The following is a 72,089-nucleotide window of genomic DNA, read 5'->3' as shown; positions in this document are numbered from 1 at the left end:
ACAGTTAGAAAATTGTTTTAAAATTCCATTTATAATATCTTTAACAATATAAAGCATTTAGGAATTTTATTAGTCTGCTTGGGCTACCATAACAAAATACCGTAGACAGGGTAGCTTAAACAATAGACATTCATTTTCTCAGAGTTCTGGAGGCTGGAAGTCCCAGATCAGGATGTCAGCAAGGTTGGGCTTGGGGGAAAGCTCTCTTTCTGGCTTGCAGATGGCCACTTTGCTTGCAGATATCCTCACATGGCTTTTCCTTGGTGCATGCACGAGGCGGGGGATGGGAGGGTGGGGGGAGGAGAGAACTTATTCCTCTTCTTCTAAGGCCACCAATTCTATCAGAGCATGACTCCACCCTTTGGCTTCATTTAACCTTAATTACCTCCTAAAAGCTCTATTTCCAACAATAATCACATTGGAGGTTAGGGTTTCAACATATGAAGTTTGCAGTGGTGTTGTTGGCAGTGGGGGAGACACAATTTAGGACATAACAGGATGCTGATAGCTGTTGAAGCTGCACTATGGGTACCTGGGGGTTCATTACACTATTCTGTCTCGGCGTATATATTTGTCATTTCTTATCATAAGAAGTGAAAGAAAAAAATGCGTGCTGGCCTCACAAAACTTGGCTCAGGGTCTTGCTGGAAATGGTCAGAGAAGTGTCTTCCCCGAATGAAGACACTGCCACCAGCGCTGGTTTCCTCCTTGCCCTCTTGGCTGTCTGTGTACTCCTGCAAGGACTAATATCCAGAGGCATCTCGCCAAGAATTGTCTGAAAATGGCACACCCCTGAGCTTTGCTGTCATGTGAGGAGTCAAGACTCGCTGGTACTAGGGATGTGAGAGCCTCTGACAGTTTCCAGGCTCTTCTCAACAGTCTTGAACTGATACTTCCTCAAGGTGACCCAGCTTCAGCCAAGCTGGATCTCTCCATCCTCAACCCTGAAGCAGCCAGGGTGGGAGCTGGTGGCTGGGGCCGGGGTGTGATGCCGAGACACTGGGCACTTCCTCTGCTCTATGGGGTCTGCTCTCAAGAGCTCAGACGTGAGCTGATTAGGTTAGAAGCAGCTTCTTCCTTTTCTACGACATGGGGTTATACATTTTTCTCAATTGGGACCTTTTCTTGCACCATGCGTTATAGATGTCAATTTTGGTTCACCCAAGAGTCACTGTTGGAAGGTTTTCTCACTTCCTCCCCGTAACAGAGGGACTCCCAAACAAGCCATCTCAGGAATTCCACAGTTCCTGCAAAGGGAAGGAGACAGCACAGCTCAGTAAAGGGAGCAAAGCCTTCCCCGGCTACAGAGTTCATTTGCGAAATTCAAATCTATGCAGTGACTGAGGGTGAGTATGCCGCAAACCCTTTCAGGAGCAAAATGAAGACGGTAAGTCAACTAAACAAAGACAGACTTGGGGTGCAGGTGAGAAATGTTCTTCATATAAGCCCACAGAGTTGGTCAAATACCAAGTCTTCAGGGATGCTGGGAGTCAGACGTGAGTGGTCATCTTATTCTTCCTTTCCACCCTCCCCCCTCCTCCTGCCCAATCCTCCAACTGCCTGGAACGCAGCACACTGTGCTTTCCTGCCTTTGCCTTGGTTTGCATCAAGAGGAAATTAAGGCGTTTCAACATACGCCTTTCCCCCAGGGAAGGTGCTCAGTTTTTTGTTAGCTTGAAACATAGAAAAAAACCAAAAAACAACCACTTTAAAATATTTGTACAAATTAAGAATGGAAAAATCACATCTCCAGTCCTATCCAGGTCCCCCGTCCCCAGCAAATAGCCACTGAAAACAATTTAGTACTTTGACTTTCTGAGGTTTTTTTTTCCTACTCGCCCACTCTTTGAATCATCGCGGGGCAAATAAAGAGAACACGCCCCCTACTAGGAAATAAGTTGGTGGACGGTAAACCCTTCAGTAAGGCTTCCCCCAAGCCCCACAGCAGCTATTTTAATCACACGGTACATGGCGTGGAGGTGGGTAGGTGGGGTAGCTGTGTTCAGTGGTTTACTTGTAGCTCCAAAGGCATCCTGTCTGCTGTTGGAAGAGGATTCTTACCCACATCATCAGAGCAGATAGCAGGGGGAAGCTGGCAAGGGTAAGCAGCCTGCCAAGCAGAGAATCCTTTATTGTGGCAAACTGCTCCTTTAATTTCTGTGACAGAGTAATACAGACTCCCAGGCTACGACCTTTTCTCAGGCCATGAGAGAAGGCAAATTTGCTTCAGTCAGGAGGTATCGCCAGAAGGCTTCATCACAAACCCCACATGTAAGGTGACCCTGCAAAATACCAGATAGAAACTAACAGACAAGCCAGAGGAACCCGGACAGGTGGTGTGGACCTGCAGCTGCCCAAGCACATGGCTCTGAGGGACAGAGCAGCCGCCTGGGCTGGGCTGGGGGAATTGAGCCACGGGGTGATGCACTAGACACTCACCTTTCTGGATGAGACTTTGGGGCCCCCAGATCACCTTGCATTTTACCAAGGTGCATCTTGGACTCCTGGCTAGAGGCCTGGCAGACCTCAGGGAATTCCTGAGCTTGGCAATAGGCTTGGACTTTGGAAGTTCTCTAGGAAAGAGGCCTGGGAATGTTCCTAGACGAAACCCTGAGTTCTGCAGGACTCCAAGGAACCTTTTATTTTTTTGCAGTGGAACATTCCCTGTGCATTTTAATCCTCTGCTCCCAGAGGCATCCAGACAGGTGTCAGACAGTCCCTGGAGGCCAAGGCCTGTAGGAGGCACTGTTGATTCTGTGGATGCTTTGGTGGATAGAGGCGTGGAGCTGCAAGGGCACTGGACAATGGTAGCCAGGCAATCAGAGTGGCCTGTCGGAGGGACTTGTCTTCTTTATTTTTTTTTTTCTCAACTGTTAATCAGAATGTGGTGCTAGTTCCAGGTTTCTGAAACCAGGCCTGAGGTTCTAAGGCTGTGTGTTTGTATGTACGTGTACGTGTGTACTTCATATGGCTTGAGCAGGGCCCTGGGAAGGCACCTCCTGGGTTGAATTTCTTGTAAGTGAGCAATGCTAGATGCTGCCCAGGTGGGCTGTTTCTTGCTTGTATGTTTGTTTGTCGAGTCTAGCCTCAGGGTGGCCTTTGGTATCCTTCCTGCCAGTAAAAGGATCTTTCTCTGGGGATAATAGGAACTCATTTGCCCCTTAAGCACTCTTAGTTGTGGCAAATGGGGAAAAAGAGAATGCACATTTTTTTTTGTTTTGAGAATGCACATTTTGAAGAAGAATACCAACTAATATTTAATGAGCACTTAATATATTCCTGGTACCATCCTAAGTGGCGTCAACCAACTGGGACTTGTCTTCTGACCGCAAAGCACAGTTTCTTCTTGGCCTTCATCATCGCCATCATCATCACCAACCATTATTAAGCATCTACTACGTGGGGGCACAGTGCCAAGCATTTTACATCGTTCCCGTCATTTAGTCGTCACGGCGACCTGAGATGTAAGTGCTAATATCACTCGGTTTTACAGATCAGAAAACAGAAAATGAGGATGCTGCGCCCTCCAGGATCTCTCCCAGGGTGCTAGAGGATTCTGTACTGCTTTGTTGGTTTGGTTTAATTTAGCTGGTTTGGTTTAATTTAGTATGGGGAACAGGGCTGGGTCTGTGTCCCCTTCAAGGGCACATCCAGGTAACTAGAGCATCATAGTACACCGCACCACTGTATTTATAGACAAGCCTGGAAAATTCTGGCAATTTCTGGGAGCTTCTAGATCTTTCTGGAAAATGTCTGCATTTTCCTTCTTTCCTTGGCTTCTGGAAACAAGAGCATGAGAAGCCAGAGCATGGCAGCCAAAGCTGTAGTGTAGAAATTGATCCAACTGAGGGCCATCCCTGGGCCTCCTGTTCTTCCTCTTCTGCAAACATGGTGTGAGATTCCTTTAGCAGTTATCTGCCCCGTAAGTGGGGCTCCCAGGAAGGCAATCAGACATTTCCCTAGGGCCTGAAAAGGAACAGCACTCGGCCACTTTCCCATAAAGAAGAAGAAATTGTAGCTAAGGGAGAATTCCCGTTCCCTGTCCCCACCCCAAAGCACATCAGCCAGAACATGTGCTCCAAGACACATTTGTAGTGGAGCGGCCCTCGTCAGAGCTCCCACACACCCTCCAACCGGTGGTGACCCAGCCCTGCAGTAACTTCAAGGAAGGCACGCTGGAAACAGCCCAGCCCTTGCTCGGGGGGAACCATGGACTAACTGGGGGGTGATGCCGATGGGTTCACACATACTCATGTAGCCGTGGGAGTGAAATGGCTAAAACCATACAGGAATATTGCTCAAGCTGAATTCAATACCTACCATAAAAATGCTCTGTAAAGAAGGAGATCAGAGTGGAGTGGAAATATTCCAGAAAGTGTCTTAGAAATGAGTTTTAAGCCAGATTTTAAAGGTCACTTCCAACCATCCATCCACCCACTCACCCATCTTGACTGATGCCTTCACCGTACCCAGACTTGTGCTAAACAACTCCCAGGGCAAAGTGATGCTAATTGATTCATTCATTTATTTATTCATCTACAACTCAAAGTCGAGGGTTTGCTTGTGCCAGGCACTAGAGAGCTTGCAGTGATGCAGAGAGATTTTCCAGGATAGGGGTTTTTGTCAACAAAGGTTCCGAGTCCGGAGGTACATGGAATATGGGCAGACAATTAAGGATGCAGGCATTCTTTCTCCACTCTCCTTTTTTTTGTTTCTTGTTTTGAGAATGATCCAGTGGTTTTAACGAGGCTACTTTGAAGTTCTGGGTTGCAAAATGATGGTCTCTGTGCATTCTCGTGCAGGTTTTAGTTTGGGTGGCTGATGGCCACTCATTTAAGAAATATTTCTGAAGAACCTACTGTGCTCCTTGCACCGTGTTAGATGAGCTGGCAAGTGAGGGAGGGGGAGAGAGACAGAGAGACAGCCTGTGTCCTCACACCCCTGGGTCCCACCAGCTTGTCGATGCCCCAACTCAGGGGCCACCTGCTGACCTGAGCAAAGTCTTATCACCTCCGTGGCCGCAGCACCTGTGTGGCTGGTAGCACTGCCTGAGCCCCAGGACCGGAGTGTGTGTGCGTGGGTGTGAGTGTGAACATGTGTAGGAGAGGGTGGTGGGAGTGTGTCTGCGAGTGTGTGTGCATGTGCCTGTGTGAGCGTGTCTGTGAGTGTGAATGAGTATGTGTATTTCCGTGTGTGAGTGTGTGTGTGTGTGTGAATGAGTGTGAGTGTGTCTGTGGGTGTGAATGAGTGTGTGTGTGTATTTCCATGTGAGTGTGTATTTCCATGTGAGTGTGAGTGTGTCTCTGGGTGTAAGTGTGTTAGTGTGTCTCTGTGGTATGTGTGAGTGCATAAGTGTGTGAATGAGTGTGAGTCTGTGAGTGTGAATGAGTATGTGTGAGTGCATATTTCTGTGTGTGAGTGTGTAAGTGTGTGAGTGTCTATCTGTGTTAGTGTGTCCCTATGGCAGTGTGAGTGTATAAGTGTGAGTGTGCCTGTGAGTGTGTGTGAACGAGTGTGTGAATATTTCTGTAAGTGTGTGCCTGTGTGTGTCTGTGGTATGTGTGAGTGTGTACGTGCGAGTGTCGGTGTGAATGTCTGTGTTCGTGTGTATATAGTATGTGTGAGTGTGTACATGTGAGTGTGTGCGTCTGTGAGTGCACTGAGGTAGGAGGGGACTGCCTTGGGTGGGAAAGCACGAAGATGGCTAGAAAGCTGGTCTGGGAGCAGCGGGTGGGATGGCTTGACTTCCCCATCATGAGTGGCCCGGGGCTGGGCTGGGGAGGTGTCTATGGAAACCGACAGGAGGAGGACGCACAAGGCTGTGAGGGAGGACAGCGTTCAGAACGTGACACCTGATGGACTTCGGGGCTGGAGGAGAGGAGCCCGAGACCGGTCGCCTCCTGCCAGGTGAGGAGGGGACGGGAGGCCGGCAGGGGGCGCCGTCCGCAGCGGAAGCGGGTGAGGTCGGCGGCTGGGTGGGAGGCTCCCCTGGCGGTCCTGGAGACGCTGGGAGATGGGACGCAGCCCTGGGGTCGGCCACGCGAACGTGCTCACCTTGGAAGTGGAGGTCACCGCGCTCACGTCCACCCAGGGCAGAGCAAGACAGAGAGAGGGCAGAAACCCCCTCAGGCCACCATCAGGAGACCTGAAACTGTTCCTGGAGCCTGGGCCCCTGTGGCGTCTCCCAGCAGGCAGGCCAATGTTGACCCCTAGATCAGGGCGCGTCTGGAAGGAACCAGGAGGGTGGCTTTGTCTGTGTCCCTCCCCCCCCCCCCGCGCCCCTCCCCCCTCGGGCTAGATCGCAGCCCCCAGGCGCTGCAGGATTCCGCCAGCCTTTTTGCTTTCCTACCTACAGATTATTCATCAGGTTAAGGGGGATTTTTCACAGAGCCTTGTTTTGTTAAAGAAGAGCTAATACAAAGCCCAGTGTGTTTGTCAGTTGCCTTCCCTCTGCTGTTTGTTTTCTCGGCAGACCCCTCCCGGCCCCCACCTCGGAGCTCTTTCCAGTGCCCTAATCCTGGGTTCTGGCATCAGAGCCGTTGCCATGGGGACCTCACCGAGGCAGCGTTTTGATGATGGGTTCAGTGGGAATGAACCAGAAGAGGGGGAAGCAGAGGGAGGGGCAGAAGTCTCCGGTTCTCCAATGGGGGAGGGGGGAGGTGGCGAGGAGGAAGTGGGAAGAGGGTGTATTAGTTTCCCAAGGCTGCTGTAACAAATGACCACAAACTGGGTGGCCTGAAACAACAGAAAAGGATTCTTTCACGGTTTTGGAGGCCTGACATCCAAAATCAAGGTTGCAGCTGAGCTGGTTCCTTCTGGAGGCTGAAGGAGCCTCTGTCCTAGGTCTCCCTCCCGGCTTCTGGAGTTGCCGGCGATCCCTGGCGTCACTTGACTGGAAGACGCATCACCCCCATCTCTGACTCCATCTTCACATGGCCTTTTCCCTGCATCTCTGTGTGTCTGCTCCTTTTCTGTCTCTCTAAGGACACTCTTCGTTGGATCTAGGGCCCACCCTGAATCCAGGATGATCTCATCTCCAGGTCTTTAATTACGTCTGCAAAGGCCCTTTTCCCAAATAAGGCCACCTTCACAGGTTCCAGGGGATTGGAACTTGGATGCATCCTTTTGAAGGTCATTATTCAACCCACTGCAACGGGGGAAACATACAGGAATGCAGCTTTGCTGCCTCGGGTCTGACATGCCAGCGTCTGAACATTTGGACGGGGTGGGCAGTTATGCTGGAAATTTGCCTCTTTGCACCAGCAGATCAACCTGTTTCTCTCTCTCTCTCTTTCTCTCTCACTCTCTCAGCCATGCATGGGGGGAGTTAAGAGCACAAACTCTGCAACCAGACCGGCTGAGTTAGTTCCCTGGCTCTGCCATTACTAGCTGTGAGAATTCAGGGTGTTACTGAATTTCTCTGTGCCTCAGTTTCCCCATCTGTAAACTGGGCATGATAATAGTTCCTTCCTCATAGGGCTGATGGGAGCAACACAGAACTTAACATCCAGGAAGCCCTTAGGACAGTCCTCAGCACACTCCTACTGTGGAGTAGGCACTTGGGATGTATCAATGAACAAAAGTGATAAATATCCCTGCTCTCATGGAGCTGATGGTCTAGGAAAGAAGGAAGGTGAACCATAAATCATAGACAAATAAATAAGGAAGTGATATAGTACACTGGAAGGTGATAAATGCCACTTTTAGAAAGGAGGAAAGTAGCCAGAAAAGAGGGATAAGGAATGTCTAGAGAGTGTCGAGCGGGTCATGACTTAGAATGGCCAGAGAGTCTGTGAGTTTCCTATTTCTCACCAGAGCATCCAGTGGATTCTTAAAAAGGTAGCACTCCGCCCAACCCTACGCGGTCAGCAAGCCTCTCTTCTGATGGAGGAAGCTACTGACCGTACCCCCATGCCTCAGCTGATCCTAGGAGCCTCAAAGTGCAGATGCCCTTTTGAGGTATCCAGAATGTCAGCAAGGAGGCTGGGCCTTTGTGCCCCTGGGGAGGGAGTGCAACCTTGGGCATTAGCCGCCAACACTCCCAGCAACTAGAGGGTCGGTGTGTTGGCCCCGGAAAGGTCTGGGCAGCACCCACCACAGGTGAGAAGACCAGCTGAGTGGGACGACGTACATGAAATCGTTGGCAGATTGCAAGGCCCAGGAAGGATGCTGAATAAATGGTGACTGGCAGCATTCTGGAAGGCGGTAGCCCCTCCCCTTGGGAACAATTTCTTCCTTTGACATCCAGCAACTCCCAGGCTCTGGTTTCCCTCCTGCTGCCTAGGCACCATCCATCGTTGGCTCCTCCACATCCCCCGACTCTTAAGTGCAGGTGTGCCTCTGGTCTCAGTCCTTGGACCGCTTTTCTCCGCCAATTATGCACCCTCTCATCCATTCTCCAGCCTTTAAATACCATTTATAAGCTGAAGACTCTTAAAATTTTATCCCCAGCTTGGACCTCGTGTTGAACTCCAGACTCATATATCCAACTGCCTATTCGATATCTCTACTTATACGTCTAATAGGCTGTGGCAGCCATGGAAACGCTCCACTCACACCTCCAGGTGTGGGGACATGATAACTGGCATCCCTGGACCCGGTTTCACAGAACCCTGAGTCCCTGCCTCCTGGGGGCTTCTCCCAGCCAGTGACTGAGCATGGGGGGTGGGGTAAGCCAGAGAGAAGGGGGTACAGTGCAGGCCCATTCCTGTGGGATGTGGACACCCCTGATGGGAGATTTTGGCTCGAGGACCCCCCACTGGCCTGACTGAACCGTTCTTAGAACTGTGCTGTGTCTGCAAGATCCCCCTCCCGGGTCCTCCCTCCCGCCCCGTCTCTTTTCACAGGTCCTGCATCTGGGATCTCCCCACCTACCCCTGCCCCCTCCCCTCCATCCTTCATAGCCATTTCCCCTAGAAGCCTCTTGCCCGTGTCCAATCCCGTCTCAGAGTCCGCTCCTTGGAGGATCCAAACGGACACACTCACATCTCAAACTTCAAATGTTCTAGACCAAATTATCCAGCTCCCTCTCCCCGCCAAAAACCTACTTCTCCCTCAGCCTTCAAACCACAGCTTAATAAGTGGCAACTATCTTTTCAGTTGCTCAGGTCAAAAGACAATGGCACATCCTTCAGTCGCCTCTTTCTTCCCTTCTACGACCCAGCATCAAATCCGGGCGGCTACCACTTCAGAGCCTGTTGAGAATCCGATGTGCCTGGCTCTCCACTGCTCCAGCACCAGCCCAAGCCATTGTCACCTCCCACCTGGCTTGTCACTAAACCCTCCTCTCCGGGCAGCCCGCTTCGCTCTTGCCCCGCCCCTTCCTCGGGCTGTTCTCATCATGCAGCTGAGAGATGCTTTCAAGATGTCAGATCATATCCTGGGGGCCATTGGCTCCCAGGTAAAAGGCATGAGCCAGACAGCCGTCCTCACGGACCCTCCCTGCCGCCTCTAGCCTGTCCTCATCCCGCTTCAGCCACGCACTCTCCTTGCTGTTCATCCTCAGGCCAACATCCACCTTCGGGCTCCCATCATCTTTCTGCTCCTTGCCGACACGCTAATTCCTTCTTTTCCCTCTTGGTTCTTCATCCAGCTACCACCTTCTCAGGCTTCCCCTCACCAGCCCTGTTCCCCTTCCCGTGCAAACACTGATATCTATTATTGCTTTCTAAATTTGCGCATTGGTCTGACTCCTGCCGTTAGAATGGAAGCACCATGGAGGCAGGATTTTGGTCTCTTTTCCTCCCCATCCCCAGGCCCGCCCAGTGCCTGGGGCACGGCAGGTGCTCCATAAATATTTGTTGAGAGAATAAAGATCTAACTCACCAAAGTACCTGATGCAAAACAGTATTTGATAAATATTGGCTTTATAAAATTGCGTTTGCCTTTATTTCATAAAATTTCTGTTCTGTAGAACAGAAACAAAAATAACCTATAATCCCACTGTTTCGATACCCCCCATGGACATTTTTAAAAAGATAAAAATAATACATGCAGACAGTTAGAAAATCCTATTAGGTATCAAAAGGCATAGGATGAAAGGAAAGAGCCTTCTTCCACGACTCCCGCCTGCACCCTCCCCCGGCAGCCCCGCCCCCTAAAGCCCCACCACCCATGGCAGCCCCTTCTTGGCGTCTGAGAAGGGCTCCTTCATGCAAGGGGTCAGGTGTGACCCGGGAAGAGGCTAGAGGCCCTGGGAAACCCTGGGTGCAGCTGAGAGCCAGGCTACAGGTGGTTTTTGCTTAAACCTTGGCCCACCAGCTCAGATATAAACAAGATTCTATGACATTGACCTTGTATGGTATCATTCCTCTGCTGAGAGCCCGTTGGGGCTTCTGGTGGATGTAAGAGCAAAACCACACTCTTTATGGGTCTCTAAGATTCTGCGAGGTCTAACTCTCCAACCCCTGCCTCTCTGTCCCTCGCTACATCCCAGCCACGTCTTCCCATGGGCTTTCCTGCCGCAGGGCCTTGGTCTGTGCTGTTCTGTTCTCTCTGCCTGGAAAGTTTTCTTTCTCCCCATCGCTTGGCCAGCTCCCACTCATCCTTCCGGTCTCGGCTTCCATCAGTGGTTCTCACACTTCAAGAAGTACCAGACTCTCCTGGATTGCTGACGGAAACATAGGTAACAGGGCCTCACCTCATCCCCAGAGTTTCTGATTCAGCAGTTCTGGGGCGGCCTGAGAATCTTCATTTCTAACAAGTTCCCTGGTGCTGCTGTTGTTGATGAGGGGACCCTACTTTGAGAACCACTGGGTTAAGTGATGCTACTTTAAGATGCTGGCTCCGCAGATCCTCCTCCCCCCACCACCTTTCTAAATTAAGTCCCCCAGTAGCACCCTGTGCGTTTTCTTCACACCAAGTATCACAAATTTTTGATTATAACCTTATTTGTGTTGAATGAATATCTTCTAATCTAAATGGTACTGGAGTGAGCATTTCGTTTTCACACCTCCATCCTTTCTTGCATTAAAACAACAGCCAAGGCCAATAAACAGATAATCATACAGAGTTAGTCTCTCTTGCCTTTAGAAGGGAGGGAACGAACATTTATTTTATGCTACTAAGTGTCTTGCACCATAATAAAGACTTCTAGAATAATAATAACCAACAGTGACCTCTATTTACTGAACATCTACTCTGTGCCAGGAACTGTACTTTGCAAGGATCTATGACTGCTTTGTTCATTTCTGTATGCCCAGCACCTGGCCAGAGTGATGCTTAATAAATATATATATTTTTAGTAAATGATTTAATGAGTAAAAATAGACAATTCTACTGCATAGGACATTCTCTCCTTTCCTGGATGATGGGGAGGCTTTCATTCTGGGACTGGTTTTATAGACTTAGCTCCTAGCTGGGGGTGTCTGTGAGGGCTTAGGTGGCTGGGATCCTTAGACATCTTGAACCTGGTCCCACTTCTCTAGAAAGATTGAGGAGGACCCCTGGGAGCTCTGGGCATGTTCTGGCATCCTGCAGAGGCGGCAGTGGGGAAGGGCAGACACCTTCTCCACTGCCTCTCATATAACAAAATAATGGTAAAGAAACATTACTCAGGGTCGGCTGAGTAATATTCCATTGTATATATGTGCCACATCTTCTTTATCCATTCATCTGTCGATGGACACTTAGGTTGCTTCCATGTCCTGGCTATTGTAAATAGAGCTGCAGTGAACACTGTGGTACATGACTCTTTTTGAATTATGGTTTTCTCAGGGTATATGCCCAGTAGTGGGATTCCTGGGTCATGTGGTAGTTCTGTTTTTAGTTTTTTAAAGACCCTCCATACTGTTCTCCATAGTGGCTGTATCAATTTACATTCCCACCAACAGTGCAAGAGGGTTCCCTTTTCTCCACACCCTCTCCAGCATTTACTGTTTGTAGATTTTTTGATGATGGCCATTCTGACCGGTGTGAGGTGATACCTCATTGTGGTTTTGATCTGCATTTCTCTAATGATTAATGATGTTGAGCATCCTTTCATGTGTTTGTTTGCAGTATACAATGGAATAGTACTCAGCTGTAAAAAGAAACGTAATTGAGTTATTGTAGTGAGGTGGATGGACCAAGAGTCTGTCATACAGAGTGAAGTAAGTCAGAAAGAGAAAAACAAATACTGTATGCTAACACATATATATGGAATCTAAAAAAAAAAGTAGTTCTGATGAACCTAAGGGCAGGACAGGAAGAAAGACGCAGATGTAGAGAATGGACTTGAGGACATGGGGGTTGGGGGAAGGGTAAGCTGGGATGAAGTGAGAGAGTAGCACTGACATATATACTCTACCAAATGTGAAATAGGTAGCTAGCGGGAAGCAGCTGCATCACACAGGGAGATCAGCTGGGTGCTTTGTGACCACCTAGAGGGGTGGGATAGGGAGGGTTGGAGGGAGGTGCAAGAGGGAGGGGATATGGGGACATATGTATACTATAACTAATTCACTTTGTTATACAGCAGAAAGTAACACAACATTGTAAAACAATTATACACCAATAAAGATGTAAAAAAAAAAAAAAAAAGAGAAAGAAAGAAACAGGGTGGGGGGGTTGGCGGGGACCCATAGGCTGGTTTACCTCTGCTAAATCAAAGCAGAAAATAGCAAGAAGATCAAAGCAAGGCTGAAAAGTAGGAGACAGAAATATATAAGGAGGGGGATGGAGAGGCAGAAAGGTAGGAGGTAGAGAAAGAAAATCCAGGGCGGGGATGTCCACGCTGGAGGCTGGCTTTCCCTTCCTAGGTGTCTGTGGACTACCTGCCAGATCAATTGATTACGTCTGTAGGCAGAGTTGCCTTTTTATTTCACACCAATTTTCACAGGCAGCGTAAGATAAAAACGGAAGAGACGAAGTGAATGGGAAAAGATGATTGAATGTTGATGTAAAAACGGGAGGAAGCATGCGGTTTCTTCCTCCCTTTTACTCCTTTCTTTTCTCTCTTTCTTTATATATTTTTTGAAAACCTCGTCTCCTCTTCCCAGGGACTTGCCGGTCACAATCCCCCTTGGCAATAGGAACCAGTGTGCCCCGGGCCCCGAGGAAACACGACTCTACCTCCCCCCAGCCTCCCACCTCGATTCAATCCCGGACTCGGAAACTGAGAGCTTGGTGAGGAATGAGTATCAGAGTCACGGAGTAGGCTGATGACTCGCTGTCTGACCTGGGCTCAGTCTCTTCCGCTCCCGCAGCCTCAGTTTCCCCACCTGGGGTGCAGTGATAATCATTCACTTGGCCGTGATGCAGGGGAGTGCTAACAGGTGAGAAGTTTGAGATGTGCTTTGCAAAACAAAGGACTATAAGTAAGCTTCCTAATCTGAACAAATAGAAATCAAATACTACAAAAGGAAAGGAATGGCCCCTTCCTGGAGGGGTAGGTCCTTCGTGTGCTGGCCTGGGTGGGCTCTCAGGGGCTCCCCTGGAAGGGTCCTCCGCCCAGCTGGACGTCTGAACCGTGTCTTCAAAGGCCAGGTAGTGGGCTCTGGGGTCTCGGTCCTAGAAACCCTTTGTTTTAAGCCTACCATTTGGAAAGTTTGAGGAGTAGGGCCTTGTCAAAAGCTGGCTTCCAAGTCCCAAGACACTGTTCCCCACAGAGGCAAAGGGGAAGCCAGGGAACCACCCCTCCCAGCTTTCCCTCCTCCATCCCGAAGCCACCCGGAAACACGTGGTTATCGGAATTTGACCCTCTGTGCTGTCATAAGCAGAGCCAAAAGGTGGGAGTGGGGTCCCGGGGGCTGCAGCATCTCACTGAGGGGGGTTGGTGGTCTTCCTATGCCAGGCCATTTAGGTGGCTCTCTTCAAAGACATTGATCCAGTGTTCCAGAAAGGGCAAAGCAGGGTGCCACCCACCACTTACACACCCCACTGCTTACTTCCACCAGCAGGCCTGGTGTGTCAGCACGGCCGACAGTGACCTGAGATGGAGACAGTGACACAGGGGAGGGGACACAGAGATGCATGCTCTCCATCCATGGGCCTGTAGCTCCTCTGGACCGGGGGCTGGGCATCCCTGGGGGGCTCTTTACAATCATCCAGACACACAAAGCCAGTGCTGAAAAGGGCCGCAGTGCCCATTTTACAGATGAGAAAAATAAGGCCTAGAAAGGGACGTGTCACTGGGCTCAGAGCTCATCAGAGGCAGAGAGGAATCTCAGTCTGGGTTTGCTGACTCTTGTTCCGGGCTTCCTGTGTGTGTGGGCGTGTGTGCGTGTGTGTGTGTGCGTGTGTGTGTGTTTGCAGGGGTGGGGGGCTCGGCACAGGATACCTTTAGGGGAAGCAGTCGAATGGAGAGGCCCGTATTTCCAGGCCGAGGTGAGAGCATGTCTCCTAGGACAAGAGGCAAAGATGACAAGGATGTTTGCTTTGTAAACTCAGGACATAACCTGCCTGGGGAGAAGCTTGTGCGGAGTTTTGTGAAACACCCGCTGAAGTCGTTGCTTGTCTTTCCTCTTTACGACTGTCTGTGCTGGGCGCTCAGGGGCCTCTTGTGAGAACCTGTGCCCAGAGCCTGTCACTCAGCCCGACGGGTTGACAGCTCCCGTGGCCCCAGTCTGCCCTTCCCCGGGGATGCAGGAGGCTGGGCTGGGGTCTGCATCCCTCCCGACCCCTGCACGGGCCTGCTGTGAGCCCCCTTCCCAGCTGTGAGTACCCAGAGAAAGGGGTCCTATAGGAAGAAACCAGGTGGATGTGTCAGAGGCCCTTTCCTCACACACGTGTGGGAGTGGGCCGCTGTGACCCCAGGCAGCTGCCAAATAACAGTGCACTTTTTCCTTGTGCTTTTTAAAAGTTCCCCATGACAACATATATCCGCGGGGTGGGGTGCAGGTGGGGGGCTCTAGCTTTACATCTGAGATCTTGAAGCAGAGGCTTGTTCCCAGCAGAGAACAGGACACTCATATGAGAGGCAGTCAGGGTACCGATTCTACTTTCACTGATTGGCAAGTGTCATTGACCGTGGCAGACCCTGAGGGTGGCCTCCCCCGCCTCTTTTTTTTTCTTTTTTATAAATTTATTTATTTATTTATTTTTGGCTGTGTTGGGTCTTCTTCGCTGCACGCGGGCTTGCTCTAGTGGCGGCGAGCGGGGGCTACTCTTCGTTGCGGTGCGCGGGCTTCTCATTGCGGTGGCTTCTCTTGTTGCGGAGCACGGGCTCTAGGCACGTGGGCTCAGTAGTTGTGGCATGCGTGCTCAGAAGTTGTGGCTCAGGGGCTCTAGAGCACAGGCTCAGTAGTTGCGGCGCACCGGCTTAGTTGCTCCGTGGCACGTGGGATCTTCCTGGACCAGGGCTCGAACCCGAGTCCCCTGCATTGGCAGGCGGATTCTTAACCACTGCACCACCAAGGAAGTACCCCCCCCCCCGCCTCTTTGACCCACCTGGAGGATACCACAGCCATGGTGGACAGTCCACATGTCTGCAGAAGTCTTCCCAGCCCAATACCTGCCTTTCTCTACCTCGGGCTGTTCTTTGGCTGTGGAAGGCAACTTAGTCCCACAAGGCAGGCAGAGGTGATGAGAGTTAAATCCTTCAGCAGTGGGGTTCTCAACCCTAAGGGACAGGAGCTCATAGAGGAACCCCCCAGCTCTGTCATGTGTTCTGCAGCCTCTTACAGACCCCATTGCCCACAGTGGAAATCTGCTCATGAATGCTCCTTAATTAGCTTTCCTCTCTTCCCTTTCTCTCTTCTCCACTCCCTCCCCGTGCTTCTTGGAACCCCCTCCCAAATAAACAACTTGCACTCAAATCCTTGCCCAGAGGTCTGCTTTTAGGAGAACTCAAACTCAGACACAAGCTCCCTGCATTTTAGTAGAGGCAGTGTGGGACCCCGAACTCTGGACATCCTGGCCATGTGATACCAGGCACATCCCATAGCTTCTTGGATTCTCTGTTTTCAAATTTGTATGGTAAGGGTTAATGCTCTGTGGTTCTATATGAATCTGTTTCTTAGTCCTTGAAACATTAAATTCATTCAGGGTTGCCACAGGGCAAAAACATAGGCTATATTCTGTCCACCTGGATTGTAAGATTACAGATCAATAAGCATTGCATAGAAGCAAGTGTTCAATTGGGTGACAAATTCTACATAGAGATGGGAACCAGAGAAAGGAAAGATGTGCTTGGAGAAGGCTTCCTGGGAGTGGGGAAGTTTGAGCTGGGTCTTAAAGGCTGAGTGAATCCAGGTAGGTTGGGTCCCATGCAGGGGAGCAGGGCATGGGAAGAGGCCTCTAGACCACAGTCTGAAGGTGCAGGTACTGGCACGCTCATTGCTATGGAGGGAATGTTTGTAACCTCCCCCCCACCAAATCCGTATGTTAAAGCCACAACCCCCCAATGTGATGGTATTAGGAGGTGGGGTCTTTGGATAATTAGGTTTAGATGAGGTCATAAGGGTGGGGCCCTCATGATGGGATCTGTGTCCTTATAAGAAGAAGAAGAGAGATCCGAGCTCTTTCTCTCTCTACCACCGGGGACATAGCAAGCCAGGAAAAGAGCCCTCACCAGGAACTGAACCTGCTGGCACCTTGATCTTGGACTTCCCAGCCTGCAGAACCATGAGAAATAAATGGCTGCTGTATGGTATTTTGTTACAGCAGCCTAAGTTAAGACACCTATCATGGAGCTTCTTCAATCCTGGGTGAAGAGTAATGTATCACCAGCTCTTACATGTATGGGTACCTGGCAGGTGTTAGGATTATATGGATGTTTCTTTTAATGACTATCCATAATTTTCTAGAAAGAAGGGGAGATTGGAGCATATGGATAGTTCAACTAAAAAGACACCATTCATCCGCTTCCCTTCCCATCTCATTACATCTCATCACATTCTCATCTCTTCCCATCCCTTCCCAGCCCATCCCATCCCATCCCACCCCATTCTATCCCAGTCCATATCTCCTGTGTCTGAAGAGATTTTGGAGCATGAGGGGACTTTGGAGACCAGTCCCTTTGGCACAGACATTTGGCACAGCCTGAAGGATGTTGAGGCTCTGGCCACTGAGAACCTCAAAGGTGGAAGATCTTGGACCTAAAAATGCAAATGGTCTAAGGGGCTCTGATTAAGGAAGCAGCTTAGACACTGTTGTTTCTAGAAGGAATAGATGTCATTTTTGGTCTCTGTGGCTTGAATAAGGACTCTCTGGGCAAACTACTCTCCTTCCTTGGCCTGCTGGGCTGGGGGCCAATCCTACCAGAGCAGTAGCAGCCAGTTGGGGACCCAGGACTGTTAGGCCAACGTTGAGCTGAACTATCTCCTGTCTATTTGGACTCTGACCTCCTGGCTACTTTGAGAGGCAATGAATGTAGTGGCTAAGAACACAGATACTGGGGGCCAGGCAGCCTGGTTTAAATCTGGGTGCTGCCACTTAGGGAATTTCTTAATAGCTCTGTGCCTCAGCTTCCCCACCTGTATAGTGAGTATAAGAACAGTGTCTATCTCATGGGGTTGTTGGGATGATAGAGGAGTTATATGTGAAGAACCGTAAACAATTGTTAGCCACTACCACCACCACCATCATCATCACCACCATCAGCATCATCACGATCATCTATTCTTATAGGAAACGGAGGATCTGGTACTCAGGACTGGATTCCTGAGGACAAATGCTCCGAGAGGTAATTCAGACTCAGTGGCAGTGGCCAGAGGTCAACTGCCTGAGGACGTGCTCAGCCTACCCTGGTAGTGCACCTCCTAGAAGGTGTATCAGTCAGAATAGAACTGATATTTGCGGACCTTTGAGCCCTAAACTGCTGCCCTGGCTCCTGATCAGCCAGCGTTGGCCCTCCCCCACCAGGCTGGCTTCCCAGTCTACCCTCGGGTCTAGGATAGGGGCGACTGGGCAGGTGCTGCATGGATGCGGGGCCCTGATAGGCCAAGGGAAGGTCTAGCAGTTCTTTCCTGGCCGGCCAGCGCCCTCCCCCCCACCCCCAGCCGCTGTACATCCTCTCTCTCCCTCCTTCCCCCTTCTCTGCACGCGTTCCCACAGAGGAGGCCAAGGCAGGAGGTCCAATACTGCCTGGTTAATGGCTTATAGATCGTTGGCACATCAGGCCCAATGGAAGTGTCTGTTAAGCTTGGCACTGCGAGCCTGAGTCAAATGGCCCGAGACAGATTTACGGCCATCTTCCAGGCCACGCCAGGAAAATGCTTCCTGAAAGCACTCCACGACTCGCATGCACTCGGAAAACCTGGAGGGGTGGAGGGAGCTTTCTCGGTGGGGTGGGGCCGTGGTGGCCCGTGGCCTCACCTGCGGGTAGGATGCCTCCAAAGTCAGAACAGAGTTGCCTGAGTGTGACATGGGGTCAGAGCAAAGGACGGATGTCTGGATTCACCCAGAAACAAGTCCAGGAAGACTAACTAATTAGCACTAATTTGGAAAGAGGCCAGACTGACCTAGTAACTAATTCCAAATTACGGAATTTTTAAACACAGTTTTACCACTTTCAAGTACATAGGCTGCAATAGACCCTTCTAGAAAGCATCCAATGTGCCTGCATGTGTGTGTGTGTGTGTGTATGTGTGTGTGTGAGAGAGAGAGAGAGAGAGAAAGAGAGAGAGAGCACTTATCCTTGTCCTGAAGGAATTCCCAGTGTGCCAGGGAAATGGGTGATATACAGTTGTATTACTTGGCATTTAGTAAAATTAAATTATCAAAATGGCGATACAAAGGTTCTTGGGGACCTAATAGAATGACAGATGAATGATGTGCAATTGCCCGTCAACATGTTTGCGTGCCACCTGGCACTTCTGCTGGGTGTGCGTGCCCTTTGCTCTTTCCCGTGGGTTAAATGCCTCCCTTGCACTCTGGTTCCCTCCTTCCCCTGCTGCTTTGACGTCCCAGCTCCTACCTTGCGTGGGTGAATGTCCAGCCCACCAAGGCTGCTCCTCTGGGTTGGAAACCTGTTCATTCATCGGTGGACAGACCACAAATGAACTCTTGGCCGAATGTGTTTGGAGCTCTGATGTTTAAACCGTCTCCTTGCCCTTGGAGGCTGTGTTTTCCCAACTTGGGGGAAATTGCTAAGAACTCAGCGACAGTCTCACTGTCTTGTAAGAGTTTTCAGAGCTGGAGTCCTCTCCTCTCTCCAGCCCTTTAAGAACCTCCCAGCACTCACCTCCAAGGAGGAGGTTTGGCATTTCCATCTCCTTGGCTGGCAAATTGTAAATTTGGGTCTGAGCAGAAAATATAGTGACATCAAGGTTATGCGGTCCCCAGCTGACAGGATAGATAACTCTCAGCAATCCAGCATTTCCCATCTCCTCCTGGTCTCCTCTCTCTGCTCCTCTCTTTTTTTCAACCTTTTTTTTTTTTTTCAAAGAAAACATTTTTAGAGACTTTAATAACTGTGGAAGGATGCTGTAAGGTGGGCAGGGAAATCGATCATTTTTATTCGGTTGTGCGTGATAAAATGTAAGTTTGGACAATAAATCTTCTTACCTTGAGGGGAAAGAACAGCGTGCCTGGCCATTAACATGACTCCCATTTTGGAGATTTGAATGAATGAATGAAGGTCTCGTCTAAGTAATTGATGGCTCCCATCTCCCTGGCGGGACTAGGGATTTCAGACTCAGGTTTCTGCTGGGGATGGGGCTTCACTCTTCCCTCCAATCCGGGCAATGGCTGGTTCCCCGTCTCTCCCTCTGCTGGTACTGACCATGTATTATTTCTAATCGATGACTCACCAAATACAACTTAAGCACCCACTATGTTTAAGACACCATGCTTAGGACTAAGGAGGATGCAAATGAATATGTCAGAGCCCTGGGCAAGTTGTCCCTAAGAAAGGCTCCTCATCAGGGTCTGGGGTGATGCTGAGGGTGAAGGAGGGGTGGTGAGTAATGGAAGATGCTGGGAGAGGGGTGTTTGGAGGGTTGACCCAGAGAAGGTTGCCCAGAAGAAGAAAATTAGAATTCCTGTAATTTCTCGGGGGCTTTGGGTAGGTTTCTTGGGGGCTGGTTTTGAAGCCAAAATCTGACTCTTAGTAATGGAAATTTTGGTGTGTGTGTGTGACTCTCGTTTTCCAGCCCAAAGTCATCACCTAGTCCCAAATTTTCCATTGACACTAATTGCCCATCAACACCCTAGATGCTTCTCCACTGCCCTGGCCACAGTCCCAGGGGATCATGACAGTGGATGAGGCAAGTGACTTGGTGTTGGCCACAGGACACAATTCCTGGAGCCAGATATGTTGAAGACACTTGCATGACCTCTGCTCCTAGTATCCTAAAAAGGAAAGGCAAGGTTGCTGTTTCAGTCAACTCGAGCTGCCATAACAAAATACCGAGTGGTTTAAACAACAGGCATTTATTTCTCACAGTTCTGGAGGCTTGGGATGTCCAAGATCAAGGTACTGGCAGATTCAGTTCCTGGTGAGGGCTCTTTTCCTGGCTTGCTGGCGGCCTCCTTCTTGCTGTGTCCTCACAAGGCAGAGAGAAAGCGCTGATCTCTTTTCCTCTTATAAGGACACTAATCCCACCATGAGGGTCCCATCCTCATGACCTTATCTAACCCTAATCACCCCCCCAAGCCCAATTATCAGCTCTGAATACCATCACTTTGGGAGTTAGGGCTTCAACATATGGATTCTGGGGGGACACACACATTGAGTCCACAGAGATGCTGTAGAGTCAGGCCCCAGTTTCTGCTTTGTTTTTTTAGGCAGATCAGCAGATGGGCATCTAGAAATATGGGGTGCTGTGGGACATGAGGACAGGGAGTGGCCTCTACTGCCTGGTGGGTAATACCCACCCCCTGGCTCCTGCCACCCCAAGCCTAAGGCCAGAGTACAGAAGGATTTAGGCCATCCCTACCCTCCGCACCCCTACCCCAGGATGCCTTCCTCAAGTCCTCTAGTCTCCATCATCTCCCTTCTTTCCAACCCTTCCCCCAAGTGCACGCATGGGCTCAGGGCACCTCCAGCCTTGTGTCTCCTTCTGTGGCTCACCAGCGCTCTGTAAACAAGACAGGGCATCCAATTATTCGGAAAACAGCCTGTATCTGTTTGCTTATCAGTCTTCGACTTTTTGCCCTGGGCTTCACTATTGATTGATTTGAACTTTTCCCCTTCAGGCTCCAGCATGATTCATGATCTGTGAGGGGGGAGGGTCACGTGGGCCACGGGCTTCTTGTCTGTGCACAGATGATCCCATTTAACTCCCTATGTGGTTGGTGTCACGGCTCCTATTCTAAAAGCGAGAAAACCAGGGCTGGGAGGAGGTGAGTGTTTATCCAAATCTCCCCACTCATAAGTGGCGGAGCCAGAATGTGACACCAGGTCCATTTGTTCCGAAAGCTGGAGCTCTTTCTAATATAGAGGTGGATCCTGTGTGGAGACCCAGCTTTGACTGGTCACCCCACTCCAGAATTGCACTCAAGCAGCAAACATAAGAGAACAGAAAAGGTTGACTGTGACCACATTTATATGGAAATGAGGGCTTCAAGCTCTGCCTAAAGTCTGCTTCATGGGTCAGTCCGACATTTTGAAAAACAGTGGTGGCTAATTATATTCTTCAAATTGACACATGCTTTTAAAGATTTTGAATCTTTTATGAGTCAGGGACATTAGGGCCAAAGTGTAATACATTCATCTGTTGGTGACCGTGGGAAAGTCTCCTGAGGAAACAAAGTGAATATCCATCACTGGAGGAAGGTCCGGGTGAATAAATGAAAGTACATTTACACACTATCGAAAACAATCAACTAGAGCTGTACCAGAGGATTGAGAGAGAGTTCCCCAAGGTATTGTTGAGTAAGAGAAGCAAGACGGAAGAAACTGAATATCATATAATTCAATAAAACAAACAACTACCAAGGCTACCTATACTTGTAAATAGATGTATGTGCATAAGTGCACGTATGTGGGCATGTATAAAGTTACACACCTGTATGCATGTAGGTATAGTTAGTATATATGATTATAAAGAAAAGTATGGAAGGATCCCCTTACTGGGATATTAGCATAGATCGTCAGTGGTTATGTGGGTAAAGGAGAGAGAGGGAGAAAGGAAAATCAGACTAACAAGGAAAAGAAAAGGGTACACACACACACATACACACGCCCCATGCACAGGACCGTATTTATGCATTTTCATAAAGGTATCAGCATTTACATAAGTAAGTTCAAGGAAAAGTTGTAAAAGTTCTTTCCCCAGAGCAACTGAGCTGTCACCCCACAGATCTGGGTGAAGGAGCGAGAGAGAACAGAGTCCTGGGTGACTCAGAAGGCACTGTGCACGGGCCGAGGACAAAGTTGAGCGAGGGTCCATGTCATAATTCCCCATCCCCCATAACATAACGTAATATAACCGGAAGGTCTTGTTTATCCCTTGGCTTTAAAACTGGCACAAGGAAGAAGGAAACTGCGATGCGAGAGTCTTTCCAAGCTGCTGCCTTGGAAACCCCACCTGGCTCAGGGCTAAACTGAACAGTAAGAGGGAAAAAGAAACCCTTTTGTACTCGTGCTGCCACTAGGGTAACCATAACATTTATCATTTAAATAGGCACCCTGTCCAGAGTGAAGGGGAGAGCTATTAATAATTATATCAGGACAACAGGTACTAACCAGGACTGTCCCTGGCAAACCTGGATGTAGGATCTCCCAAGCCATAGCCCTTAAATGGGGGTCTGCATTCTAAATTCCATTCTCTTCTCCAGGCCGGTTTGAGTGTTAACATATCTAGAACTTGTCATTGTGATTGGAACCCAGCAAGACCAAAATGACTCGATTATGAGACCACTCCAGGAGGGGGGCTCATTGTCTCAAGGTCATGGAGACACATGGTGAGACCAAGAGCAATTATGGCTCCCACGGGCCCTGCTTAACTGCAAATGTCAATGCCCTGGGCTGAGCAGGTTTGGGATATCTGCCTATGGCCTCTGCGTGGTCAGCCTGGCCTTTAAAAGACTGGAATAATGACCAAGTTATGCTGCTAGAGCATTTTGTAGCTGATGTGTCTGGCATCACCTCCTTGAATTACAGAATGGATATATACCTAATATACATGTTAAGTGACTAACTCCCTACCTGACTATCTCCAGGATGTTTTATTCCTCCCCCAGGGTCCTTCTTTTCAAGCATCCCAGGGAGTCTTGTTTAATTCAAGGGGTCTACATAGAAACTTATGACTGGGCTAGGGAAGGGAGAAAGAGAGCGGAAGGAAAAAATTATATTTTCCCTAACCATCTGCTAATCTAAAATGCCATGATTTAAGGCAGCGTTTTCCTTAGGTATGGGAGGAAGCTATTTGAAATGGCATAGAGAATAAGACTAACACAAAGGAAAGCAGAATGCAGAGGTAGAGATGAGAGAAAGATCCTGATGATACTGTTGGAGCCTCTAGATCTATCCATGCCTGAAGTCCATTCCTCGGTGTGACAGACAGAATAATCCCCCCACAAAATGTCTACGTACGTCTTCATCCTTAGAACCTGCAAATATGTTCTCTTACATGGCAAAAGGGACAGTACAGATAGGATTAAGTTGAGGATATTGAGGTGGGAGATTATCTGGCATTATCCATAGGCTCAGTGTAATTACAAGGGGTCCTCATTATAAGAGGGATTCAGGAGGGTCAGAGTCAGAGAAGGAGATGTGGAGACAGAAGCAGAAGTTGAAGCTATGCCATTGCAGGAAGGGGGCCACGAACCAAGAAATACTGGCATTCTCTAGAGGCTAGAAAAGACAAGGAATGAATTCTTTTTGTTTTAGAACTTCCAGAAGGAATGCAGACTTGCTGATCTCTTGATTTTAGCCATGTAAACTCAGTTTTGGACTTCCAACCTCTAGATCTATAAGACAACACATTTCTGTTGTTTCAGGCCAGTACCTCTGTGGTAATTTGTTAACAGCAGTGATAGAAAACGAATCCTGGTTGCTTCCTGGTTGCTTGGGCCAAATTAGCTTGTGTTAGACTTGATTTTCTATCATTTGTCACCAAAAGAATCCTGACTAGTACAACAGCCCCAGGAGGACCAGCATTTCTCTTTAGTATAGCCCTACAGTAAAATGCTCATAACTTGCTGTCATGTCTGTTACCTCTGAAGATATTTGGAGCGCATGTTGTGGCACATTTATCCAATTTTCTCCTGCAAATGAAGACTCCCAGGGAGGCCCAGAGAGATCAGTGACATGCCTTGGGCAGATCCAGCATCTACACACAGGCTGCGATTGGTGGGCCAGGGGGCTGTGAAAACCCGGAAAAGAGCATAGAATTGCATAAGGACGTCTAAGGGCCTTTTCCCCTCCAGCTCCTTGGGTGATCTGGATCCCTGTCTCCCCAGGGCTGCCTTTAGGGAGGAACCAGGAGGGCTGGCCCATCCTGGTCCCGCCTCTGCCCCGTGCTCCACGGACTCTGTCCCATGTCCTTGAACAAGGTCCCTTCACACACTTCTGAGTGGAGACGCCTGGGCTGTCCCGGAGATCCGTCTCTCAGGATGGCAGGATGCAGACACCATCCGGCCTCCCAGATCTGATTGTCTTGACAGCTTTGCCAAATTACAAAGCAAAGGCCCCATTTGGTGATGAGAAAAGCAATATTGTGGCAGGGACGTCTCACTGCTTTGAAAATCAGCGGTAAGTGAATTTGCATCCACTTAGCGGTAAATATGCCTGGCTGGCCCCCTCTCTGGCTATTGCAAGGGATTTAGATGCACTCGGGTTTGCCTTATTATTTTATGATGGAGAGGAGGGGGAGAGGGAAAAGGGAGGGCACAGCACGGGAGAGGAAGAGACTGAGAGCAATTTTGGGGGGAGGAAAAATGGAGGATGAGAAGTTTCCCTTTGGCGGCGGGGTTTCTTAGCTTGTGGCTGGAGCACCAAGAGTCAGGGTGGGCAAATCATCGCTGGGAAGAGAAATAGGCCTCTTTCGGTTCTGTGTGTTATGATTTAGAAGACTCTGAGGCACCCTCGTCATGACACGCTCCTTAAAATCGTCTTTAAAATTCAGCTGGAAAGGCCCAGGGAAAAGATACACAGGTCTTTGTAGAGAGCAGGGGAAGGGAGGCATTTACCAGGGTGCTGCCGAAGGGGGTTCCATGCAAATTTGTCATCCCAGATCGATAGCTGCTGGAGTGAAGAACGCTCAAATGCTCTATCTTTTTAAAGAATAAAGTGGACACTGTCTCTTTCTAATGGGAAAGAAGCCAGTCACTGAATGTTTTATGTTCTCTGCATAGAAACGCACTGGGTGACTCTTCTCTTTTCACTTCTGCTGCCAGGATGAAGCCTGGGTAGGAAGTCCTGGAGAGCAGGGTGTGAAAGAGGATGTGATCTCCTAAGCGGGAACCGCTGACTATCAGAAATGGAACAGCCAGCGAGAATCAAGACCCAACTTCTTCACACGGCCTTCAAGGGCTTTCTTTTTTTCATTGAAGTATGGTAATTTACAATGTTGTGTTAGTTTCAAGTGTACAGCAAAGTGAATCATATATATATATATATATATATATATATATATATATATATATATATTCTTTATCAGATTCTTTCCCATTATAGGTTATTTATTTATTTTAAAAAATTTTTTATTTTTGGCTGCATTGGGTCTTTGTTGCTGCGCGCAGGCTTTCTCTAGTTGCAGCGAGCCGGGGCTACTCTTTGTTGCGGTGCGCGGGCTTCTCATTGCGGTGGCTTCTCTTGTTGCGGAGCACGGGCTCTAGGCGCACGGGCTTCAGTAATTGTGGCATGCAGGCTCAGTAGTTGTGGCGCACGGGCTTAGCTGCTCCGCAGCATGTGGGATCTTCCCCGACCAGGGTTCAAACCCGTGTCCCCTGCATTGGCAGGTGGATTCCTAACCACTGCGCCACCGTGAAAGTCCTATAGGTTATTTATTACAAGATATGAGTATATTCAAGTACTTTTGATTTGGTTCCCAGCTTCCCACTCAAGCGAAAGCCAGGAAAATGTGTTGATTGCAGAGATACAGAGGCACTCCAGGAGAAGTCTTTTTCCTTCCCCCCCCTATTTTCTTCATCTATGGGAGTTCTTAGCTGCTTTCTCCCTCAGGTTCACTCATGGAATCGGGTTTATTCTTTTTATACAACATTGGAACAGTCTGCTACATAGACAATTGTTCCAGGGACATTTTCATGGGTAAGAGTAACTAACATTTGTGTGTCACTTACCACGTGGCACAGAGAAGCAATTGGCTCAACAGGGACAGGACTGTGGGAGGCAAGTGAGGTCCCTCCCTGAATTTCACACCCAAGGGGCCTCACTGCCCTCTAGTCCCAGCCCGGTCACCCAAGGTCACACAACGTCACTCAACTAGGAAAGAATCAAGCCAGGAATCAAAACCAGGGAGTCTGGCTCTTATCACTCCACCATACTGCCTCTGTAATAATCGTAGATAGAAGTATGCTTATGAAGATAATAATACGATAATAGTATGCTTATGAAGCACCTCTATGCCCCTGAGCCTGTGCTACTTTATTTGACATTTATCCTCACTGAGAGTCCTCACCACAGCCCTGAAAGGCAAGTATTATTATTATCTCTATTTTACAGATGAACTAGATGAGGCACAGAATGGTTGAGTAACTTACCCAAAGTCACACAGCCAAAAAGTGGAAGAAAAGGCCTTTGACTCCATGCCCACTTGCCTCCAGACTCGCATTTGAAGGGGTTCAGAATGTGCCACCCCTAAATATGCCACTCTGGCGTATTGATTATTTTGAGCTGAAGGTACTTGAAAAACAGCAGAAGCAGAAAGGGCTTCCTGACCTCCTTGTTTCTATCTCACATTTCCCATGAGAAAGGTGCTCCTGGTACCAGGAGGGGAAAAACATTCTTATCACCAGAAACTAGCAGTCGACACCGAAATGGACCAGTACAGACAAACCTGCTAAAATAACCCTGATCTGTTTCACCATTTTTTTCGTAGTCACTGTCGCATAATTTACCTCCCCTCGCCTGAACCCTTTAGTCTTTGTTTAAAAAGATAATAAGCTTTTCATCTAACAGCTTCTTCAGGTCTTATGTTCCTCTGAAGACTCCCATATCCATGTAAAAATCGTAAATAAATTTATATGCTTTTCTCCTATCTTACACCAGTTTTAATTCTCAGGGCGGCCACGGAACCTAAGAAGGTCCAAAGGAGCTTTTCCCCCCTTACACATTCTTAGCCGCCAAGGTATCTGATTTTCCAAACAGCCAGGCCAAAGCGGCCCAGGCTCTGAATTACACACGACTGCAGGCCCTAGGGTTCCTGGTCCACGTCCGCGGAGAATTCAGAGTGCGCTGGGATGATAGATGCGAAACGGATCATAACAAAGCAGTGAGGAGTGCTAGAGAGAAAAGCCAGTGTTCTGGGGATTCCGGGAAGGGGTCTTCGGGGCTGGACACACTCTCAGCTCTGAGTCTGTAGATGCCTCGCCTGTAAACAACACGTGGGGCTCTCCCTTCTTCCCCTCTCTCCTCCGCAGATGGCACGGTTCTTCCTCTGGATGGAGATGGCCCCCCAGCTCAGTTCTTTAAAGGCATCAGGACCGGGGCGGAGGCGGGGGTGGACGGCAGGCGGTCGGTGTGCCTGTGCCCACTCACCAGGTCTCTCCCTGCTCAAGGGGCAGCAGCAAAGACAAGGCATTCTCAGCAGGCAGCCAGCCAGCTGTGCAGGTCCCCGCGGCGCCCACCTGGTGGCTGCACCAGGCTTGTTGTTTTTTTTTAAAATTATTTTATTTTATTTATTTTTGGCTGCATTGGGTCTTGGTTGCTGCACTTGGGCTTTTGGCGAGTGGGGGCTACTCTTCGTTGCGGTGCGCGGGCTTCTCGTTGCGGTGGCTTCTCTTGTTGCGGAGCACGGGCACTAGGGCACGCAGGCTTCAGTAGTTGTGGCTCGTGGGCTCAGTAGTTGTGGCTTGCGGGCTCCAGAGCACAGGCTCAGCAGTTGTGGCACACGGGCTTAGTTGCTCCGCGGCATGTGGGATCTTCCCGGACCAGGGTTCGAACCCATTTCCCCTGCATTGGCAGGTGGATTCTTAACCACTGCGCCACCAGGGAAGCCCCAGGCTTGTTTACTGTTGCTTTTATTGAATCTGACTAGTCTGGAAATAATTGCACTAATACTATTGACATTAATAGTACACCAGGATGTATTTATATCTTGCTTCTGCCTAAGCTAAAATTCAATCTCATCATCGCTCTTGCATGAGTGGTTAAAGGCAAGCAGGGATGCTACGTGGAGGGGAAGTTCTTGGAATGGAGGTGGGAGAAGTCTGGCACCACACCCGTCTAGGAGACAGAGGGCTTGGAGCCAGGGGCTCAGGGCCCCAGACCAGAGAACCGGAGGCTCAAGAGTTAAAATTGTCTTGTGGTGACGCCCATAGCCAGCTGGAGGGCATTCCTTTGAAGGTGAGAGAGGGAAGTTTCCATGAGATTTTCAGAAAGAGAAGGTGGGTTCCCCAGAGAGCATCCCACACTGGTAAAGTGGGAGATGATGGGTCCGCAGCCCCTTCCCCAGGACTGATCACCCCCCCCCCGCCCCGCCCTGCTTCTTCTCCTTTCACTGGCAGCTCCAGGAAATCACTGATCCCCACCCTCTACAGCCAACCACTCTGACCTGTGTCCAGGTACTGATGGGCATTTACCACTCTGCATTTATTCTGTCAGCTCTGCTCCCACACCCATGTGTCCGTAGCTGAGAGTCTTAGATTGAAAAAGGGAGTATATCCCTGATACTGGACTCCTGCTGGCTTCACTTGCAAATTGGGATTCCTGTGTGCGTGTGTTTTGTTTCAGAGGTACAAGTAAACCTTGATTCTCAAAATTTAGACTTTTTGTAAATTCACTAGGTTTATTTTACTTGTCACTTGGAATTTCAATACAAAAAGGCTTCCTGCTACTTCTTTTATTCAAAAAAGCACATAAAATGCATATATACAGTTTAAAGAATAATAATAGAATAAAGCAACCATATATTCACCATTCAAGTTGAGAGATAGAGCGTTGCCAGGACCTGAGAAGCCCCGGGTGGATTTATCCCCATCATGTTCCTCTCCCTCTTCACCACTGCTATCCTGAGTTTTGTGCTAATTATTTCCTTACTGGTCTTTTTTTTTTTTTTTAAACAAGGTTTTAACAGGTGTGTATGCATTCCTAAACAATATATGATTTAGCTCGGTCTGAGTTTTGAACTTTATATTAGGGAATCATACTGTATAATTTCTTCTGTGTCTTGCTTCTTTTGTTGGATTCATCCATTTTTAATGTGAGTAGACGTAGTTTATTCATTTTCACTTCTAAATAGTATTCCGGCGTATGACTATGCTGCCGTATGCTGTAGTTTATTTGCCTGGTCTTACTGCTGGTGGAAATTTGGGATTTTGGCTGTTATGGGTGTGGCTGTAAATACCCATCTTCGTGACCCCTGTTTGCTACTCCAAGTGTGGTCCTCAGAGGGGGAGCATTGATATCCTCCGGGAACTTGTGAAAAATGCAGAATTTCAGGGTCCCATTCCGGACATACTGAATCAGAATCTGCATTGTAACAAAATTGTAGGCACATTAAAGTTTGAGAAGCACTGCTCTAGATGTAATGGAAATGGATCTAGAAATGGATTTGTTGAGTGCTAGGGTGAGCACGTGTCACAGTTTATAATAAACTGGCTAACTGTTTTCCAAAAATGGCTATGCCAATTCCCATCTACTCCAATCAAAGATGAAAGTTCCAATTTTCCATGTCGTTATCGGCTCTTGGTATTGACTTAAAAGTCAGTCTTTGCCAATCGGTTGGTGCAAAATGGTGTCTCAGTGTGGTTTTCCTTTTCATTTCCCTGAAATGTCCCCAACATGTCCCCAGTTGATGCCAATGTTTTTGCTCTGAGGACCACACTTAGAGTAGCAGCCAAGAGTCTCATCTTTTCATATGTTAATGGACCAACATGTTTTCTCACCCAACAAATGCCTCATCTTTGGGGCCATTTTTCTATTGGTCGTTTTTTGTTTTTTTTTTTGTCCTCTCATAATTGATTCATAGGAGATATTCTGTTTAGGATTTTTACATCTTTGTTCCTGTGGCAGAGCCAGGCAATGTGTTCAGGAGCCCATTTCTTCTTCCCGGGCCAAAGGAAGGGCTAATTTCCCAGGCTTCTTTGCAGTTAGATTGGGACCACGTGGCTGATGACAATTATAGGAATAACAGTTGTATTAGTTTCCCAGGGCTGCCTGAACAAAATACCACAGAATGAGTGCCTTAACAGAAATTGATCTTCTCACAGTTCTGGAGGCTACAGGTCCAAAATCATGATGTTGGCAGGTTTGAATTCTTCTGAGGTTTCTCTGCTTGGCTTTGCAGATGGCCTCCTTCTCAATGTCCTCACATGGTTGCCTCCTGGTCTATGCCCTAATCTCTTCTTCTTAAAAAGGACATCAGTCAATTGGATTAAGACCCACCCTAATGACCTCATTTTATCTTAATTACCTCTTCAGAGATCTGTCTCCAAATACAGTCACATTATGAGATGCTGGGGCTTGGTAGGGGGGTGGGGGGCTGGGGCACGATTCACCCATAACAATAGTGTGAGTCACTTCCAGGTCTGAGCCTAAAAATTACCGCACATGATTTTCCAGCCTTTTCTTGCCCTTTTGTGGCAACTTTGGAAGCCACGTGGTCTAAGTGGTGTAGCCACAAGGGGGAAGCGGCAGCCTAGATCCCTGTGTTACTGCTTGGAACAGAGCTGTCCGCCCTGCAGGCAGCTAAGACAGGGAGAGAATTAAACTTTTATTGTGCAAGACCACTGAAATGTTGGGATTTGTTTACTGCAAACCCCAGGATATATTCTATCCTGACTAATGCAGGTTTTGAATAACATTAGACTGTAATTTTTTTTTTCTTGCCAATATTGTTCTTGCCTAGTTCTGGAATTAAGATTATGTTAGCCTTTAAAATGATCTGGGGCATGTTTCTTCTTCTTTTTTTTTTTTTTCTTTTTTTATTATCTGGAAGAGTGGATCTGTTACCGAGTCCAAGCTCGCTCTCCTCTCTGCGCGACAGGCCAATGAATCAGAGACGAGGTGCTGAGGCAAGGAAGACGACTTTATTCGGAAAGCCAGCAGACTGAGAAGATGGCAGACTGGTGTCTCCAAAAAATCATCTTCTCTGTGTCTGGATGCCAGTTTCTTTTATAGCATCAGAGAGGGAGAGGCGGTGAGGAAGTAAAGTAAAGGGGCCATCAGTCTTGCAAAACATCTCCTGGAATGACCAGCCTCGGGGAGAGGATGTGTTAGTTTCTTTTTTCTTGCAGCCATTCACAGGCGGGCAGGGTTCCCTGAGGCAGGCCATTATGTATGAGTATAATAACAAAAGCAACGAAAAGCAAGCGTTAAAGTCAAAGAAATAGATCCAGCGTGGAGTCCGATTTAGCTCTTTTCCTGTTACAGATCCTAAAATATTTGGTAGGAATTGCTGATAAATCATTTGAACCTGGCTTTTTCTTTCTGGGAAGATTTTAAACTAATCATTCCATTTCTTTAAATGTCATTAGACTGTCTGGGTTTTCTATTGCTTCTTCAGTAAGTTGTATTTTTTAAAAGGATTAATCCATTTTGCCTAAGTTTTAAAACTTGTCACAAAGTTGTTCGTAATAATCTTTTTCCATTTGTTTAATCATTACAGCTTGTGCAGTTATGACACCTTTTTAATTCTGAATATTGTTTATCTTTTTAGTTTTTTTCTCTCCCGCCTCTTTATTTTCCCCTGATGAATCAGTCTCTTGAATTCTAATATAAGCAATTAAAGGTATACATTTTCCTTTAAATATGACTTTAGTTGTACCCCCAGAATTTTTATAAGGAATAATTTTGTTATCACTTATTCATATTTCTGTTTTCTAATTTCCACTGTAATTCCTTTGACCCATGAATATTTCAATATTCTAAATTTCCAGGTATCTAGATTTTTAATGGGTATATATTTTTTTTTTTTTCACACACACACACACTGTATTTTATTTTTACAAGAGATAAATCGACTGACACCAAGCATTGTACATGGATGACCACAACAAAAGCAACAATGATTGCAATTACCAAACATGAAACACACTCATACTATGTCATAGTATTGACATTCAGTCCAGTAATCCTCCACTGTAACAGCTCCTTTACTTTGCAGTGAAAATTGATTTGTATATTCTTTGCCTCTGAGTCCTTGTGGAATTTTTTTTTTTTTTTTTAAATTAATGGGTATATTTTTGTTATTAAATTTCTTACTTGAATATATTAGGGCCAGAGAATATGGTATTCTTAGAATTTGTTGAGGCTAACTTGATGGTCAAGCACATAGTCAATTTTTATAACTACTTCATAAATGCTTTGAGATAAATGTTTATCTTCCCATTGTTGGGTGCAATATTCTATATATGATCATGAGATCCTTTCTGTACTATTCAAATTTTCTATATTCTTAGTAATTTTTTGTGGGCTTGACCAGTAATTGAGATGGATGGATTAAAAATCTCTCACTATGACTGTGCATTTTTCTATTTCTTCTCGTATTTTTGGCACTTTTTGATTTTATATTTTGAGCTTTGTTTTTGGTGCATAAAAGTTCAGAATTGTTGCATTTTCTAGATGAATGAAACCTTTTATCATTAGGTAGAAAGTCTCTTTATTTTTAGCAGTACTTTTTGCCTAAGTCTATTTTATCTACAATAGCTACAACTGATTCTAATGGGTTAGTTTAGAAAGGATACAGAAAACAGTTGTTAAATAAAAATCGTATTTTTATGTACTAGCAATGAACAAATGGGAATTGAATTTTTCAAAGTTTTTGAAGTACCATTTATACTATTACTGAAAACCTGAAAGTATACGTGCAAGGTTTATATGCCAAAACTACAAAGCATAGATGAGAGAAATCAAAGAAGATTTATGGCTTTTGCTTTGTAGGAGGGAAGGGCCTAGGGAACATGGATGGAGCTTTGAACCTGCTGTTTCCTCCCCCTGGCTGCTGGTCATTTTGAGCCCTGTGGGTGAAAGGGTTTGCGGTCCCTCCTCTGATGACTCAAGCGTTTGCTTTGTAGGAAAGAAGGGTCCAGAGAAATGACTGAGTTTTATGCCTCCCTTGCAGATGATCACCTCCTGTGGGTCTGCACCACCGATGGGGACTTTCTCAGGCATCCTGCTCTGCCCCAGATCTTTCTCGGAGCACCTGGTAGGGCGCGTGGGAAACAGCTTGTGAGTGACACAAGCTCCTGTTTTATCACATTGCTCCCAGCTATTTCAGATTGAGATGCTAAACCACACTTGGCCAGCAGTTCTTTAAAATCTTAGCAGAGTTTTCTTACTATATATATGCTGTAGTAATAATACAGCACCTCTTCCTTCCATGTTCTGCCACAAACCAGATAATTTATGTGTCTCTTCTCTCCTTGGAGGGACTGGTTCCTTTCTGGATTTCAGGTTACTTGGTTGCCTTGTGACCTCAGCTCTCTGGAGGGTTCAAGGAAAGTTCTGATTCTGTAATTTATCTAACTTTTTCTTGTTGTTAGGATAAGAGTAATTTTTTTTTTTTTTTTGCAACTTCCTACAAACTAAGAGGTGGAAGTGCCAAACATCTTTTCAAGGCACCAGTTCTCCTCTCCGGGAATAGCAGCAAATTTTAAGTAGCACTTCCTGGATATGAAAATGTGTGCCTTGCAAAAAAAAAAAAAAAAAAAAAATCTGAAAGTTCTCAGCTATTATCTTTTAGAATTGTATCTTTTCCCCATTTTTTTCTACCATCTCCTACTGAAATTTTGATTAGACATTTTGACTTCTTATTCTCTTTGACCTCCTTTTTTTTTTTTTTTTTTTTTTTTCCTTCTGGAGTCCTAACAGGATAATTCTGGGGATCTTTGACTATTGGCCACCATATTCCTTAGAACTTTATAAAAATTCTAGGAAGCGTGTGGAAGTAGAGTTTCCCAGAGGGAACTTGTATTTGTTTCTTCTTTGGTCTACCAAGCTTGGACAAGTTTAAATTTGATCTTCCTCTTGAGGTCTCTTGGACTACAGGTCTCTTGAATTATGACCACGAACCCACAAGAGGACTAGCTCATGGTTACCAAGTCTCAGGTGAGTTTATTTTTCTCCCTCCATCCAATGCCAAGGTTAAGCAAGGTGAGCACGTTTCCTCCTTGTCTCCCAGGCTTACCCTCATATAATGAACCCTCTTTGAGGTCCCAGATTGATGTGAGGTTCTTTATTTTTTTTTAATTTTTATTGGAGTATAGTTGCTTTACCATGTTGTGTTAGTTTCTACTCTACAGCAAAGTGAATCAGCTCTACGTATATATATATATCCCCTCTTTTTTTGGATTTCCTTCCCATTTAGGTCACCCCAGAGCACTGAGTACAGTTCCCTGTGCTACATAGCAGGTTCTCATTAGTTATCTATTTTATACATAGTATCAATAGTGTATATGTGTCAATCCCTGTCTCCCAATTCATCCCACCCCCTGCTTCCCCCTTGGTATCCATATGTTTGTTCTCTACGTCTGTGTCTCTATTCCTGTTTGGCAAATAAGATCTTCTATACCATGTTTTTGGATTCCACATATATGCGTTAATATACGATATTTGTTTTTCTCTTTCTGACTTACTTCACTCTGTATGACAGTCTCTAGGTGCATCCATGTCTCTACAAATGGCCCAATTTCGTTCCTTTTTATGGCTGAGTTATATTCCATTGTATATATGTACCACATCTTCTTTATCCATTCCTCTGTTGATGGACATTTAGGTTGCTTCCATGTCCTGGCCATTGTAAATAGTGCTGCAATGAACACTGGGGTGCATGTGTCTTTTTGAATTATGGTTTTCTCTGGGTATATATCCAGGAGTGGGAGATGTGAGGTTCTATTAGATGGAGGATTTTCCTCTTGTCTCCCCTGCCCGAGATAACCGTCAGCATAGGCCAAGTTCTCCAAAACCCTCAGGGTGAAAGTTGGCTTTGGCACCCTCCATTTTCACTTTGTTTTTGCTTCCATTTTATTGGGGGCTCTGTGGATTCCTTCCTCTTGTGCCTCCATGCGTCTCGGAAGAGGTATTTATTTTTTATATTTTCTCCCAATAATTTTAGGTATTTCAAAAGGAAGGTCATTCAAAGCACCTAATTCACCAGACTGCTGGAATGAGAGCCTTCCTTATACCTTAGTGTTTCACGGTGTGGTGACTACACACGTCGTTCATCTCTCTAATTCTGGCCCTAAGCATCGGAGCAGGGTCTCAGAGCAGCAGTTTGACGGGAGGGGTCTGCTGTCATCTGTTATGTAAAAGGTGGGGGTGGTGCATGCTGTTTATGGGGAGAGGATGTTTCAATCATCTTCATTTAACGTTTGCACGAAATATGTGTTTAGACGGGGTGTGGAGCAAGGCGGAGAGCATCAGGGGTTACTGAAGACATCTGAGCCAATGAGAATGATGTTATGAACAGGAATCATGATTGAATGATCATTAATTTATTGAACATCTGCTATGTATCAGATACTCTTCTGGGCCTCGGGGGTACAGCGGGGATTCAAGACAGACAAGATCCACACTGGGGCTAATGAGAGCTTACATTCTTGTGACCCCAGGATCAGGTAATCAACTTTATAAATAGAGTAAAATTCATCGTGTACTTAATATGCTGTACTACCTATCGGGACTTCACTCTCCTGTGCTTGTTTGATAGATGCAGGTACTGAAGCTTAGTGGAGTTTAGTCAATTGCCTAGGGCCACACACTCCTGGAGGAGCCAAGATGCCAGGAAGTGTGTTTTCAGCCATTATCAAGCACGTGAAGGTAGGAAGCACTCTGTAGGGCACCTAACTAATGTTTTCTTACAAATAGCATTTCACTGGCCTGTTCTTATGGGCCACATGGATTTGCTGCCAGGCTTCTCCCAGGTGCTGTTTAGCATTTGACAACCTGGTGATACCCACATCAATGAACAACGATGGTGCGTGGAACTAAAACAAACAGTCACTTAGTTTGGTTTCAAAGATGAATATGGTAACAAATTTTGATCATTTGCCAAGACATAAACTTTGGTTTCCCCCTAAAACCTCTTATTTTAGAACAGTTTTAGGTTTACAGAATTATTGCAATGATAGCAGAGTTCCCTTCTACCACGTTCGGTTTCCCCTACGATTAACATCTTACAGGACTATGGTACATTTGTCACAATGAATGAACCAGTACTACTACATTATTGTTAACTAAAGTCCATACGTTATTCAGATTTCCTGAGTTTCCCCCTAATGTCCCCTTTTCTGTCCCAGGATCCCACGTTACATTCAGTGTCATGTCTCCTCGGGCTCCTTTTGGTTGTAACTCGGAGTGGTCTTGCTTTTGGTAAACTGGACAGTTTCGAAGAGAGCTGGTCAGTTATTTTGTAGAACATTCCTCATTGGGATTTGCCTGGTGTTTTTCTCCTGATTAGACTGGGGTAATATGTTTTAGGGAAGAAGACCACGGGGTAAAGTGCCATGTTCATCATATCACATCAAGGGTACATACAGGTGGTGCTGTTGGGTTTCTCCATTGTAAAGTTACTCTTCTTTCTCCCTTTCCCTCTGGTCCTCCTTGGAAGAAAGTCACCACGCACAGCCCTCTTCAGGAGTGGGGAGTTACTCTCTTCCCCTTAGGCGTAGAGCAGCTACATAAATGATTTGGAATTCTTCAGCATGGGAGATCTGTCTTTTCTCCCCACTTTTGACACTCTTCAGGCATATCAGCAGCAAAGCTAACTGACCCCTGACTCTCCTTGCCCTCTCCCACCTCCTGGATACTTCTGGTGCTGCCATTTCTTGTTCCCTGGTGATGCAGCTGGACCCAGAAAAGCACTGGTGATTAAAGCTCCCTGTCTGTCATTCCTGTAGGGGGTCTCCATGGTAACTATGGGGAGAGTTTGGGAAGTCAGATGTCTGGTCATCAAATCAGTGGTGGATAACTAAGGCACTGGATGAGCTGAGTACACAGGTTGGGGAAGAAGCCAACCCCCGAACGCTGAAGTGACATCTTAGCATTGAGACGGTGGGCAAGTTGTGATGGGCAGTCCCAACTACCTCCCCAGGATGGGGAGATCTTCAGGAGAGGACCTTTTGTTTGGCTGACACCCTGATGGATTGGGGAAAGCAAATGTGGGAAGACATGCTGGAGCAGAGATGATCATTCCATATGGAAGACGTGAAAAAATGGAAGTTTCCAGAGGAAATCGGGGACACCTTGAGGGTGGAGACAGTGGGGGATGGGGGTTGAACATAGAGAAGGACCTAGGAGATGGGATTTGGAGACTAGAAATGTCTAATGTGGATTTTTTTTTTAGTAGTTGTGGGGTCTTCAATGTAACTCTCCATCTCCCCTCTGCAGAGAAGTTTGGATTGCTCGTTAAGAGTTGTGTGGGAAGTAGGGGGGACTTAAAGACATGCAGGGTTCCTTGTCTGGGTGGAGGTGTGGAGACAAATATCACGTACAAACACGGATGGCAGAAGGAGCAAACGGCCGGTGTTTGGGTTGCACGGATGATGACGACGCCGATGGCTGCAGAGTCTTACATTGTCCAACTCTCTGTGCTGACTCCCCTCCCTGTGATTCTAAGTCAGCCCGCGAGGCATGCGGGGAAGATGGTGACCCTTCCATCCGCAAGATGGTCTTCCGGAAAAGGAGACCGAGGCAACGGGGACGCTGCTGCGTGCCCGAGGTCACCGGTCACTTCTGGCCAAGCTGGGAGTGGACCCGGATGCCCAGACACCCGGTTCAGTGTTCCTTTCCTCCCTCCACACTGAACGTACCCACCTCTCATCAGCCCCTGGGAAAGAACCTATGGTTTATTGCAGGAGGCGCAGCAACATTGAAGTTGGAATATTCCTTTCAAGTCCAGGGCTCTTAAAAACATGCCCATCAAACGAATCCACTTAACATGCAAATTCTACTGACGCTAATAAGCAATATATACACATACATTTACACATGCAAATGAGCTGAAAAGGGTGCAGGACCGGCCTCTGCAGCATCCTGCACGTGAAAACCATGTTCGCGACACTCCGTCGGGTGGAGCTGAGGGGCCGTCTCCCGCCCCTCCTCACCAGGCTGGGTCCTTGCCACATGCTCAGGAGCCGCGGGCGGCACACGTTGTCCTTCAGAAGCCAGAGCATCATCCAAGTTCAAGGTTCCCTATGAAACCGCGTGACGGGCATACGTCACAATACCTCTCTGAGTCTCACCTGCTTACCCTGTTGATTTTGATCCTGACGATCTTCTCCACCTGCCTGCTGAAACCTCCCTCCACCTTCAGGTCCAGCCGTGTCTTCCAGAAAGCCCTCGGGCATCACTGCAGCCCACCCCGACCTCACCCACACCTGAATGCGGAGCTTGTGTTCTCATTCATTCATCCATCTCAGACCTCTTGTTTAGCACCGAACCCACAGTTGCCAAGGCAGAAGCTTCCCTGGAAGATCTCTAAACTCCTGTTGCCTTTAGGCCTTCCCTTCTAAGCATTTGGGATTCCCAGCAGGTGGTCGATATTTGGGGATTTCCCTAATGGTGCTTATGGCCAGGGATGGAGGTCAAAAAAAATTCTTAGAGGAAAGTGAGAGACCCTGATTACACACAGGTATCCCACGGATTCATTCAGCAGCAACAGATGAGCTTTTCCACACACTTAAATTTTAAATAACGTGTCCCCCTCCTCTAACTATCAAAACTTTTTGGTGGCTATTTTGAGTGGAAAAAAATTTTTTTTTTAATTATTTTACGTATTCGGCTGCCTTCCTAAATGACACTCAGCTCTAAGGGGTCTCGTGATAAACATCATTTATTTGAGGTTTGTGTGACAGTGTGGATCCTTGAGGGACCCGTGGGGTTCACCTCTCCCTCAGCCCCTACTCTCGATCCCATTTAGTTCTTTTGTAACCGAAACTTCCCTAGAACTTTTGGGGAAGGGGGATGAAACACGGCAACAAAGTAGCCTATTCATTTAGGTAAAAAAATGTGTGTGTATAAAAATGCCCAGAACTATACACACCAACATATTGGAAATGATCTCTTGATAATTCCTGGGCTTTTTAGTGTATCAGTAATTTTCTACCACTGCATTTAAACAGCTGCATGGTATTTCATCATATGGATATACCATGGGTTGCCCAACTCACCTCCTGTGTGGTTGCTTTCCAGTGACCTGTTTGCTATAAATGATGCTCTGATAAACCTCTTCACACGCACATCTCTGTACACACTCATTAGGAAAATTTCTAGAAGTGGACTCCTGGTTCAGAGCGCATGCGCATGTCAGTTTTTTAAACCCGATTTCAAATTGCCCTCTAGCCCGATTCTACCAACTTCCACCAGTGGAGTATGAGACTCCAGCTTCTAAGTGCATCCGTCTCACTATTCCGAGTCTGGAGGGGGTGGCAGTGTCCCCCAGCCCCTGTGGTACCCTTCCTCTGCTTTTTCCATTTCTGCCCTTCTATGCACACCGCCAGCTCCTAATACTTGCAGCTTATCGAATGAGGGCGCCATCTCCCCAGCCCCAGCCCACCTCCCGGTGCGAGCCTATCAGCCTCCACCAGCACAGGCAGGTAACAGATGGCTGAGAACCCGCCCCAGCCTCGGTCTCCGAGTGGCGATGAGGGGCAGGACGAAGGCGAGGTGAGCGGCAATATTTCCTGAAAGCAGAACCGGCAGAGTCTGCCACTCGGCACGGAGTTCCCGCAGACCACGGAGGGAGCAGCCTGAGTGAGAGCGAGTTGAGCAGGTTCACGGTCAGGGCCAGAGGCCAGCGGCCTGGGAGGAGGCGGCAATGGGACCAAGAAACCAGGGGCGCTCAGGACAAACTCGCTTCCCTCTCTCTGAGCAGGAAGTAGCCTTAGAGCCGCCTGGAGTGAACATTTTTTAAAAAGGAAGTTTCCGCACAATCAATTCCAGGTTTAATGCACCGACCAGGCCGGGGTCGGGGGATGCAGGAGACAGAAAGTGGGGAGGCCAGATGGCAGCTGTTTGATGAACACCTAAGACAAATTCATCATGCAACACTCAGACCTTTTGGGGTTGTTCCAGGTGTTTTAACTCCTCTCTACTCCCCTGATTCTTTCATACTGAGGCTCACTTTGGGGCCCCAGGTGAGGTTGGAAGGTGGCTAATCACCAACGACTCACCTCCAACAAATCACGGACGAGATGCTTCCCCCGCTGCTTTATCCCGTAGTCGCCATTCCTGCAGCAGAAAGACTGGCTTTCTTTATCCCCAGGCTGAGCCCCACTGCAGAGGAGGCTGCAATCACCAGTAACTTACTCAGAACTTGGACTCCCCACAGCTAGGCTTCCAAGGTCATGGGAGGGAGGGGCCTCCAATCATCTCTGACCTCTGACGGTCCTGAGCTGGTCTCTGTGGTAGATTGATTGTGTCAATGGCCCTGTGAATGGCCTCCCTGTGTCCAGGCACTTTGGCAGTGACCTCCCACACTCCCTAAGAGTCTCATGTTGATCGTGTGACCTGCCCTGGCCAATGGGACAGTAGAGACAGTAGCAAACTTGATTTGAAGTGCTTGTGCATTTCCACCATGCACCTGTGCTTCCATCATGAGAACACACCCAGGCTACCTTGCTGGAAGTGTGTGAGAGGTATATGAAGGAAAGCCAAGTTGTCACAGCCCAGGCCATTCTGGACCAGCCAGCCACCAGCCAACCCAGGTCACAGATACATGAGCAGGCCCAGCTGAGATCAGCTGAGCCCAGCCCAGTCGACCTATAGACTCATGAGAAATAATAAATGGTTGTTGTTGTAAGCCACTAGTATTTGGGATGCTTGGTATGCAGCAGTAGCTGGCTGATACATATATCTCCTTCATCAATACATTAAAGCCATTCCAGAGATCAGCTTGAAGGAAGCCAGGCTGGGCCCTAGAAGATACTGTATCTCTGATGACCAAGATTCCATTTATGAAATGAGCCTGGAATTGTTCTATGATGAGCCAAAAATCAAATTTAGGCACTGAGAGTTGCTAGGATCCTCTTAAATTCTACTTATTCCAACGTTTTAGATTTTATCAGTTTTCATCAAATCGCATAAATAACACATGCTCATTAGCTAACAAACAATATAAGAATATATAAAGTTAAAAATTCTACTTTACTGTACCACCTACCTCGACCCCTTCCTCTGCTTGTCCCCACTCTGATTTCATTCCCTAGAGGGAATTATTGTGAACAATTAGATGTGTGCCTTTCCAGATGTTTTTCAAGGCATACACACACAAATATAGAATTCTTTGTTTTGCAAAAACAGAATAACAATGAAATATTACTCTGAGACCTGCTTCTATTACTTAATGGACCTCTGATAAGTCTATCTTGTTTGTTTTTAATAGCTGTACAGTCAGGGCATGGATGTGCTGTAATTTACCACATCCCTATAGATGTTTAGATTGGTTCAAATTTTGTTACAGTTATGAAATGAATTTCTTTGTATATGACATCTTTGTGCACGTCTGGTGATATCCCTACAAGTGGAACTGCTAGGTCAAGGGTAACCTCACTGTTTATTTGTAATACATATTGTCAAACCGCCTTCCAAAAAGAGCAGATGGCCTTCCATACTCTCACCCATTCTGTCTAGTAACAAACTTATAAACTTTTTGCCAATCTGATGAGGAAAAAAATTCATACCTGGTTTTAAATTATCTTGATTATGAGTGAGCTTGAAATAGTTTCAGATATTTATTGGCAATGTGCATGTTGTTTTTGCTGAACTCTTGTTTGTATAATTTGACTATTTTCTCTATCAGCTGTGAGATCAGCTTTTCTTATTGAATATGGCCAGTCTTTATATATTATGGCTATAAACTCTTCATTGTATACATCCCGAATTTTCCTAAACTCATCATGTCTCTGCCTCTTGGACAGACAATCCCATTAAAAAACCCAGAACTGTGGGTCTCAATTTATCCTCCAGGCGTATAGGCTCTTTGTTAAGATATTATGGTAGGACTATCTGGAGAAGCAAAGCAAGAGAATATGCTTTTCCAGCTCATTCGCGCTTCTGCTAGCATCACCAGGTTTATTTAAATCCCTCTGTGGCATCAGCTTCAGTGATGTTAGGGATTTACAGCAAGGGCTCTTCATATTCCATCCCATTACCTCCCAGCCCACCTTGAAGTTCACCCAAAGGCATGGTAGGCAGCTCCTGTTTAGGCTTTGGCTTCCGACCTCAGCTCTGTGGCTCTCTGCTTTTCTACTTTGAGATCTTTCCCTAATGCCCGGGGATCTTGTACAAAACATGCAACTTGGGTACAGGGCAGCCTAGAAGTGTCAGGGGATTTACTGCCCCAAGAGTGACCCTCAACCAATGCAGGACAAGAGTCAGAGGACTATCCTTTGGCTTCCCCATCCCTTGGGGTGTGGGGGGGGGTGGATAATCCCAAAGCACCCTCTTCATGGTTCCTCAGCAGGTCCCCAGTGGGACTGAGAGTTGGTTGCTGTATTAGTCAGGGTTCTCCAAACAGAACCAATAGAATGTATATATCTAGCTAGCTAGCTAGCTAGCTAGATATATATATAGAGAGAGAGAGAGAGAGAAAGAGAGAGATTGATTGTAAGGAATAGGCTCACATGACAATGGAGGATGCCAATTTCCAGGATCTGAAATTGGCTAGAGGAAGACCTATGAGAGCCAGTGGGGTAGTTCCAGTCTGAAAGCCACCAGGCTTGAGATCCAGGAACAGCCAAAGTTTCAGCTGGAAGCAGGAAAAGACCAATGTCGCAGCTTACAGGCACACAGACAGGAGGAGTTCCCTCTTACTCAGCCCTTTTCTTCTGTTTAGTCCCCCAAGGGATGGGATGAGGCCCACCCACATCAGGAAGGACCATCTGCTTTACTCAGTCTATGATTTAAATGTTAATCTCATCCCAAAATACCCACACCGACAAGCCCAGAATAATGTTTAAGCAAATGTCCGGGGGGCACCCCATGGTTCAGTCAAGTTGATACAAAATTAATCTGCATGGGTGCCCGCAGTGGTTCCCCCCACCCCAACATGGATTTTTCTCTCCTGCCTGCCTCAAATTCTCCACCCACTGACTTATGCTTCTTGGGACCACCCTCTGAATAAGCTGCCCGCACCCAAGTCCCTGTCTCAGGGTCTCCGTGTGAGGAAACCCACCCTCAGGGAACAGAGGGGAGCAGAGCCATGTATAGATTTCTGTGACTTTGTTGTGCTTTTATATCCCTCTAACAAAAGCAAGATATTTCTCAAGCCCAGAGTTGGAGCTAGAGCAGCTTTTCCACTTTATTTTTTTATTATTATTTTTATTTTTTTAAAGGCTGTGAGCTGCTTTGTCTGCGGCCCTCCAGCTCGGTCAGTCTCCTTTGTTTTTATTTTTATTTTTTTGGCTGTGTCACGCAGCATGTGGGATCTTAGTTCCCCGACCAGGGATCGAACCCGCATCCCCGGCATTGGAAGTGCAGAGTCTTAACCACTGGACCATCAGGGAAGTCCAGCGTTTCCACTTTAGATGAGCCAACCTGGAGCTGGAGACACAAGCCCATGGATAAAAGACAAAACAAAATTCAAGCCAGCTTTGGCCTCACTGTCTGTTCTGCAGCCCAGTGTGAAAGAGAGGAGGCGTCCCTGACCACGTGTCTAAGGGCTACAATTGCCCAAACTCCCAACAGACGTCAGGCGTGCTGACAGAACTGGCAGAGGGTCTGTGGGCAAGGAGGGCTAGGGGAAGCCCAGCGTTGGGGAGGAAAAACTTCCTTCAGCCCTCTTAGATTCTGTGACTGGGCTCAAGAATTCAACTAACATAAGATACATTAAAGGAAGAAAAGCGCACACGTTTTATTTAGTATTTTTACATGCACACAGGAGTCTTCATAAGGGAAATAAGACCCAAAGAAGCAATTAGGTCCTAAAGCTTATATACCTTTTTAAAACAAAGAACAATAAATTGTGGGGATGTAAAAAGACAAAGGGGCTTGGGTTTGTGGGAGGGGGACTGGGAAATATACAGGGGAAACTAATGGACGATCACGGTTATTTTAGTAGGTTTGTTTGAGGGTCCATTTCGGCACTGACTCCCAGTGTCTGGCGATAAGAATGTTCTCATCCTGGTGCAGGGAGGGTGTTTTTCTCACGGGAAAGGTTATGACCTGCTTTTAGGTGGGAGGAAAGAGGTCAGAGAGCCCTGCCTACATCTGCTCTTTCTCAAGCGTCTTCAGCTCAAAATAACCAGTATGACAAAGTGGGGCGACATTTGACAATATTTTGGGGTGGCATGTCCTGAACCCCTTCACAGGCATTGTGCTGACCCCAGAGACCCCAGAAAGCTGGCTACTTTATGTCCCGAAGGGGGACATGTCCGCTCCCCTCCTCTTGAGTTCTTCTGGCTGGACTAATCACGTAATTGACACAAGACAGATTAACAGCAGAAAAAGAAACAAATTTTCATTTGTGCACATGAAGGTCTCATAGAAAATAGGACCTAAGAAGTGGCAGAGGAGGAAGCTTTTATACTTTCTAGATAAAGAAACAATACATTTGGGAGGAATTGACAGGACAGAGAAACTGGCTTTGGATGCTTAATGGGTGAAGAATCTAAGCAGAGTTTGGGCTTGGGGTAATAAATAAAAGTAACAAGGTTTGTTTGCATAGGCTTCTCGGCTCCGAATTCCCCACCTCTGACCATAAGGGTATTTTTCTACCTTCAGATTCAGGGAGAACACCTTTCATATGAGAGAATTTCCTGCTTTCAAGGGGACAAAGGAGGTTCAGAGCTGTAATGGCTGCTTCTCGAACAACTTCAGTTCAAAATTATCGATATGCCCTTGTGGCATATTTGGGGGCAGCCCTGAGCCCCCAACACTTGGCGGGCCAGAGGAGGGGCAGCACTTAGACCAATAGGTCCCAACAGGTGTCCCAGAGAGAGACCCCCTCACTTCTGAAAGTACCAACTGGGTGAGCCTGACCCTAAATGTGTAACCAGAACAGTAGGGGCTAGAATCGCCTGCAAGTCCTAGGCGTGGGATTCCTCAGACAAAATCTCCCACCAGTCCATCCTAAACAGGTGCTGAAAGCCTTTACACATGACAAGGGGAGGAGAACATCAGTCCAAGAATTCAAACTGCTACAGTATCATCAAATAGCATCAGGCACTGGATTGCCGAGCCTGCAGTCCTGAACCACCGTACCGGACGGACAGCCTGGGGAACCAAAAATGTCTTGTTCCCAAGTGGCATTTGCTTAGGAAACCCTAGCCTGGGTAGGGGTTTCTTGCAGCAACTTTATCCCAAGACGTAAGCTGTGGATTGCAGTGATGTAGAACGCCCTGGCCCTGGCCAGCCTCTCCCGTGACCCCATAGGAAGGGTGGGAGTTTGTGGTCTAAGATATTTCTTCCAGGGTTGTGTCCATCTCCAGCATCCAGGCCCCTTAGGCTGCAGCCAGTCTGCCTTCGGGTTCCCCCTCGTTCACCCTCCTCCCAGCTAGACTCCCTCCCAGTCACCACCTCCCATTCCTGGGCTGCTTAGTAGGGAACCAAAACTTCCTTTACTTTAGGAAGAAGCAAAGCAAGTCAATGTTTTTTTTTGTCTCAATCTTCTCCCACATACACGTACCCAGGGGCCAAAAGGCCCATTAACGAGTTTTTCCCAAACAAAAGAAGGAGTAAATCTTCCACCGCCTGGGAGTAAAAGGCTCCTAATGCAGCCAGCTTTTAAAATAACTGTTTCTGGTCTCCCTGCTCCCTGCAGCTGCAAAGCACTTGCTAGCTGCCAGGCATGGAGTGGGCCCAACATGCAGGAGCTCTAGGTAGGAATAGCAGGTGAGGGCACCGCAGACGAGATGCTTACTGCTGGGAGGGGGGGATGGAGGCGTGGGGTACCGGCGGGACACCCCGATCAGCCACAGAAGAGCTAGGGGGGAAGCCTGAGAAAACACAGGCACAGGGAGCCCGGGGGGTGCTAGTTAGACAGAGGCAGGGCCTCTGAGAGGTGGGCAGGAGGGGGTGGGGTGGACACCTGGAGTCTGGTTCCTCTTTTCTTTTTCTTAGGGGAATCCAGCCGGCTGGAGACAATGTCCTCACAGCCTTGCCAGGGAACAAGACTCCTCTGAAGCCAAAGGCAGGCCTTGGGCATCACCAGCTCACCTGCCCAGGCCAAAGCAAAAAGCCCCTTGGGAACAGGAGGAGGCGGAGGCCTGGGTGACCATGGGCAAGTCACCTCCCTTCTCTCGTCCTCCCAGCTGGCCTGGAGCTCCCTGGCTAGGGAACCGAACATCTAAGAAGGTAGGAAAGTAAGAAGAGCTGGGAACTGCCCTGGAGAGAAGCCCCCAGCCCCTCCCAGCCCCCTGTAGGACCCAGGCCCCCACTGGAGCCCAAAGCATCTTCACCTAATTGCAGCCAGCTGGGAGGGGCCCAGTAGGAAGGAGGGGGGCAGGGGGGCTGCAGAGCACTGAGGGGCCGGGAATCTGCCCGCCTCTTTAATGAGGAAGTAATTCAGTTAGCCCAGATTTCCCTGTCAGCAGCTTTTATTAAATGCAGGAACAGCGGTGCTAGGTGCTATTAAGGACGAGGAGAGGCGCTCAGAAAGAGTGGGCAAGGCTTGGGGGGGCTGGGGAGGGGCGCGGAGGGGGGAGGCGGGCCGGAGCGAGGCAAGTTGTTAAGCAGATTAGCAGGGGCGAGCATGAGAAAAATAAAGAAAATAGAAAAAGGGAAATGGGGCCGCAGAGAAGGAAATCAAGCACAAAGCAGCCCAGATGAGGCAAAGGCAGGGGGCTGCTTTCCGGGCCGGGCGCCTCTATTGTGTTCTGCACGGTGTAATCAGGAGCTAATACAATCCCGCCTCATTGGAGAGGCCAGCATTCCTTTCAGGCCAGCCCCAGCGCACCGCTCTGTGCCGAGAGAAGCAGCATAATAGCCGCGCTGATAAATAATAACACAAGCAGTCCGAGGTTTGCAGACTCCCAGACGAGAGGTCACGGTGATGTGCTCACCTGTGGTGCTCACCGATGCACCCAGGGGCGGCTGCTCTGGGCTGGGGGGCAGGGTGGGGATTTGCCACCAAATCCCCACCAAAATGAAACCAAATGAAAACATTTATCGTGCAGTTTTAATACTTTCATCCGTATCAACTCTCAGTGATCCTATTTTGGTATCATTATCCCCATTTTACAGAGGAGGAAACTGAGTCTCGGGAAGGTTAATTCAGGGATTAGTAAACGATGGCTTAGAGGCCAAATCTGGCCCACTTCTTGTCTGTGTGAATAAAGTTTTATTGGCATACAGCCACGTCTGTTCTTTTGTGTACCGTCTGTGGCTGCCTTCTTTCACGCTGCAAGGTGGAGTTGAGTAGCAGCAACAGACCGTGTGGGCCCCAAAGGCTAAAATATTTCCTCTCCAGTCCTGTACAGAAAATGTTTGCCGACCCCTGGGTTAAAAGGCCTGTTTGAAGTTACAGAACCGGAAAGAGGCAGAGCTGGCATTTCAATCCAGCTTTGTTCCTGAAGCTTTGTAACAAAGGGGGGCTTTAGAGGCCCCAGATGGGAGGGGCTGGTGGCAAGGGGAGCCATTGTGATGGGGGAGGGGAGAAAGTAGAACCAGCTCCGTTCCAGCACAGCCCTGGATGGTGAGGGGCCGGGGAGCAGAGGACCCAGGCAACTGGAGGTCTCCAGGGAAGTGAGGGTCTTCCTAACCCGTCCGGCAGTGACCCTGCCTGCCAGGACTCGGCCTTTCTCAGCTGCAGAAAGACAGACCAAGATCTCAGCTTCTGCCACCCCCAACCCTGGAGCCTAGAGTGGGTCCAGAGAGCCTTGAATCAGCCTGGCCAAGACGGCGCTGACCCCGGCCTGGGTTTCCCTTTGCCCTTGTCTACCCCACTTTTAGACCAGCCGGTGTCCTCTGGACTGGAGTTTGCCTTGGGCTTTTCTGCCCAGGCCAGTCTGGCTGCATAATTAACGCTCAGGTGAAGCTGGAGGGGACTGTGTGTGACCAAGAGCGGGCAATGGAGAGCCCCGCTCGCAGCCTTGAACGATGGGCTGGGCTCTCGGTCCTCGTGGCCGCTCCTGCTGGAGGTAATCACATCAGAGGAGCTTGGTGCCCAGGAAATGCCACGAGTCCATCTGGAAAGCTGCGGGCTGAGGCACCTCCCAGGTGGAGAGCACCCGCCCTCCTGAACATAAAGCCTGTCAAAAGGCACGGGGTGGTGGGGAGGTGAGGAATCAGCTCTGGAAACATCTCACTGTGCTGGGATAGTGGTCAGTTCATTCCAGACACGGCTGCTAACAATGGCAGTGTACACCACGCATCATTACAGCCACGATGCTACTTCCCATTTCATTCATTCAGGAGGTATTGATCGAGCCCTGGCCACGTGCCTGGCCCTGTTCTGGGTTCATAGGAAACAGCGGTGAGCAAACAAGTCCCTGACTCTGAAACTCACCTTTCAGACAGGGACCAAAAAATCCAACCCAACCCAATTAATTAATGCATGACCTAATTTCAGGATGTAGAAGTATTCTGAAGAACTAGGCAGGGAAGGGGCTAGAGCTGAGATTCGAGTGAAGCAAGGCAATGAGTCATGCGAAGACCTAGGGAAAAGTGTTCCAGGCAGAGGGAACAGCCAATGGGGAGGCTCTGAGGTGGGGAAGAGCTTGGCAGGACTGAGGAACAGAGGAAGGCCTGTGTGCTGGAGCGGAGTCGGCCGTGTGGAGGGCAGTGGAAGATGGGGTACAGCAGTCAGTGGGGCCTGGGGGTCATGGGGCAGGGGGAGCGGGGACTTTGGTTGTCACTGAGTGAGAGGAAGCCCAAGAGTGAGCAGAGAGATGTGGTACTAGCCAGAGGGGGAGGGGCCTGGGAAGTTTCTGGTTTTTTCCTTTTTAGAGATGGAGCTCTTATGCATGTTTGGTGCTGGTGGAAATGACCCAGGAGAGGGAGGGACGGTCTTGCAGGAGAGAAGGGGAGTGATTGCAGCCTCAGGCCCCGTGCAGACGAGGGAGCAGGGGACAGCGGATGTGCTCCTACAGCTAGTTCCAGGAAGGGATCAATGTTTCCCATTTGCATCCTTACAACGTCCGTCCCCGTGAGGAAGGTGACCACACACCTCCCAGACTTTTCTGGAATGATTCCCTATTAGGCCTGTTTCCTGCCGTAATTAACTCTCATTACTGTCCCAGTTTGGACAATAAATTACACGGTCATTCAATCCACGAGGTAAGTATTGTGAGCCGAGTCGCTTCTGAGCTGAGCATTTAATTGCTAACGCTTATACAGACTCCCTATGTGTTCATTTGAGCCGCACACATACCTCATGAGGAAGGCATTATAATTATGCCCATTTTGCTAATGAGAACATTGAGATCCAGGAAGTGTAATGCACCTGCCCAAGGTCCTAAAGCAGGTGAATCAGGTCGAATCAGGATTTTTTTTTTAAAGAAGGTATTTAAAATATTTTTTAAATTATTTTTTTTAATTAAAACAAATTTTTTTAACATCTTTATTGGAGTATAATTGCTTTACAATGTTGTGTTAGTTTCTGCTGTATAACAAAGTGAATCAGCTATATGCATACATATATCCCCATATCCCCTCTCTCTTGCGTCTCCCTCCTACCTTCCCTATCCCACCACTCTAGGTGGTCACAAAGCACGGAGCTGATCTCCCTGTGCGATGCAGCTGCTTCCCACTAGCTATCTATTTCACATTTTGGTACTGTATATATGTCAATGTTACTCTCTCACTTTGTCCCAGCTTACCCCTCCCCCAACCCCCGTGTCCTCAGGTCCATTCTCTATGTCTGTGTCTTTATTCCTGTCCTGCCCCTAGGTTCTTGAGAACCATCTTTTTTTTTAGATTCCATATATATGTGTTAGCATACGGTATTTGTTTTTCTCTTTCTGACTTACTTCACTCTGTATGACAGACTCTAGGTCCATCCCTCTCACTACAAATAACTCAATTTGTTTCTTTTTATGGCTGAATAATATTCCATTGGATATATGTGCCACATCTTCTTTATCCATTCATCTGTCGATGGACACTTAGGTTGCTTCCATGTCCTGGCTGTTGTAAATAGTGCTGAATGAACATTGTGGTACATGACTCTTTTTGAATTATGGTTTTCTCAAGGTATATGCCCAGTAGTGGGATTGCTGGGTCATATGCTAGTTCTATTTTTAGTTTTTTTAGGAACCTCCATACTGTTCTCCATAGTAGCTGTATCAATTTACATTCCCACCAACAGTGCAAGAGGGTTCCCTTTTCTCCACATTTATTGTTTGTAGATTTTTTGATGATGGCCGTTCTGACCGGTGTGAGGTGATACATTACTGTAGTTTTGATTTGCATTTCTCTAATGATTAGTGATGTTGAGCATCCTTTCATATGTTTGTTGGCAATCTGTATATCTTCTTTGGAGAAATGTCTATTTAGGTCTTCTGCCCATTTTTTGATTAGGTTTTTTGTTTTTTTGATATTGAGCTGCATGAGCTGCTTGTATATTTTGGAGATTAATCCTTTGTCAGTTGCTTCGTTTGCAAATATTTTCTCCCATTCTGAGGGTTGTCTTTTCGTCTTGTTTATGGTTTCCTTTGCTGTGCAAAAGCTTTTAAGTTTCATTAGGTCCCATTTGTTTATTTTTGTTTTTATTTCCATTACTCTAAGAGGTGGGTCAAAAAGGATCTTGCTGTGATTTATGTCATAGAGTGTTCTGCCTATGTTTTCCTCTAAGAGTTTTATGGTGTCTGGCCTTACATTTAGGTATTTAATCCATTTTGAGTTTATTTTTGTGTATGGTGTTAGGGAGTGTTCTAATTTCATTCTTTTACATGTAGCTGTCCAGTTTCCCCAGCACCACTTATTGAAGAGGCTATCTTTTCTCCATTGTATACTCTTGCCTCCTTTATCAAACATAAGGTGACCATATGCGCATGGGTTTATCTCTGGGCTTTCTATCCTGTTCCATTGATCTATATTTCTGTTTTTGTGCCAGTACCATACTGTCTTGATTACTGAGCTTTGCAGTATAGTCTGAAGCCAGGAAGCCTGATTCCTCGAGCTCCGTTTTTCTTTCTCAAGATTGATTTGGTTATTCAGGGTCTTTTGTGTTTCCATACAAATTGTGAAATTGTTTTGTTCTAGTTCTGTGAAAAATGCCATTGGTAGTTTGATAGGGATTGCATTGAATCTGTAGATTGCTTTGGGTAGTATAGTCATTTTCACAATGTTGATTCTTCCAATCCAAGAACATGGTATATCTCTCCATCTGTTTGTAGCATCTTTAATTTCTTTCATCGGTGTCTTAAGTTTTCTGCATACAGGTCTCTTGTCTCCTTAGGTAGGTTTATTCCTAGGTATTTTATTCTTTTTGTTGCAATGGTAAATGGGAGTGTTTCCTTAATTTCTCTTTCAGATTTTTCATCTTTAGTGTATAGGAATGCAAGAGATTTCTGTGCATTAATATTGTATCCTGCTACTCTACTAAATTCATTGATTAGCTCTAGTAGTTTTCTGGTAGCATCTTTAGGATTCTCTATGTATAGTATCGTGTCATCTGCAAACAGTGACAGTTTTACTTCTTTTCTGATTTGGATTCCTTTTATTTCTTTTTCTTCTCTAATTGCCATGGCTAGGACTTCCAAAACTTTATTGAATAATAGTGGGCAACCTCGTCCTCTTCCTGATCTTAGAGGAAATGGTTTCAGTTTTTCACCATTGACAGCAATGATGGCTGTGGGTTTGTCATATACGGCCTTTATTATTATGGAGGTAGGTTCCTTCTATGCCTACTTTCTGGACAGTTTTTATCACAAGTGGGTGTTGAATTTTGTTGAAAGCTTTTTCTGCATCTATTGAGACGATCATATGGTTTTTATCCTTCAATTTGTTAATATGGTGTATCACATTGATTGATTTGTGTATATTGAAGAATCCTTGCATCCCCGGGATAAACCCCACTTGATCATGGTGTATGATCCTTTTGATGTGCTGTTGGATTCTGTTTGCTAGTATTTTGTTGAGGACTTTTGCATCTATGTTCATCAGTGACATTGGCCTGTAGTTTTCTTTTCTTGTGACATCTTTGTCTGGTTTTGGTATCAGGGTGATGGTGGCCTCATAGAATGAGTTTGGGAGTGTTCCTCCCTCTGCTATTTTGGAAGAGTTTGAGAAGGATAGGTGTTAACTCTTCTCTAAATGTTTGATAGAATTCACCTGTGAAACCATCTGGTCCTGGGCTTTTGTTTGTTGGAAGATTTTTAATCACAGTTTCAATTTCAGTGCTTGTGATTGGTCTGTTTATATTTTATATTTCTTCCTGGTTCAGTCTCGGAAGGTTGTGCTTTTCTAAGAATTTGTCCATTTCTTCCAGGTTGTCCATTTTATTGGCATATAGTTGCTTGTAGTAATCTCTCATGATCCTTTGTATTTTTGCAGTGTCAGTTGTTACGTCTCCTTTTTCATTTCTAATTCTGTTGATTTGAGTCTTCTCCCTTTTTTCTTGATGAGTCTGGCTAATGGTTTATCAATTTTGTTTATCTTCTCAAAGAACCAGCTTTTAGTCTTATTGATCTTTGCTACTGTTTCCTTCATTTCTTTTTCATTTATTTCTGATCTGATCTTTATAATTTCTTTCCTTCTGCTAACTTTGGGGTTTTTTTGTTCTTCTTTCTCTAATTGCTTTAGGTGTAAGGTTAGGTTGTTTATTTGAGATTTTTCTTGTTTCTTGAGGTAGGATTGTATTGTTATAAACTTCCCTCTTAGAACTGCTTTTGCTTCATCCCAAGGTTTTGGGTTGTAGTGTTTTCATTGTCATTTGTTTCTAGGTATTTTTTGATTTCCTCTTTGATTTCTTCAGTGATTTCTTGGTTTTTTAGTAGCATATTGTCTAGCCTCCATGTATTTGTATTTTTTACAGTTTTTTTCCTGTAATTGATATCTAGTCTCATAGAATTGTGGTCAGAAAAGATACTTGATAAGATTTCAATTTTCTTAAATTTACCAAGGCTTGATTTGTGACCAAAGATATGGTCTATCCTGGAGAATGTTCCATGAGCACATGAGAAGAAAGTGTATTCTGTTGTTTTTGGATGGAATGTCCTCTAAATATCAATTAAGTGCATCTTGTTTAATGTGTCATTTAAAGCTTGTGTTTCCTTATTTATTTTCATTTTGGATGACCTGTCCATTGGTGAAAGTGGGGTGTTAAAGTCCCTACTATTATTGTGTTACTGTCAATTTCCCTTTTTATGGCTGTTAGCATTTGCGTTATGTATTGAGGTGCTCCTATGTTGGGTGCATAGATATTTACAAACGTTATATCTTCTTCTTGGATTGAGCCCTCGATCATTATGTAGTCTTTCTTTGTCTCTTGTAATAGACTTTATTTTAAAGTCTATTTTGTCTGATATGAGAATTGCTACTCCAGCTTTCTTTTGATTTCTGTTTGCATGGAATATCTTTTTCCATCCCCTCACTTTCAGTCTGTATGTGTCCCTAGGTTTGAAGTGGGTCTCTTGCAGACAGCATATATATGGGTATTATTTTTGTATCCATTCAGCCAGTCTATGTCTTTTGGTTGGAGCATTTAATCCATTTACATTTAAGGTAATTATTGATATGTATGTTCCTATTACTGTTTTCTTACTGTTTTGGGTTTGTTTTTGTAGGTTTTTCCTTCTCTTGTGTTTCCTACCTAGAGAAGTTCCTTTAGCATTTGTTGTAAAGCTGGTTTGGTGGCGCTGAATTCTCTTAACTTTTGCTTGTCTGTAAAGGTTTTAATTTCTCCATCAAATCTGAATGAGATCCTTGCTGGTAGAGTAATCTTGGTTGCAGGTTTTTCCCTTTCGTCACTTTAAATATGTCCTGCCCCTCCCTTCTGGCTTGCAGAGTTTCTGCTGAAAGATCAGCTGTTAACCTTATGGGGATTCCCTTGTATGTTATTGCTTTTCCCTTGCTGCTTTTAATATTTTTTCTTTGTATTTAATTTTTGATAGTTTGATTAATATGTGTTTTGACGTGTTTCTCCTTGGGTTTATCCTGTATGGGACACTCTGTGCTTCCTGTACTTGAGTGACTATTTCCTTTCCCATGTTAGGAAAGTTTTGGACTATAATCTCTTCAAATATTTTCTCAGACCGTTTCTTTTCCTCTTCTTCTTCTGGGACCCCTATAATTCGAATGTTGTTGCATTTAATGTTGTCCCAGAGGTCTCTGAGACTGTCCTCAATTCTTTTCATTCTTTTTTCTTTATTCTGCTCCCTGGCAGTTATTTCCACCATGTTATTTTCCAGCTCACTCATCCGTTCTTCTGCCTCATTTATTCTGCTATTGATTCCTTCTAGAGTAGTTTTAATTTCAGTTATTGTGTTGTTCATCACTGTTTGTTTGCTCTTTAGTTTTTCTAGATCCTTGTTAAATGTTTCTTTTATTTTCTCCATTCTGTTTCCGAGATTTTGGATCATTTTTACTATCATCACTCTGAATTATTTTTCAGGTAGGTTGCCTATTTTGTCTTCATTTATTTGGTCTTGTAGGTTTTTACCTTGCTCCTTTGTCTGTAACATATTTTGTTATTGTTTCTCTTTTTTTTTTTTTTTTTGATGGGTGGGGCTGTATTCCTGTCTTACTGGTAGTTTGGCCTGAGGCATCCAGCACTGGAGTTTGCAGGCCGTTGGATAGAGCTGGGTCTTGGTGCTGCAATGAGGACCTCCAGGAGGCCTCACTCCGATTAATATTCCCTGGGGTCTGAGGTTCTCTGTTAGTCCAGCAGTTTGTACTCAGAGCTCCCAGCAGAGGAGCTTGGGCCCGACCTCCAGCCTGGGAACCAAGATCCCACAAGCTGCGTGGCATGGCAAAAAAAAAAAAAGAAAGAAAGAAAGAAAGAAAGAAGCAGTACAATATCAAAGAATAAAAACAAAATAAAATTAGAAAGATAAATAATATATTAGGAAAAATAAAAATATAATTGAAACAGCTGCAATGAGGTAAACTAAAACCACAACAGAAAAAGGAAAAAAAAAGGGGGGGGAAACAAGCCAAAAGGAGAGAGCAATAACAAAGTATAAAGAATAAAATAAAATTAGAAAAATAAAAGATTTATTAGGAAAAATAAAAATATAAATGATCAACAACAATGAATCAACAGGGTAAAACAGAACCCCAATCTAAAAGAGGAAAAAAGAAAGAAAAAAAAAAAGTGGTGGGATGAATTGGGAGATTGGGATTGACATATATACACTAATATGTATAAAAATAGATAACTAATAAGAACCTGCTGTATAAAAAAATAAATAAAATAAACTTCAAAAATTCAAAAAAAAAGACATAACCAAAAAATAAATAAATAAACAAAAGAGGAAAAAAAGAAAAAAAAAAAGCCTTGGCTATGGGGGCGCAGTTTAGGCAGGGGTGGAACTTAGGCAGGGGTGGGGTTTAGGGTGGGGCAGGACCTGGGTGGGTGCGTGGGTGACGTTTGGGCGTGGGGCAGGGCCTACGCTCAGGATCCACGTAGCCAGAAAAGGCCCTGGGGGCGGGGCCTAGGCAGGGGGACGTTCAAGTGTGGGGCGGGGCTTCTGCTTAGGACCTGCATCAAGGGGAGAGGCAGCACGTGGAAAGGAGGGTCTCCGGAGTGTGGAGTTGGGGAGTTTGGAGGAAGGGCCCTGAGTGAGGGTGTGTGGGTGGGGTTTAGGCCCCCTGGGCGTTGGAGGGGGTCTCGGAGGGGGTCTCCGAGTGTAGAGGTCAGGCCCTGGCTGGGGGTAGGGGCAGGGCTTGGGCTCTGCACGGCAGGACGGAGGCTCCGAGGGCAGGGGATTAGGCCCAGGAGGCCAACAGGCTCCCCGGTGCCTAAGTGGACAGCGAAAGCACTGGCCGTGTTCCCTTCCGTTCCTCTGTGCCCTTCCCCCACCATCTCCCCCACGGTCTCCCCTGTCCCTACTGGACCCCTAACCATGGGTGGTTCCCGCTGGGAGTAGGAGCTCCTCCCCTCCCCCAGCCAACCCCCAGGGGTCCCCTCCCGGAGGTCCAGCCTTTACTTCTGCTCCCCCTTCCCTCCCTCCCTCTCCCTCAGGACCCGCATGGCTGGAGGGGGCCTAGGTGGGCAGAGGATCAGGCCCAGGATCTCAGCAGGCTCCTGGGGGCCCATGTGGGCAGGGGAAACCTGACCATGCTCCCTTTTGATCCTCTGCCCTCCCAATGGTCCCCCAATTTCCCCCTTCGGGAGTGGGATCCCTTCCCCTCCCCCAGCCGCCCCTCAGGGGTGCCAGTCCCGTCCCGCCTCCACTTCTCCCCCTTCACTGCCCCCATGCCCCACATCCTACCCGGTCGCTGGGGGTTCCTCCGTCCCTTTAGGTGTCCGTGGTCCCCCACCGGTGCCTGGTAGGTGCCCTGGTTGTGCGGAGACGAGAATTCCGCGTCCTCCTGGTCCTCCATCTTGACTCCACCCCCTTAAAAATGTTTCACTTTGGAGAGAATGTGAAATTCTTTTAATTTTTAATCCATGGAGAGCTTACTACTTGTGTGGTCACCTGCTCTCCTGGGTTACTCGTTGCCCTTGCACCTGTGAGGCCCTCCCGATTAGTAGCTGGTGCTCAGTACTGTATGCGTTAGACATCCCAGTATCATGTTCAAGTAATTTTCATGGACAATAAAGTGTTTGATGCAGTAAAAAATATATGTATGTATTTATTTATTTATTTATTTAGGCCGCCCCAGGTTTTAGTTGCGGCATGCGGACTTCTTAGTTGTGGCATGCGAACGCTTAGTTGCAGCATACATGTGGGATCTAGTTCCCCAACCAGGGACCGAACCCGGGCCCCCTGCATTGAGAGCGCAGAATCTTACCCAGTGGACCACCAGGGAAGTCCCTCGAATCAGGATTTGAACTTGAGCAGCCAGGCTCCACGTCTGCGCTGTGACTGTGCTCTGGTGTGACGTCGTGCTGGAGCTACTGCGTGTCTCTCGAGGCTAATAATTGGGACACAGAGGGCAGGGCAGGCAAGCAGTTTTCTGAGGTGGGCGCTGTTGGCTGCCTGCCCTTCCAACTGCTGCTGACTCCCTCTCCCCCACCCCGCAGCCATCCCGTTCTCACCGGCAGAGACCTCTTTTAATTAATTAATGAATTTGTTTATAGAAAGGTAACAACGATTTATCACATTGTATAAGTTTCACGGGTACGACATTATATTTCTGCTTCTGTATTCCCCTGCAGCGTGCTCACCACCCAAAATTTCATTTCCATGCATCACCGTACAGTTGATCCCCTTTACCCACTTCCCCCCCCCCAGCCCTCCCCCTCTGACAACCACTACTCCTTATCTATGTGTTTATTTTTGTTTGGTTTGGTTTGTTCATTTATTTTGTGGGTTTTGTTTCTTTGTTTTTTATATTTTGCGTATGAGTGAGATCATATGGTATGTGTCTTTCTCCGTCTGACTTATTTCACTTAGCATAATACCCTCGAGGTCCATCCATGTTGTCAAAAATGGTAAGATTTCATCTTTTTTAAGGCTGAGTAGTATTCCTCTGTGTGTGTGTGTGTGTGTGTGTGTGTGTGTGTGTGTAGCACATCTTCTTTATCCATTTATGTTTCCATATGTCGGCTATTGTAAATAATACCACCATGAACATAAGGGTGCATGCATCTTTTGGAATTAGTGTTTTCGTATTCTTTGGCTCTTGATCAAGTGTTTTCAGGGGTGGTGATCCCCGCCCACTGGCCCAAATTCCCAAGGTTTGAATTATGATAGAGGAAAGCCTATCTGGTTCCCTTCTCTGGTGTTTGGTTAAGGTATGGGCATGGGACCAAGCAGACATGAACCAGGAAGCTTTGAGGAGGGTTTTCCTCAATAATAAAAAGGATGCAGGTAGTGGGGAGAGAGCAAGGGAGTGTCACTTTACAGTGGAGAAACCTGGCAAACACTGCCTTGCCCAGTGATCCAGGTTCGCATCATCAGCGATAAGTCGCGTGCTCTCAGGTACCCCCCGATATGATGTGACAAGGCCACTCCACACCTCTGCAGTCTTCCCAAAATCATAAGTCCAGTCTAACCATGAGAAAAACATCAGACACTCAAATTGCAGTACCTTCTACAAAATAGACCAGCGCTTCTCAAAACTATCAAGGGCGTCAAAGACAAGGAAAGATGGAGAAGCTGCAACAGACACAAGGAGACTGAGGACACAGGATGACTAAATGCAGTGAGTACCCAAGATGGGACCCTGGATCAGAAAAGTGAGTGCAATTCGAATGCAGTTTGCAGTTTAGTTAATAAAAAGAGGAGCTCGGTGAGGTGTATACAGGAGCTCTCTGTGCCACCTTTGCCACTTTTCAGTAAATCTAAATTTATGCTGAACTAAAAAAAATATTTTAAAAAAAGGAATGGGGGAAAAAGTTGCACAGAAGGAAGGACCCTCCTCTTTGCAAGACCTTATCCTGTGTCAAGGCCATCTTGACACCATGAAGGGTGACATTAGTCACCTGCTAAGGGCAGCAGGGTGATGAGAGAAGAGAGGGCCTGAGTATCTGACCATATCGTCAAGCCTTGCAACTATCCAATTTTGTAACCCCACCTGCCCCCACCTGCTTCTCTTTATGTGAGATAATAAACCCTTTTTGTTAAAGTACTTTTAGGTTGAGACAGTTTTTTTTTGTTTTTTTGTTTTTCCTGTTACTTGCAGCTGAAAGCATCCTACCTGGTCCATTTCAAGGCCCAGACTTGTCCCCTTGGCCCAGGTGGGCCTAGACCAAACTGTTACCTGTTATTTACCTGTGCTGCCCTCCCTTGGTCACAGATTGTGTTGCCTGGGGCCAAGGCACCCTCGTGCCAGTCAGCTTAATTAATCTTGTGTGGAGCCCAGGTGCCAGAGTGATCCCAGCGGGGCCTGGGAGATGATTGTGCTGGAGCAAAACAAAGGGGAGCCGCTAGACTGTGACAGCTGATATTAAAATGACTACAACTCACATCATATCCAGAGTCAAGGCATTATATTCCTAATAAATAATGGGTTACTGCAGGTTAAGTGTCTGTTGCCACATTCCAATTGTTGATATTTAATTAGCTCTAAAATTAAAGCTTTCTTTTATTGCCACACTTCTAGGACGACTCTCTCCCTAATTGATTGAGATTAAAGTATCTCCCAAAGATCCTGGCATCCCTTTGTCAGCCCAAAGTGTGAGAGGATTTTAATGAAAACGTTTGACATTTCAAAGTGTGGCATAAATATCTTTAAATGAAGCAAAAGTTGGTGTTTTTGTTCTCGTTCGCAATCAGGGTGCTGATGGGCAAGGGAACACCTTTTAATAGGGATGAGGTTATATGGGTGGGGTGATGGCTCAGGGATGATTCAAGTTGGCTATGAAAGGGTTGTGGAAGGGGCCAGCCCTCTCTTATTGGGGAGATAGTTGGCTTGGAGTTATTTTCCAGGTTTGAGACATATGGAAGGGAGGCAGCCAAGAGTGGCACTTTCTCAAGGCCCCCTGCTTGCCTGGAGGGTGGGGGGATTGGAGTAGAAAGAGGACTGGCTTTGGGGCCCAACGTTGGTTAGAACCCAGCTCTGTCACTTACAAGTTGGATGGCCTTCAGCGAGTTACTTCGTCCTCTGTATTTCAGTTTCCTAATCCTCAAATAAGGTTAATGGCACCTACTTCTCAGGGCCATCACTAGAATAAATTGAATCATGTTGGCAAAAGAACTGAGTCTGGGCCATAGTAGCTGCTCAATAATGGCAGCTGTAATTAGCTCCATTAGTTAATTAGGGCTTAACTGACTTACCCATCTATGAGTAGGGCAGAGTGAGGCTCTCACTGGCCTTTGAGAGTTAGGCTAACTACTCCATCCAACTCCAGACCTCTCTGCCTTGGTGACGTCTTGGGAAGGTACAAGGTACCCCCAGCCTGGCTTGGCAGATGATCTGACCAACCCCTTTGCCTAGGCTCCTGTTGCTGCTCTCTATCTAAGCTCTTTGAGCCAGATGTTCTTGGCTTTTCTCTGTTTCAAGGTCTTTCATAAACTGAAATCAAGGTGTTGGCCAGGGCTGAGGTCTCATCTGAAGGCTTGACTGGGGAAAAATTGCCTCCAAACTCATGTGACCACAGATTGGGAACTAAAGCCTAACCCCAACCTCCTTAGCACCATGGTATAAAGAAGGAGCCAACTTAGGGGTAACTAAGTCCACAGCAGGAGTTTGCATATTGCCCCCTGCCTGACCCCAACTTCTGAACTTAACCTGTCTCCTGATTTCAGCTTTTCCTTTAGTCTGCTTAGTCCTACAAGAATCTGAGTGACCAGTCTTTAGGACAAGGATTATTTAAAATTAGGTGAGTGATGAAAGCTGATTTAATTCATTTGGAAGTGATCTTAAACACATCATTGTACTCTAACTATGGCTGTGCCACCTCCCCCGGTAGTCCACTCCTCCCACAGAAGTTTCTGGAAGTTTGCAAGTTCTTCCTTAATAGAATCAAATCTGTCTCCTCATTGCTTTCACCAGTGAGTCTCTCTGAGCTGCTTTAATTACCTTTGTGATAATCCTAAGTGCCATTTGTCCAGTATTCTGCTTCTGCCCCGCTCTGCACATATGGTAGAGTTATACTAACTGGCTCCTATGGCTGGATGGACCCAGGTGACCACTTCTGACCAATGAGTTGGGTCACTTCTGGGCTGAGCATTTGCTTACTAATGTGAGATCCACTATGGCTCCCTTCCCTCTGCCGTGGTGATCAGCAAAGTTTCTGTTGGTGGCTCCTCCATCTGCCTGGATTCCAGAGCAAGGACAATGACAGAGCAGGGACAGAGGCCCAGAGGATATAGAACAGGAATTAGAAATAGACTTTGAATGTTTATGCAACTGAGATTTCGGAGTTGTTTGTTATCGGAGCCTCACCTATCCTATCCTGACTAATACACCCTTCTCTTCAGTACTACACTTTAGTTTAGTTGTCCTGGCCATTGCGGGAAGGGCACATTGGGTAAACACTAGGGAAGCTGGGATATTTTCTTGCAAGACTACAGATGTTTGCTCCGTCGGCAGTTACTCAGCTACGGATGCACAGTATGAAGGCTGTGGGAAGCCAGAGGGAACAAGCTGCAAACCTGTATCATCTTATTTCCCACTGAACATGGCATGAAGCCTACCAAGATCTTCAAGACAAAGAACATAGCCTCCTGGAGACTGCACACGTGCTCAGACCTGATCCGGGCCGGCACAGGTGTCAGGTCCCCTCGCCTGCTGCACATCGGCTCTCTGTTAGCAGACCCCGAGTTGCAGGGAGACATGCTGTCCTCTGAGCACGCTAGGATCAGCACATTCATCAAGTGGAAAACAATTCCTGGCTCCAGAGCAAGGGGGCTGATTGGTAGGTGGGTGCATCGTACTCCTGTTTCATCTTCCTTTTATAACTTGGTCATTTGGTTGAGAAGGGATATTGGGCCAGATAAGATACCAAATGTATTATTCTCCGGGCTTTTGACTCTCTACTAAAATAAATCTCTTGGCTTGTGAAATTCAAACACACTTATGAAAAAAGAGCAGATGCCTGTTAAATGTGACAATTAGCTTTGGGACTACAAAGCTAATCAAAAGCACAGCCCTGACAGCGATGATTTGATCCTGTCTTCCCGAGGATACCTACTGATGTTCATCAGCTACAACACACACAGCCATGCGCGCGCGCGCACACACACACACACACACACACTGGGTCCCATGTGGCAGCAGGCACTTTCCTGCTGTTCATTTCCTAACATCTCCGAACCATCACCTTGAGGGAACAACAGAACAAAGGCACATACGTTCGCATCCAAGGGGAGACACAGGCGGGACACCAGAGGTACCAATCCTCAGAGACCTCTGAATGCCCACAAGCAGTTTAAAAAAGTAAATGGGAGTCAGACTCTATCAGGGGAAACCAGTGACAGGATCTCCATGGCCCAGGACATAAATTACGCTCAGACTCTTGCTCTGAGAATGCTTTCTTCCTTCTTAGCTTGTCACGCAGGATTCCCGTCTTCTCTCCAACCCAAACCCCGGCATCCATGCCTGGCCTGCAGACAAGCTCATCGGTTGCATTCACTTTGTATGTAGCGTGGCTCCAGGATGGAACAAATTTCCCAATGCAAATTGGGGAAATCCCCAAGGTACAGAAGCCAAGGGAGGCCCTTGCAGAAGAGGGATGGAACCTTTCCCAGTGGCCACTCCCTAGCTCACTCCCCCCCCCCCACAAAGGCACCTGTGCTCTAAGAGCCTTTGCTATCTGCCAAGCTGCCCCTAGGACTATGGTGATGGCAACAGGAGGAACCATTCTAACTCCAGAGCAAACTCTTGCGGCTGAGTCTGCCCTAAACCAGCACAGAGATTTCCCCTAGAAGATTCTCTCCCTGGACATGGGTGGCCGTGCTGCCGAGAGCAAGTGTGGAGCCCTCTGGGCTGGAGGGACCGCTCAGCTGGGAACACCCATGGCAGCGGAGCGATGGCTTTTTGACTGCGTTGGCGTGTTCCTGCCGAGGACTGGTTTATGTTCCAGCTATCCATAATGGGATTTAATTGTAATGATTAGGTATTGAATTCCCCTTAACAGTCAAGGGGAATGGATCCTGACTCTTGGTAAATGTGTTTGCAAATAGTGGAATGATTAGACCTGTGTGTGCAACTTTGCTCTTGGTGTGCCAAGAGCCGGGGTGGTCATGACACTGGGCAGAGGGAAGGAGGTGGGTTTTGAGGATGTGGGACTCCAGACGTGGCCTTTTAGTCTATGGTGGGTGGGTGTGGAAGGCTGCTCTCTGCCCCAGGGTCTTCCCTCCATGAGCCTGTGGTAGAGGGTGGTTATGTGGATCAATTGTATGTACTCATACAGTTGGGAACTTAAGCCACAGTGGTTTAGAATAACAAACATCATCAATATTTACGTGATATAATGGACAGCAATAAATATTATAAATATTACCACTGCTGTAAGCATGTTACATGTATGATCTACTCTAATCCTCACAATAATCCTACAACATAGGTAATGCAGTTACAGCCCCAGTGAGAGAGCAGGTGCTAAGTAATTTGCCTGAGGTCACACAAAGTAGAAGACTGGGATTTGAGCCCAGGCCTCCTGACTCTAGAAGTCATGGATTAACTACTATACTATACTGCTAACCATACAGTTTAATATGACATGATGTCGATCAGAGATTGGGAGGGTGTATTAGTTATCTCTTGCTGTGTAACAAATCACTCCAAAACATAGCAGCTTAAGACAGTACACATGTATTATCTCACAATTTCTGTGATCAGAAATCTGTGCGTGGCTTAGCTGGATCCTCTGCTTTGGAGTCTCTCACAGGCTGCGATCAAGGTGTTAGCCGTGAATGAGGTCCCATCTAAAGGCGCGACTGGGGAAGGACTCACTTCCAACTTCACGTCTGTGGTTATTGGCAGGATTCTGATCCTTGATCGTCGTTGGGCTGAGAGCTTCAGTTCTCAGTGGGCTGTTGGCTGGAGGTTGCCCTCAGGTCCTTGTCCCACAAAGAAGTCCAGCAAGGAAGAAAGTCCACTGGCAAGAAAGAAGCTACAATCTTTATAAACTAACCTCAGAAGTGACATCACATCACCTTTGCCATATTCTATTGGTTAGAACAAGTCACCAGGCCAGCCCACACTCAAGGGGAGGAGATTACACAAGGGTGGGGATCACCCTAGTCCATCTTAGAGTCAGCCTGCCACAGAGGAGAGAGGGCAGCAAGCCCCACTGCCCGTGACCCAAGTCTAAGACTAGGTAAGCATTCTGCAAATCTTAGGGGCTTGGGTTTCCTCTCTGTGCCCAGAGCAGTTCTACTCCAAAGCAGCTCTTTGACAGTGTGACCGCCTTAGTTTTATCCTCTGTCTCCTTCTGTAGGAATCAAAATGAGTAGATGGAATCTCATCTCTGAAAATGGTGCTGAGCGCTGCTATATGGCCATCAGTTTAAAACAATTTCCCACTGGCATGTCCCTGACTCTCTGTGTACCTCTCCTTATTGAGAGCTTGATCCATTTGTTAATTGACATTTATTGAGCATTTACTATGTAAATTGGCACAGTGCTTGCTAGTAAAGACCTAGAGATAGAACACACAGTTTCTGGCTTTAAAGGAGCTCAAGTGCCATTATCCAGGCAGAAGATCTTCTTCAAGCATAACACAGCTCTAGGCAGAGAAGGCTAAAAAGAAACCTTTTCAATGACAGCCCAGGTGACAGGAGTTACAATTGAGGTGAGTGCAGGATGCCATTTGAATCCAGAGGCGTGAACTCATCCAGGCTTGGAAGGAGCTGTGCTTATGGGATTTTTCGCAGGGAAGGTGATGTTTGAGCTGGGTCTGGGAGCATGATGAAGAATTGGGGAGGTGATGTAGGAAAAAGGTGGAATCTCCAGACAAAAACCACAGCCCGTACAAAGGTCTGGGGGCTTAAGAGAGCTCAGCATTTTCTGATAATGAGAAGTCACTTGGTGGAGTTCAACTCAATGCAGCAGGATGAGGGTGCCACAGGTCATTGAGAACATGTCCCGGGGTTGCTGGCTCTATGAAGGAGGCTTTTGTCCCAGCAAGAACATTCACTATCAGTAATACTTCTTGAGTTCTTACTATGTACCCCACATGGTCCCAGGCCCTGCGACGACAACTGTGAACAATACTGCAAAGGTCAGAGGTCACCAAAACCACCTCTGTCTGACACCAACTGCAACATTTGGGGGTCTCCAAGACCCACCCCCCTCAGGTTTAATGATTAGCTAGAAGGACTTGCAGAACTCAGACTTGCAGAACTCAGCAGAGCCATTAGACTCATGGTTATGGTTTATTACAGTGAAAGGATAGAGATTGAAGTCAGCACTGGGAAGAGGTGCATAAGGCAGCATTCAGGACAGATGAGATATGGAGCTTCCAACTGTCCTCTCCCAGTGGAATTGTGCAGACAGCGTTCGCTTCCCCCAACAACAATATGTGACAACACTCAGGGAGTTTTGTCAACCAGGAACGCTCACCGGAGCCTTGGTGTTCAGAGATTTTATTGGGACTGAGTCATATAGATATGGTTGACCTTAGTCTCCAGCCTCCCAGAAGTCAAGCTGATACCATGTGGCAGAAGCCTCCCTCCCCAGCCCATAAATCACAATGAAGTATAGACTATCTTGCTGGCCCAAGGTCCCCAGGTAACAAGGACAATCTTATCAGGCAGGACATTCCAAGGGCTTAGAGGTGACCTCCCAGGAGCTGAGGGCAAAAGTCAGACCTCTCTTTGGGCAAGATTAACCCTTTACTGCACAAATACAGACTAGGTTCCTGACCTCAAGGAGTATGCATTCTTGTGGGGAAGACAGATCAACACACAAACACACACACACTCACACTCACGCACACACAGTACCACCAATGGTAATTAACCAATGATGTAACTACAGGTGGTCATAAGTGCTGTGAAAGAAATAGTCAGGGATATCTCAGGGTGCTGAGACAAGAGCAGAGAGAGACTTCATTAATAGGACGGAGAAGGAAGACTTCTCGGAAAAGGTGACCTCTGAGTTAAGATCTGAAGAAGGAGAATGAAGCATCAAACAAGGTAAGAGCTGGAGTGAAAGAATCCAGACAGATAGAAGAGCAAGGACACAAGTGTAGAGGACTTGGTGTGTTCAAGGAACGGAAAGGAAACTGATGTGGCTGGAAATAGTGAGCCAGAGGGAGAGGGGCATGTGACGGAGCTGGGCAGGTTCATCATGCACAAGCTTTGCAGGTCACCATAAGAAATTGGAAATTTATTCCAAGAGCAATGGAAATAAAACACATGAATGCAGCCAGCTGTTTGCATTTGATTTCCAACTCCAAGGAAAAGGGTGATGCACAAAGAGCATCTTAAAAACAAACTCATGCACAATCAGTTATCATGCAGGGATGCACCCCAGGGAAAGGATCTCTTAGAAAACCAGCTCAGAAAACCCTCTGGGGAGAAAGAAGAGTGATAGATGAGGAGCAGAGACTCTTTTGAAGGCAAGAGCAAGAATCAAAGACCCTCTTCTCTTTGCAGAGCTAGAAAGCACTCTGGGTGTGTGTAGTGGCTGGGGGTGGGAAGTCTAATTTCTTGAGCCAATCTCTGAAATTATGTGAAATTTCATAGTCTCATCGACTCAACTTTTGTAGACAAGTCTGGGCAAGATGGAATGGCAAGATCTGCATGCAGAACCTCCCCAGGGGCACAGAGGGACAGCTAGAGAATCTTCTGGCAACAGCTGCACTGCCTGTAGCTCTCCACGAATGACCAGAGGAAGAAGGGACTGTGGCAGCCTCAGCTCTGGTCATTTCTCCCAGCGGCTTCCCCTCCTCTCCAGGGAATTAGCAGAGACCGCTTAGGGGAGTGGTGGTGACCCTCCTGCGTCACAGAAACTCCCACTGGCCCAGGATGTGTCAGTGTCTTGCAGCCAAGATGCAGATCTATCCCATATCTATCCCATCCCCATTGTAGCCTGGTCTTAGGGGAAGATCATTCTGGTTCCTTCTTCCTTCAGGGCTGCAAGGATGCATCTGTGGGGGGTCATGATGGGGGAGAGAAATAAAACAGGATAAAGGATATAGGGTCAGTGGGAGGTTGAGACTGGATATTTCCGGGTTCTGCTCCAATGTCACTTCGTCAGAGGGTCTTCACCAACCATCCTACACAAAATAGCAGCAGCCCCCAGCTGCCTCTTCTCCATTCGATTCTGCAGGTCCCCACCCCATACTTTCCACCCTGCTCTGTGTCACAGGAGGCTGATGGAGGAGACTGCCCCCTTGCCCTCTGCCTTCCAGCTGGGCTTGGCCAATGGAAGTCGCTGGAAGGTGGGAGGAGAATCAAGTCTCTCCTTAGCGGACTGGTCCAGGGTGATGGGCCCTCCCTGATTGCTTCCGCTTGACCCTTCCCACATCTTTGTCCCTTTGTGAAATCTCCTCTATTATGCAATTGAGGACCTGTCTGCTTCCTGCCTCATCCCTGATTGATGCCTCTCCTCCCACAGTTTTATCTCTCACCCTGCGTTATTTTGCTTTGAAGGCTGATAGTTGCCTTACACTGCATTATATAAATATCGGACTATCTCTATGATCTTTCTCCCCAACTCTAATGCAGGCCGTGCGAGGGCAGGAACTCTGCTTTGTTCACTAGGGAATCCCTGGTGCCCAGGATGGAGTGTGCAAAAGCTGAATGTTTGCTGAGTGAATCACCGATGGGAGAACCTGCACCCTGCTTTGTCATCCCTCTGCCCCACTGGGCTTTTGGGAACATCCGCAGGGAGCTGGGGTTCGTGGAGGGGTGGGCCTCTCAGGAATACACATCCTGGGGGAACTCAGAGGATGCAGGAGTCAGGGAGGGCGCAAGTTCATGGAGGGGAGGTGGGGGAGGACTTTCTTGCAGTCTGAACCACATGCAGATGACGAAATAAAACGCTTTCACCTTAATTAGCACTGATAAGAATAATAGTCCATTCTTCAGGCTTTTAAATTTTACTCCATCATCATTTTCCAAGCTAAGCTGCTGAGCATAGCAGGAACGACAGGCTTGATGAGGGTTAAATCATGCTTGGTGGCTGGAGCTTCTGCCAACACAAGACCCTAGGGAGGGCCCAAGCCTTCTCTCTTCACCTGGAGACCACCTGGAGGAAGAGGAAGATTCCTGAGGGCAAGAGCTGGACCAGTGCTTTTGGACATTGTATCTGTGCCCCCAGCCTGACCCAGCGCAAAATATAACAACAATGGCAGGGGTGAAGCCCATGGGTACCAGGCCAGACTGCCTGGGTTCAAATCCAGGCTCTGTACTTATTAGCTGTGCAACCTCAGGCAAGTTGCTTGACCTCTCTGGCCTTCTGTTTCCTCTTTTCTAAAATGGGGAGATAATAATGGTAGGTAATCATGAGACTATTGTGGGGATTAAAAAACTTACTAGAGATAAAGTGCTCAGATCAGCATTGCCTGCTTAAAGTTTGGCTATGAATATTATTAATTGGGAGCTTACTCTGTGTCATGTATAACCCAGGCAGGCTCTCATCATCTCTAATAGCCAGATAAGGACATTAAAGCTTGGTGGGGTTACTCACTCACATCCAAGGTCACACACACACACCTTGCTGAGGGCAGAGCCTTGATTTAAGACAGGCAGTAGGCTTCCTGGTAGCTATCCCTGTTAAGTTGCCTTAGACACCACTCCCCAAGGTGAGTGGCAGGCTGCAGATTGAGGGTGGAGCTGCTGGGATTCAGCTGAAGCCCTGGGGAGGCAGAGGAGGAGTGGGGCTGGGGACCCACAGGGCAGGGGTCCTTCCTCCTGGGAAGTGTGCATCCCAATGTCCCCTGCACCCATAGGGACCACACGCCCATTCCCTTGGGATCAGATCCCTTTCCCGAATGTCTTGTCCCTTCCGGAATGACAAGATGGGCTAAGTTAGGGAACAGAGAGCAGATACAAATATGATGGGGAAGGATGGGGGTTGGGGGGTGGGAGGGGAAGTGAGGCCGGGAGCCGGGGGCCCGCATCCCCAAGCGCAGAGGAGCAAGGACACGCGTGTCCCTCTGCAGACAGCACCATTCATATTGATCTACCATATTTTCAGAAGCAAATTGATCTTGGCTTTTAACAACTTATTTAGGACAGAGAAGCTTCTCGGAAGCCTTTTCACGTGGTAGAGTGCCTGGGGTACTCGTGTTTGTGAGAACACAACCACGAGACTGCCACCCTCTCCCAAGTGCCAAGGTCAGTGGCAAAGCCTCCAGCCTCAGCCGAGGCTTCACACCCACAGTGCCAGCAGGACTGGAGTGTCTGCTCTTGCTTCTGACGAACCGATTTTCCCCAGAGGGCCTCAGAGCTCATGGCTGGGGAGGCAACGGACGTCATCCAGGAGGGGCAAGATTTGGAGATCTGGGGGAGGGTTAGGAAAACAAAGACTCCTCCCAGTGAGGCAGTGCGTTGGGAAGGACAAGGGCCCAAGAGGTAGGTTCAGGTCAGACCATCCTGCATGACAACCTGGTCTCCTCTGTCCAGAAGATCAGCCCTGGGGCGACCATCTGCCTCTTGGAGCAGAGCCTGTTGCTAAAAATGTCAAGACTATTTACTCACAGAGCAGGTGGCAAGAGCGCCTCTCTCCAGTAATTAAACAGGACGGGGCATGATCTAGAGCGAGCATCCTGTGTCCCTGGGCAGAATGACCTGGGCCCCACGGATGGGGGGGTCATCGTGGGGTCCTCCTGGTCCCTCCAGTGGTTGCCATGGCAGGGAAGGTGCGGTGGGTGGGCTGGAGGCCCACAGGGAGGAGGAGGCCGCCCTCGAGCTCTGACACCTGGGGCACGGCGTGTGCACAACTATGCCCTCCCCGAGCCGAGAGACAGGTCGTGTCTCTTTATCAAGGGAGGGAGGTGAGAGTTATCACCCGTCACATGAACCCAAGATGAAACTTAGCAGCCCTAGGTGGTCATTCGCCACCGATAAAAATCTGTCTCCCTGCCAGCCTTAAAAGTGCTGCTTAAAAAGCTAATGCATAATTTAAACTGTGCAATTTGGGACTGGGTTCCCACCGGGCACCGGCTAAGACTGCCCCATAGGCCCTGGAGGAACAGTCCAGAGTTGAGGAGGGGGGGAGGGCGGGGAGGGAAGGTAGGGGGGTTGGTTCTTTAAGAGCAGGTGACCAAGGTGTGGAGGGGCTCAGCTGCATTTTGGCCAGACAAGGAGCTGCAGTGTCTCAGGGCAGAGTATCCCTGGGATCCCCCAAGTCTCCAAGGAGCAGTTAGAAGGGACGTCCCTGGCCTCTGAGCTGTCCTTGCCATGAAACAGAAACGCAGGCGTGTCCCCAGTGCGAGTGTTACCGGGAAGGAAGCCGCAGGTTACCAGAGATGGGGCCCCTTGCAAGAACTTCAGGCCGGGTGAGCCCCCTCCCTGCTCCTAGAGTGGGTTGGATATTGTCCGCCGCTCCCCCAAATTCACGTCCTCCTGGAACCTCAGAGTGTGACTTTAATTTGTAAGTAGGGACTCTGCGATGACTTCGTTAAGAAGAGGTCACACTGGGTCAGGGCAGGCCCCAAATCCAATGACTGGTGTCCCTATAAGGAGAGGAAAGGACACAGAGAAACACAGAGGAACAGGCCACGTGAAGACAGAGGCAAAGGCTGGGGTGATACAGGCCAAGGAGTGCTGGCAGCCAGCAGAAGTTGGAGAGAGGCATCCAACAATTCTCCCGGGGGCCTCCAGAAGGAACCAATGCTGCTGACACCTTGATTTCAGACTTCCAGCCTCCAGAACTGGGAGAGAATACACTTGTATTGTTTGAAGTCCCCCAGTTTATGGTCGTTTGCTGCAGCAGCCCTAGAAAAGTAATGTACCCCTGGCTGCACTCAAGTCTTAGAGGGCCGATCTGCTGAAGTTCAGGTTTTGTCCAAATTGCCCTGGGAGGGTTCTGGGTACCAAGGCCCAGCCCTGGACATCTACATGGCTTTTTACCATTTACAGTAGGCATTCCTGTCCTCCAGTGGCTCCCTGAAACAGGCAGGACCAGTGTCACCAATCCTATTTTGCAGATGGAGAAACAAAGGCCTGTGGGGATAGGACCCAGGCCTGGCTTTCTGTGCCGGTCTCAGCCACAAGCAAAACGTGGAGCAAGGCAGGATGCGTAGGGATTCTCAGAGTCCCTCGGGCCCGGCCGCCCGGCAGGCTCGTCGCTCTACCTGGCCGAGCTTGGCCAGCGCCAGGTCGGGCAGCTGGCATTCATGTCCCCTTGTCTCACAGGCACCAGGCTGATGCCCTGATCTCTCCTGGATGACGAGGGCTGAGCGCCTCTCCCTCCCCCCCTTACCGCCACCCTCAGCTGCCCCGAGACAGGAAGCTGCGCTCTCCTTTGTCTCCCAGATGCCAGCTCCAATTTAGGAGGCTTCCCGAAGGCAGCTAAGGGGCCCTTGGCTAGTCGCTGGCGGTGTAGCATGGGTACCCCATAACCGCATCGATAATCATAAAAGGAGGTAAGGTTTATTGTTTGGGCTGTTTCTGATACGGGGGGGGGGGGGGGGAGGGAACAGCAATGCACAAATGGCAACCATGAAAGATTTACCGCATCTGTCAGCGCAGATAGAGGGTTTGGCTGGAATTATTGCAGCCGGGAAGAACTGTGTTTTAGGATCTGCCCCAGGTATTAATTTGTGGCGGGCTTATCCTGTCAGGAACATACAATGCTCATGGTGTCGAGAAGTAAGACTTTAAAGGGCCTGCATGCCAATTGGATGGGAGCTGGAAGTCGGCGCCCGGAAGGCAGCTGATCCCCTTAGCTAGGTTTTCCAGTAAGTTCCAGATGAAAGGTGTGAGGCTGCGGAGAAATATCATCTTCGGCGACTCTCAAACTAGATCTGTCCCCATCCATTGTGCCAGCTCGTGGATCAGCCTACTCTCTGGTGCCCGGAGCACCGCCTTCTCTCCCGCTCACCGGGGTCTGGCAGGCTGCAGGCACCGGGGGTCCCAGCCCAGGGCCTGGATTCCTGCATCCCCTGCGGAGGTGAGGCGTGGTGAGCTCCAAGTGGTCCCTTGAGACTCTGAGTCCCACAGCCCTCCACTCGCAAGTTCCAGGGAAAAGCAGAGACTGGAGTAAGGTCCCTGCGGCCCTCACACTATTCAGGAGAGGGCGTTCCATGACCCCCAGCCACTCACCCTCAGTCCTGGGCACGTCTTTTCTCGCAGCCTGGAGATGAGGCCTCTCTTGCTATCGCCATCCTGCCAAAGAGCCAGCAAGTCCTGGGCCTTAGGGGTGTCCAGTCCAATCTGATTTTTGCCAAATGCCACATCCAAAAACGGGAAATGGTTCAGAGGCCTCTATGGCCTGCACTCTCTCCTTTCTAAGCCTTTTCAAGTTTGCATCTTCTTGTACGCAAAGGCTTTACACACCTTGTGAATTGCGTCCTGTTCATTCACCCGCTTTCTCTGGTCCAGGCCCTCCTGGAGCTGAGGTACACAGTACAGACTGGAGCAGGCTGGGGAGGAGGCAGGTGAGAAGGCTGGAGCCCCCGGTGTCCTATAGGAGCCACTGTCACCCTCCCATGCCCCACTCCCACGTTCCCGCTCACAGCAGCGAGCGGGAACCAGCCGAAGTGGGAGAACCAGCCCCAGGAAGGACCTTGCAGGAGGGAAGGAGCTAAAGTCCATGTGGCTCTGGTGGGC

Source organism: Balaenoptera ricei, chromosome 20, assembly GCF_028023285.1.
Source record: "Balaenoptera ricei isolate mBalRic1 chromosome 20, mBalRic1.hap2, whole genome shotgun sequence".
NCBI lineage: Eukaryota > Metazoa > Chordata > Mammalia > Artiodactyla > Balaenopteridae > Balaenoptera > Balaenoptera ricei.
Note: the sequence above shows the minus strand (reverse complement) of the source record.